Here is a 67016-nt window from a genome sequence, read left to right on the forward strand (position 1 = left end):
AGCTTAAGAGGTTCTAACCTACACGGAAGACAAAGTAAGTTTTTCAAGCACACATCAAACTACATGGACTGATTCACTGGACATCCAGCATAGACAATGTTTTTGCATTAAGGTGGGTGTTTAGAAATCTCCACCTTATATAATATATATATATATATATATATATATATATATATATATATATATATATATATATATATATATATATATATATATAACGTGGGGCGCCGTGTATTTCTTACAGTTTCTAATACTGTTGACTCTCTACAAGCTCCCTAATAAAACTCAATAGTATTATCTAATCAATAGTAATATAACTTTTACATCTTATATTAACAATGACCGATAAAAAACTTTTACTTCGGCGCCCCACGTTTTTCATTTTTTGTCATAATGCGTACGCAGTTTGCGATCGCTTATAGTAGAGTGATCGCTTGCATTATTGTGATGTATAGCATTTATTTTCTACTTTTTAGTTCAATCAGAAAACGTGTTTTTTATTTTATAATTTTTAAATGATAATTATTGTTAGAGAACTTTTATGGACAAAGGGAAACAATCTAGTTATTATTTTTGCAAAATAATCTAAGCCTGGTTAATTCCTCTGAATTTTCAAAATTTAAAAAAATCCTTATTGTTATAAATTTATTCTTGGGCTCTCGGGGACATTTATGAGGATTTGGGGAAAGAAATTGAGTTTTTTAACCTCAGAAACCCTCCCGGGAGTATTCTCATCAACTCCCCAAATTTCAAGTGCGATCACACGAAAGACGTAGTAATGCATAAAGGATAACAAACCCACAATCTCACAAACTCTCACGTTTTAATTTTTATACAATAACACTATAAAGCATAAAAATATATATGTTGCCTATGTATGCATACATTTATGTGCGTCTGTCATAAATGTTATAATGATTTTAAGAACGCATTATTGTGGTTTTTATGACAAGAAAAAAAAAGAATTTGTAAGAAATGTTGTCACACTCCTAGATGTCAACATAAAAAGACCGCGCTCACTGTGATTCTAGTCCCCGAGTTTGAGTTCCTGTTTATGAGAGTTACTTTTGTTCCCTGTGATTCTCCCAGCCACCCCCACATATTCCCGCCCCCACCCTACCCCCATCCTATGAACAAAACTCAAGTGGCGAAACTTGAGCAACGTTCAACGGATATGGCACTTCATCGATGGCTGAATCACCGGCATGAGCGGGAATATTAGCTCGAAGAAAATTCAGATATAAATATTTGAAACTTGAATCTTCTTTATTGGTGAGCTCTTCTTTCAAAGGATTTGGTTCATCCAATGTAGGCCTTTATCTTAGTGCTGACAGTTTGGTTCATCTAATGTATATCTTAGTGCTGACAGTTTGGTTCATCTAATGTATATCTTAGTGCTGACAGTTTGGTTCATTTAATGTATATCTTAGTGTAGATAGTTTGGTTCATCTAATGTATATCTTAGTGCAGATATTTTGGTTCATCTAATGTATATCTTAGTGCTGACAGTTTGGTTCATTTAATGTATATCTTAGTGTAGATAGTTTGGTTCATCTAATGTAGGCTTATATCTTAGTGCTGACAGTTTGGTTCATCTAATGTATATCTTAGTGCTGACAGTTTGGTTCATCTAATGTATATCTTAGTGCTGACAGTTTGGTTCATCTAATGTATATCTTAGTGCTGACAGTTTGGTTCATTTAATGTATATCTTAGTGTAGATAGTTTGGTTCATCCAATGTAGGCTTATATCTTAGTGCTGACAGTTTGGTTCATCTAATGTATATCTTAGTGCTGACAGTTTGGTTCATCTAATGTGTATCTTAGTTCAGATAGTTTGGTTCATCTAATGTATATCTTAGTGCTGACAGTTTGGTTCATCTAATGTATATCTTAGTGCAGATATTTTGGTTCATCTTATGTATATCTTAGTGTAGATAGTTTGGTTCATCTAATGTATATCTTAGTGTAGATAGTTTGGTTCATCCAATGTAGGCTTATATCTTAGTGCTGACAGTTTGGTTCATCTAATGTATATCTTAATTCAGATAGTTTGGTTCATCTAATGTATATCTTAGTGTAGATAGTTTGGTTCATCTAATGTATATCTTAGTGTAGATAGTTTGGTTCATCCAATGTAGGCTTATATCTTAGTGCTGACAGTTTGGTTCATCTAATGTATATCTTAGTGTAGATAGTTTGGTTCATCTAATGTATATCTTAGTTCAGATATTTTGGTTCATCTAATGTATATCTTAGTGTAGATAGTTTGGTTCATCTAATGTATATCTTAGTTCAGATAGTTTGGTTCATCTAATGTATATCTTAGTGTAGATAGTTTGGTTCATCTAATGTATATCTTAGTGCAGATATTTTGGTTCATCTAATGTATATCTTAGTGCAGATAGTTTGGTTCATCTAATGTATATCTTAGTTCAGATAGTTTGGTTTATCTATTTATCTTAGTGCAGATAGTTTGGTTCATCTAATGTATATCTTAGTTCAGATAGTTTGGTTTATCTATTTATCTTAGTGCAGATAGTTTGGTTCATCTAATGTATATCTTAGTTCAGATAGTTTGGTTTATCTATTTATCTTAGTGCAGATAGTTTGGTCGATTCGTTGATCCAGTGAACTTGTGAAGTCTAAAATTACAAGCTGGAACACACTAGATGACGTCAGAGGTTTGTATATTGAATGTTTACACAGCTGGTGGATAATGGAACGATATGATAGGATGTTGGTGGATGTTGGTGGATGTTGGTGGATGTTGGTGGATGTTGGTGGATGTTGGTGGATGTTGGTGGATGTTGGTGGATGTTGATGGATGTTGGTGGATGTTGGTGGATGGGGGTGGATGTTGGTGGATGTTGGTGGATGTTGGTGGATGTTGGTGGATGTTGGTGGATGTTGGTGGATGTTGGTGGATGTTGGTGGATTTTGGTGGATGTTGGTGGATGTTGGTGGATGTTGGTGGATGTTGATGGATGTTGGTGGATGTTGGTGGATGTTGATGGATGTTGGTGGATGTTGATGGATGTTGGTGGATGTTGGTGGATGTTGATGGATGTTGGTGGATGTTGATGGATGTTGGTGGATGTTGGTGGATGTTGATGGATGTTGGTGGATGTTGGTGGATGTTGATGGATGTTGGTGGATGTTGGTGGATGGGGGTGGATGTTGGTGGATGTTGGTGGATGTTGGTGGATGTTGGTGGATGTTGGTGGATGTTGGTGGATGTTGGTGGATGTTGATGGATGTTGGTGGATGTTGGTGGATGTTGGTGGAAGATTGGATGTTGGTGGATGTTGGTGGATGTTGGTGGATGTTGGTGGATGGGGGGGTTGGGGGGGTTGGGTAGACGCTGTGCATGGGGTCTACTACAGGCCTTTATGTCAAGCTAAAACAAAACTTAACCCTTAAACGCATGTTGTGTTATTCAAGAATGAAATAGCAACCAGCCTTTATGTTGTGTGCGGTTGTGTTGTGTTCTGCTGTGTTGTGTGCTGTTGTGTTGTGTGTTGCTGTGTTGGTGTGTTGTGTGCTGCTGTGTTGTGTGCTTCTGTGTTGTGTGCTGCTGTGTTGTGTGCTGTTGTGTTGGTGTGTTGTGTGCTGCTGTGTTGTGTTCTGCTGTGTTGTGTGCTGCTGTGTTGTGTGCTGCTGTGTTGGTGTGCTATTGTGTTGCGTTGTGTTCTGCTGTGTTGTGTGCTGCTGTGTTGTGTGCTGCTGTGTTGTGTGCTGCTGTGTTGGTGTGTTGTGTGCTGCTGTGTTGTGTACTGCTGTGTTGGTGTGCTGTGTGCTGCTGTGTTGTGTGCTGTTGTGTTGTGTGCTGCTGTGTTGGTGTGCTGTTGTGTTGTGTTGTGTGCTGTTGTGTTGTGTGCTGCTGTGTTGTGTGCTGCTGTGTTGTGTGCTGTTGTGTTGTGTGCTGCTGTGCTGTGTGCTGCTGTGCTGTGTGCTGCTGTGTTTAACGGCGTTCCACTTGAGTGGATGAAGTGTCTGACCTTGGAACGAGCCCCGTCTGCTGGCAACCAAACGTTAACCTTCCTGTTCAAACATGGCCGTGGCCAGAACAGCTTGAATACGTTCTGCTGTCTGTTGCTGTGTTACACAATGTTCATTCAATTTTTTCAAAACCGAAAACAGCCGGAGGAATTAATTTATACCGCGGAAAACACACACGTACACACTAATATGCACACTCGCACACTAACAATCGGACACTCAGACATGCATATGAAAAGGTTCAGGTAAAGACTAAATGCACCTATTGGCCGGCCAGTTCGCGCATTGGCCGTCTCGCTTGGCCAATGTTCACAAAACGTTTGCCCTAGCCAACGCCCCGTGTAGGTACGCTACGATGGCGTGTGACTAATGTATTCCTACTCATGTATGTGAAAGTCCCATCTGTGATGAAGAAGTGAGACAATCTTTAAAAACAAAAAGGCCTGTTGGTAAAGTGACCAATAGGACCCCAGCGACTGGAGATGATGCTACCCTAGGGAGGTGACCAATAGGACCCCAGCGACTGGAGATGATGCTACCCTAGGGAGGTGACCAATAGGACCCCAGCGACTGGAGATGCCTTGGGTTTCCGGAAACATATTTCGTCTTCAAACGGGGCAGTAGAGTAGAGCAATAGATCAGCAATAAGTAGAGCAATAGGTCAGCAATAAGTAGAGCAATAGGTCAGCAATAAGTAGAGCAATAGGTCAGCAATAAGTAGAGCAATAGGTCAGCAATAAGTAGAGCAATAGGTCAGCAATAAGTAGAGCAATAGGTCAGCAATAAGTAGAGCAATAGGTCAGCAATAAGTAGAGCAATATGTCAGCAATTTGTGCACGAACGGAACATTGTGTTCTAAAACAACTGTATGCAAGAACTCAGTTTTCTATTCTACAAGAAAAACATTGGCATTCGTGGTGACTGAGGAAAAATCACTACGAAACAATCGCATCTCCACAATCGCATCTCCACAATCGCATCTCCACAATCGCATCTCCACAATCGCATCTTCACAATCGCGCTCCACAATCGCATCTCCACAATCGCATCTCCACAATCGCATCTTCACAATCGCATCTCCACAATCGCATCTCCACAATCGCATCTTCACAATCGCATCTCCACAATCGCATCTTCACAATCGCATCTCCACAATCGCATCTCCACAATCGCATCTTCACAATCGCATCTCCACAATACGCGTCTTGGTTGATTTTGGGCTTTGGCAGAAACACACACACACTTCACACATAAAATAATATAGGCCTATATGGTGGGGTGAGAGATAGAGTGTGCGTGTGAGATTTATAGTATGTTTTGTCATGTTATTATGTTACGTTATGCTATGACTCGTCATTGATTGACTTACAATACTTGACTCAAGTCATGGAATGACTTAAACAGCCTACTCACTGGGGGTTTTGATTGCCTGCTATGGTCCATTGATTGCATACTGGCCTTCAAAATCCCAAACGAGGCGGGCTTGACCTCTACACAAGATACAGGAGAGATAACTCAGCCGATACATCACGGGACTCACCTTGTCTGCTGTTACATTCAATGTCTGTGGCCCGAAATGTGAGGAACTTCTATACCGCCAGACGATGCAATGCAGGGGGGGGGGGGGGGGGTTGGCTGTTTAGGGGACTCACAATCCAACCAAAAATATTTATTTTGCACCTCGATAGAATCGTGATAAAAGATCTACCACAGCAGTGACTCTTGTACCCACACATTGTTGTATTGAAAAAAAAAACAACTACATGAACGTTTTGCGCCGAGATTTATAGCTAATATATAAAGCTCAATTCTGTATGTAAATTTAATTTGTTTGTCGTGGATACTTTGATGGATTTAAGTGTTAGATTATTATAGTGCTCCATGTCTAAATTTAATCTGAGTTAAAAATTATTATTGAAAGTGTTGGGAAATAATTTTCATTTTTCAAACTGATAGTAATAATTGCCGGCATGTTCATTAAACACAATTTTAAAATAATATCATCTTTTACAAAAAATCTAATTATGTCTGAAAATTATTTATATTTAGTCCTTTAGAACTTACTCCCCTTTGATAAATTAGGAAAACACAATTACTTCCCTTTATAAAACATTGCATTAGTGGAAAAGAATTTACTTTTATTACTTGGTTTTGGTGTTGGGAAAAAAAAATAATTACATAATTAGCATATAGCAAATAATTAGCAAATAATTACATAATTACATAATTTTGTAGGTATTTTACGGATAAGCTTGGAGTATTATAATTGTTCATTTGGTTTGGTTTGGCACCTACGTTCGTTTAAAAGAGTGCAAAAGACTATGAATAAGTTGAGGTACTATAGTCGTTTATTAAGCTGAAACAGGCGATTCTGCCCCGGGCTAGACTGTGAGCACTTTGCGTTTATGTTCGCGTTTGTGTTTTCTTTGTGTTTAGGTTGGGTTTGCGTTAGTGGTTGCGTTTTGATTTGGTTCGTTTTTGTTCTTTCTTTTTTCGTTTTCGTTTGTGTTTTTTTTCTTTGGGTTTGTATTTGTGTTTATGGTTGGTTTTGCGTTTGGATTTGGTTTGTTTTCGTTTGCTTTTTCGTTTGTGTTTTTTTCTTTGGGTTTGTGTTTGTGTTTTTGGTTGGTTTTGCGTTTGGATTTGGTTTGTTTTCGTTTGCTTTTTCGTTTTTTTTTCTTTGTGTTCGTATTAGTGTTTGTGGTTGGGTTTGTTGTTAGGTTTTTGTTTTCGTTTGTATTTGTAATTGTGTTAGCGTTATGTTTGCGTTTTGTTATTTTGGTTGGTTGTGGTTTGGGTGGGCAATGCCGGGTTTATGATGATTACTAAACACACAGGTAATGGTCTTTAACAGAAAGGTTTTTCACAGAAGCCAGAGCAGGGCCTGGCCGGGACGGCTAGTATATATATAAATTATGGGGGCCCGACATTTTTTCGTTGGCACCTTTTTTTCTTGTTCCGCCACTGGCGGAAAGATTATTTCAGCCCTAATGTTAATTCTTAATTATTATTTAATCTCTTATGTTAATTTTGTACATATTTAGGTGGGGGGGGGGGTCTTAATTTTGTCTGTTAACTGGTGATGGTTTATTTCTAGCGCTGATCGGATCTATTCAAGCTGGTGGCAGCATGGGTCACATGCGCCACGCCTATGTAGATTTGAACTCTTTTCTAATTGAAAACATTTTCACTTGCATGCAGACGACTGTCAAAGCAACACGGAAATGTGACCTACATAAGGTACACCTGGCTCTGTGTTGACGGGATTTCCCCAGTAGATGTGTGGGCAGAGTGTGCTGGTGCTAAACACAGCTGACTATTTGAAAAAAGAATTTTCAAAATCTCTAACCGGAATATTTGCGCTTGCTATGTTGACAGCCATGTTGACATTAGATGCGTCCACTGTGGCCACTTATTTCTTCATGGGCGGACCCAATGGCGTAGGCAAGGGAGGGGGGGGGGGGTTGAGGGGGGGGGGGGGTTATAACCCCCCCCATGGACTCACACCCCTATATATATATATATATATATATATATATATATATATATATATATATATATATATATATATATATATATATCTATAATATAACGCTGCTGGTAGTGTGTCAGTCCTTCCTTCCGTCATCGCTATAGCTTTTGGAACCATAAAAGTAAACCTTCGCACCACGCAGTGCTTTTCAGTGCACCGCAGTGTCTTATTATAAGTATTAGAGTAGGGTTTGTTTATATAGCGGCATAGAGCTATTTTATAATTGCCACGGTTTTTACTCTTTCGCATAACGTCAAGAAAATATTAAATACACGCAAACTGCTAAAACGTATTAAAAAGATTAATGTCAAATATCATTGTCGTTTAGGCTCCCAGAAAAAGTGGATACATTTTAATAACATAATAACAGCAGGGTAGAAAAATCAAATTAATTTAACTCTTTTCTAATTTTGACAAAGGAGGTAATTTAAAAATACATTAAACTCACGCTAATAAAAAATGTGAATGCAAATATACGTTCGTCATAGAAGGAATTAGTGTTGCAATAATATAATTAGCAAAACGTGAATGCAAATTATTCGGATGTGTAAGAGGAAATTATTGTTAGAAAATTATAATTAGCATGGATTGATAAAAGGCAATCTTTTATTTATTTTATTCACTGAATGTAGGCCATACTATTTATTACTTATAATTTTTAATCAACTATTCAGCACTATTATAGGCGCGTCATCACGTTCATTAGGTGCGCAATGGTTTTAGTTATGAAACTCTTTTGTAAATTTTTAAAATTTAAAGTACTGGAAAAAAAATGCGTGAATGGATAAAGTGAAATATTGTATATATTATAGATACTGCCTATTATTTATACTGTTTTCTAATTATTATTCTATCTTTCGGGTTTTATAGGAGAGGCGTAGCGAAGGGGGGGGGGCATATGTCCCCGGGTGCCGACCTTAGGGGGCGCCAAAGTGGGTTGGAAAAAATTTGCGAGGGGGGTGGTGGTGGAAATCGAAAGTTTTACGGCGGGGGGGGGGGGGGGGGAAGGGGTGCAAATCGAAAGTTTGAGGGGGGTGCAAATCACCGGAAAGGGCGCGATTTGGCGCTACGGGCTAGACTGTGAGCAATATGCCTTTATGATTGCATTTAAATTGTGTTTATGTTATGAGTGTTGTGTTTGTTTGTTCGTTTTTTTTTTGGTTTTTTTTGCGTTCGTTTGTGTTGTGTTTAGTTTTGTTCTGTTGGTACATTTAAAAAAGATTTACCGTGGCGGAGCACGGGATGCAGCTAGTATATATATATATATATATATATATATATATATATATATATACCATTATATATATATGTGTATATATAATATATATATATATATACATTGACTAGACAACATAGTATACATTGACTAGACAACATTGCATACATTGACTAGACAACATTGTATACATTGACTAGACAACATTGCATACATTGACTGTTAGATTGCCGATTGGTTACAGACTAGTGTAGGATCGGATGGTTACAGGGTGATAAAGGGTCGTCCATAAATGACGTCACACTCGTTGGGGGGTGGGAGAGGGGACTCCGTAATTTTGTGACGGTGTTTGATAAGGGGGAGGGGGGGTTCAGATGGTGCGACGTCACACTTTTGCATCATAAAAAAGCAATGTTAGAAAACGAATTTTAGACGTTATTTCGCGTTTTAGAAAACTGTTTTAATAAATAGTAATAGGAATTGATTAACATGCTCTATGTTGACAGAGTTCAGAAAAAACATTGTCTTTTAAGAAAAAATTCATCTGCAATTTTGAGGGGGGGGGGGGTGCAGGCTGAGGTGTGACATCATTTTAAGGATGACCCCTAAGACCCAACAAGCGAGACAGGTTAGACAGTTTCTGGTACAAGATTAGCGGTAAGTCGACGTTTACTGACATTATTTAAATTAGGATTAATCAAATGTAATGGTATTTATTTTTTCCCCTGGAGAGCAAAAAAAAAAAATGGTATAATTCCATTAGCTCACACTTGAGAATATCTTCATGTAACAAATAAAAACTTATGAACTGTGATCTTCGACCCCCAAGGAGGAAATGTATTTTTCAAGTGGCTTTTAAAAATACGAGGTTAAGTTTTTTCCCCAGGAAAGTGAATGTAGAAAATTTGTATTTGTAGCTCAATCGACCGGAAGCGGCCAATCACTTTTTTCATTTCGTCTTCCTGGTATGTTTTTTGAGAATGTCGTTTTCTGTCTTAAAGTTAAAGGTCATCTCTCCCATTTCTCTGTCTTCAAGATCATCTTTCTCATTTCTCTGTCTTCAAGATCATCCTTTCTCATTTCTCTGTCTTAAATGATATCTTTGTCACTGTATTAAAATTTATCTTTCTCATTGGCATATGCCCTATTTCAAAAGTGTTTGATAACTTATTAAATAACTATTATTAACTATCACTATCACTATGTAGCTGTGGCACAATTCCTAAAATGTGAAGCACTGTGAGGTGATTCAAGCCTTTAGCATCAGTGTGTTACACCATCCTTAGAGCAGAGCTTAATTGAAACAGTTGAGTTTCACTCAGATTTGAACTGCAAGTACGATGAGGTGATCTAAACATGACAGTACAGTGGACAAATCATTCTAACCTTCAATCATTCACCATTCTAACCTTCAATCATTCACCATTCTAACCTTCAATCATAAATCATTCTAACCTTCAATCATAAATCATTCTAACTTTCAATCATAAATAATTCTAACCTTCAATCATAAATCATTCTAACCTTCAATCATTCACCATTCTAACCTTCAATCATAAATCATTCTAACCTTAAATCATTCACCATTCCAACTTTCAATCATAAATAATTCTAACCTTCAATCATAAATAATTCAAATGATACTTTTTTTTTAGCTGGACACTTGTTTTATTCAAGTCCATATTAAAAACCATTTTGTTTCACCTCAGCCATGTTTTATTGACTGTCACATTATTTTTGGGACTAGCTAAGTCACATGGCTTGGTCATTGAGTTCTCTAAACAACTTTAGATTTTAGTCTTCATTGATAGAATGACACAACATTTTCTATCCAATTTTTTAAAATTGGACAATATAGGAGCACAACATATATTTAGAACCAAAATATTACAAATATCCAATCTGAGCTCGTCTCAACCTTTTGGTAAAAAACAAGTAATTACAGATATCCAATCTTAGCACACATCTCAACATTTTAAATAATTACAAACATCCGATCTTAGCACACATCTCAACATTTTAAATAATTACAAACATCCGATCTTAGCACACATCTCAACATTTTAAATAATTACAAACATCCGATCTTAGCACACATCTCAACATTTTAAATAATTACAAACATCCGATCTTAGCACATATCTCAACATTTGTTTCAAGCATAGGCTACTTGTTCTTTTTCAGTACGTTGTTTAAAGCCAGCATCCAATGTGAGGGCACACAACTGTTCTTAGCTGCAGCCAAATGATGAGGAGGGCAGCTAGAATTTTTAAAAATTGGATTTTGTTACTTTTTTGTATTAATGTGACAGCAACATTAATTCTGTTTTTTTTTATTAATATGACAGAGAAATTAATTATTTCCATTTTAAAAATAAAATCAAAGAAAAGTTTATTATTACTTTTTTTTTAGTATTATAACAGAACAATTTATTTCTATTTCTTTTAATTAATATGACAAATTAATTATTTCCATTTTTAAAATTAATATGACAGAAAAGTTTAATATTTCTTTTTTTTGTCATACAAAAAAACAATTTATTTCTATTTTTTAGCGCAATTTCCATACTGGACAATTGAGATTATTAACTCGTCATTTCTGGTGATGGATGGATGTGTGTCCGCAGCTTTAAGTCGTATCTCCTCCTCAATATCGAGGACTAGTTCCAAAGCAAATATGTTAAGCCAGTTCCGAGGATGATTGTGGGCCAAAAAAATTCCCGGAATTCCTTCCTGGATTTCCCGGAAAAGCCAAAAAACCTCAAAAAAATGCAGTTTTTGGCCCATATCTCGGCAACCAGACCATATAGCGACTTGAAACATTTACCAATCGATTCCTGCATAAGTTAGAACAATATTGCAGAAGAAAGTTTTCAAAAATATCCTTTCGTTCGGTCACAAAAAATTAATTAAGGAAATTGCGCTTAAATTGTCACTAGACTTTTTATTAACTTGTTTTAATTAATATGACAGAAAAGTTTTAGTTTTTTTAAAGTTATTTAAGAGAAAAATTAATTTTTTTTTTACTTTCTTGTATACAGGGTATAGAGGATGTATTGTAATTGTGCAAAAAAAATAATTAAAAAATCCAAATCTAAATTTTTAATAAATCTCGGCGTTATACACTTCACTGAGTTGGAAAAACTTAATTTTGCCTGTTTGTGTGTCTGTTTCAGCGATTTCCGGTAACCGGAAGTGGAACTTATTCTTTTTCAATTTTTCAAAAGCCTATAACTTGAGTACTATTTCAGATAGGTGAAATTTCACACATATAAGTAAAAAATATATTTCTTTGTTTTTCATCAAATTTTGATACCAGGGACTGGAAGTAGTACTTTACGCTATTTCTAATTTCTCAATAAACACGTATGAATTTATCAAGTAATAATGTTCCGCACTATTATACTCATATTGTTTGCAGTTCAGTTGGTGCCCAATTCATTTTTTCTACGAGATTCTATTCTATATTAAAAAGTTTAAGTAAGTAGATTAAAAAGCATGTCTATATCTCAAGTTGCCATCCCTTGTTATTTAGAATATTCGAGAAAGTTGAGGGGAGACCACTTCCACTTTATTTAAATTATTATAACGGAAATTAATTCTATTTCTTTTATTAACATGATAGAAAAATGTATTTCTATTTTTTAAAATATTAAAGAAAAAGATGCTCTATTTTAAAAATTAATATTCTATGTGACCAGAATCATACCTTAGCACTTATTATATGTGAGCAGAATCATACCTTAGCACTGGATGTACATGACACCTGGAGGTTAGACTGTAAATTGTGGACGCTTAAGGGGTGGGTGGGGGACTATAGGAGGCAGAGGGGAGATGTCACCCAGGGGGCGGAGAATGGGCGTGGTTCTGTCCAGCAAATCATTGACAGTTATCCCAGGATTCCCTGCTCGCAGACTGATGGGTTGCATCCCCTTGAAATTCTCTTCCAGCATATCAAGCTTTCTATAGTACTGAAAGAATTGATCACAATCACAGAATAAACAAGATCAAACAATACACAAATACAACAATCACAGAATAAACAAGATGAAACAATACACAAATACAACAATCACAGAATAAACAAGATCAAACAATACACAAATACAACAATCACAGAATAAACAAGATTAAACAATACACAAATACAACAATCACAGAATAAACAAGATTAAACAATACACAAATACAACAATCACAGAATAAACAAGATCAAACAATACACAAATAAAACAATCACAGAATAAACAAGATTAAACAATACACAAATACAACAATCACAGAATAAACAAGATTAAACAATACACAAATACAACAATCACAGAATAAACAAGATTAAACAATACACAAATACAACAATCACAGAATAAACAAGATCAAACAATACACAAATAAAACAATCACAGAATAAACAAGATCAAACAATACACAAATACAACGACAGAATAAACAAGATCAAACAATACACAAATACAACAATCACAATAAACAAAATCAAACAATACACAAATACAACAATCACAGAATAAACAAGATCAAATAATACACAAATACAACAATCACAGAATAAACAAGATTAAACAATACACAAATACAACAATCACAGAATAAACAAGATTAAACAATACACAAATACAACAATCACAGAATAAACAAGATTAAACAATACACAAATACAACAATCACAGAATAAACAAGATTAAACAATACACAAATACAACAATCACAGAATAAACAAGATTAAACAATACACAAATACAACAATCACAGAATAAACAAGATCAAACAATACACAAATACAACAATCACAGAATAAACAAGATCAAACAATACACAAATACAACAATCACAGAATAAACAAGATCAAACAATACACAAATACAACAATCACAGAATAAACAAGATCAAACAATACACAAATACAACGACAGAATAAAGCCTAAGCTGCTGTATTTACCAAAGCTTTATTGAGACAATAAAGTAAAAGCAAAGACCTACCAGCCCAGGTCCTTTCTTGACACGACTGCCCTCTCTGATGATGACGCCTCGAGCCACTTCCATCTCTTCAATCTGAGATCAGATCAAAACTAGTTTTACAAACTTCCATCTCTTCAATCTGATATCAAAACTAGTTTTACAAACTTCCATCTCTGAGATCAAAACTATTTTTACAAACTTCCATATCTGAGATCAGATCAAAACTAGTTTTACAAACTTCCATCTCTTCAATCTGAGATCAGATCAAAACTAGTTTTACAAACTTCCATCTCTTCAATCTGAGATCAGATCAAAACTAGTTTTACAAACTTCCATCTCTTCAATCTGAGATCAGATCAAAACTAGTTTTACAAACTAATCTTTACAAACCATTTTTAACAGAAATTATTTTTTTCTGATTAAACTTGCAACTAGTCTTTACAGTTATGCATGTAGGTATTGTGGCACTAAAACACACAAAAAGAAGCCAAAAAACACAATGAAAGTGATGAATTAAAACAAAATGAAAAAACAAACTTCAAGTTGAGTAAATTAGGAACAAGTTTACCACTGGCTGTGTAATTTCTTCTATTGAAGATTTGGAAGTCAACTCGGAATTTCCCTGTCGCTTTAACCAAACAGAGAGTAATAAAAATACAAATGTAAACTTCCAGTAATCAGGAAATATACTGCCAGCTTATGTCAGGTGATCTTCCATGCTCTGGCGGCAGATAATGGAATGCACACCAGATATGGTAGGCACCAGGTAATCAAATACCTGGGGTGGTACAAAACTAGGTCAAATACCTGGGGTGGTACAAAACTAGGTCAATCAAATACCTGGGGTAGCACAAAACTAGGTCAATCAAATACCTGGGGTGGTACAAAACTAGGTCAAATACCTGGGGGGTACAAAACTAGGTCAATCAAATACCTGGGGTGGCACAAAACTAGGTCAATCAAATACCTGGGGTGGTACAAAACTAGGTCAATCAAATACCTGGGGTGGCACAAAACTAGGTCAATCAAATACCTGGGGTGGCAGAAAACCAGGACCTGCTGCCCCCTTGTACATAGTGGAGGGAGTGTAAGTTTTCCTTTCAAACCTGATGGTCTATGGGGCAAGTGAATTAGAGTTCACTTGTTTCTCTGACCTCGGCATATGAAGAGATAGTGTGGTCAGCACTATGTGGAGGGATCCACAAAGGCTAAAGGTCCTTGCCAAAAATGTAAGGCAGATCTCCAAAGAGCTAAAAGGGGAGCCATGATGCCCTCAACCCTGGACCTGTCAGGCTAATTCTAAGCAAAGAAGATTTAGTCAGCCCTGGAAGTAGAATCTTATGCAAACACAGCATTGGTCGGATGGGAGGCACATGGCACCCTCTGCCCCATCTGGGAGGCACATGGCACCCTCTGCCCCATCTGGGAGGCACATGGCACCCTCTGCCCCATCTGGGAGGCACATGGCACCCTCTGCCCCATCTGGGAGGCACATGGCACCCTCTGCCCCATCTGGGAGGCACATGGCACCCTCTGCCCCATCTGGGAGGCACATGGCACCCTCTGCCCCATGGCCCTAGAAATCTCTGCCCCAACTAATAATAAACATGAAACGGGCACAAATCAGTTATAGGGCAGAGGGCGAAAATCCTAACAATTAATAAATGACTAAATCTGTCCAAAGTACGGTTACATTCACTCTCTCATAACATGGCAGGTACCTAGATGGTGAGAATTGCCCTTTGATCAAGCTCCCCAAGAAAATTGACCTCAGTAGCTTTTTTTTTTTTTTTACACTGACCTTACTACCCATGGTGACACTAGATACACAACAAACATGTCATTTTAAGACAGAACTTATTACAGGAGAAGGTAGTGATAAGATACTGAAATTACCAGAGAAGGGGGTAGTGATGAGATACTGAACTTACCAGAGAAGGGGGTAGTGATGAGATACTGAACTTACCAGAGAAGGTAGTGATGAGATACTGAACTTACCAGAGAAGGTAGTGATGAGATATTGAACTTACCAGAGAAGGTAGTGATGAGATATTGAACTTACCAGAGAAGGGGGTAGGGATGAGATATTTGCTGACTGCGACAGCGTGACAAGTTTAGATTTGGCTTCTGAAACAACAAAAATAACTTTTGAGTTGAAGTCAATGTTGCGAAGTGGTTTCGGTACGGGTCGATGCTGAACGTTACGAACAATAGATGACGACGATCCAAAAAGAGAACACTGAACGACGCTACGATGTTTCCATATTTTATTACATATAATACCCACAGCTACATAGACGATAGACGGGACGACGACTTCTAGACATCCTCACAAGACGACGACAAGACCAAGACTAACTCTCAACTATCTTCCTAACAACGAAAACATTCTCTCTTACGTCACATCCTTATTTATTCATGCATTCATAATCTTTTATTAATACCGCTACACACATACTCTCAAACCATCCACAACTATATTAACTCTATTCAACTACACACATACTCTCAAGCCATCCACAACTATATTAACTCCATTCAACTACACACATACTCTCAAACTCATTCCATACACTTAGGTCCATTCACAACATACCCCTCTCCTTTCTTCAGCTGAAAATACATACCAGAACTATCAAACTATTTTCAGCTTCAACTTCATAAGACATGCATCTATACAATATGCTAAACATGCAACAAATACAATGTTCTGAGGTCTATGATAAATCATCAACGTCGTCAGTCACTTGAACACATACATCTCTTGGTCCCAACCAACACCTTGTCCACACATCATCACATCATCTTTTGCATCTGGTTTCTTGTCTCTGGACATCAACACAAGCTATAAAAAAAATAATCCAGGACCAACATGTACCTAAACTATACAATAACTTCTAATTTAAAATAATATTGTTGAGCACCTCTTCCTGTCCTTAAAATATAATATTACTACCAAATAGCAAAGTCGCATAGCTTCTAAAAATGTGAAAATTAAATCACAACTAATATTTACAATCAATACGATTTGGCCATATATTATATAACTCAATAGTTCCCTAATCATCATAAAAACTACTATCCAACAATCAGGAAATCAACGGTTCAAGCAAATACCAGCACTCCATATTTAAACCAATTACCACCTAAAGATATTATAGTCAATCCATACAATGGAGTACACCAATGAACTAAATTAGAACCATCAACACTTCCAATAAGCCAATACAATATCACATAGAGGAGTATTTCCCGTGAACCCCCAAACACAACAACCAGGTACTCGGCACAACCTCGAGATACCAAAAAATAACGCGGACTGCATCCTCAGTCTCGCAAAACAAAATCATTATCTAGCGAAGATCAATTATCTCCAAAAAAAAAAAAAAAAACACTAATCTAATGGGTTCATTATCCAACCAAGAAAATCAAACCTCTTAGGATATAATAATTTAGCACATTGTACCTAAAATACCACGATATTGCTATATCTCTAGTATAGAAATATAATATCTAACGGAGGACAATTTTCCATGACCCCGGGACAAACAAAATATCTCGGCAAACCATCGAGATCCAAATAACCATAATCACTATCCATCATATAACTAAGTTACGTATCAACCAGACAGCATCCAGCATGAATGGGTGACTACGACAATAAAATCAACTACTCTACACGGGAAACAGGGAAAATACTGGGTCCAACAACCAAATCAGAAAATATATCCTCAATTGATATCGTATGTAATACACCAAAGAGTCCCTAAACCTAACACTAACAAAGTAACAAATTCCATATAGTTAATACATATTAAGACTATCCACAAAAAGGGAACCTAACGCTATATATTTCAATAACGCCCTCTCTAAGGCGCTTCCCTAAATGAGAATGGTTAATTGTAATTAACATAAGGCAAGTTAATTATACATTTAAATTTAAAGTATAGTAAACAGTATAACTACCACCAAAATTATATACATAATGACAAAATACAGTACTCTATCTCCATGATGGTATTTGGAGAGAGTAAAACCATATAGATCTCCCAATATTAATTAACAGGTATTGTTGAAACTAATCATTAGTGAACCAGTAACTGGTTGTCATTATCTTACACTAGAATTCACCAGATCTAGACCGATTTTTATATAGATGGTAGATAGTGTCTAGTTGTCCTAATTATTACATGATTTGCTTCTAAATATTAAATAAAACTAGATTCTAAATTACAGGGCAAATGAAATGTTACACAATTAGTGTGAACTATGACACTGGTAACTGGATTCTAGATCTAGATCAATGATGTTGGGGAAAAAATTTATATCCAGTAGGGCCTAAACAAATATTACTAAAAATGAACAACAAAAAAATTGTATTAGATCTTAGTATCTAAAAAAAATGGAAGAGGTGTACTCAACTTAAACAATCCCAGACGTCAGGTCTTCATAACAACTCCAGATCCCACACTCCATAGGCCACATCAGGTGCAGGCGATGACTTGTAGTACACATGCCGGTATAGTCCAAGTCAGTCACACACACTGGATTGGTGACGCAGATTGACGTCGACTTGTACTTCGAGAATCCAGGCAGATAATATAGTTCTTGTAGTTCGGGAATTCATCTCGACCAATACTGGGTTGAACAAACGAAGAAAATTCTCGTCTGCACTGTCGATAAGGTCAACCACTAAGAAATTTGACATGATGAAGGTCAGGGACGTCATCAAAACATGTATGCCAAACAATTCAGCCGATCACGACGATGTGGGTTAGACGAGGGTGATGACGTAAACTCTTCCAACGAACAGTTGACGATGTAGGAAGAAACCCGAAAATTAATCATCAGTCATGAAGAAAATCTGCATAAACGATGGATTCATCATGACTAAAACAGCACGGTCATTGTAGAGGGTCGGGGACGAGTGGCGATGACGTCAAAATAAACAACTGTGGACATCAAATAAATGCCGGCCTTTGGACTACTGCTCAGCACGAACCAAAGATGAAAACGGTCACATCTGTAGTTCTAACCTTGACGGGAATCAATGGGCGATGAGAGACCCGATATAGTCGCTGGATATCGCGCCGGTCAACCAGAAGTCCGTCTCCAGCAAACGACGACGAATCGAGCAGGCCACATCACGCGTCGAAAAGTCCATTCATCACGGTCCAAGGTCAGGGTCTGGTACACAACTGAGTCCCGATCAAATTAAACAACCGTTGATACTGATGATTACGACGTACTGCTGTAGATAACGGGCGAATCTAGATGTAGGCATACTGCTGGCCACAGATGAGATGACATTACGGCAGGTGTAGACGGGAACGTACTGTGCGACAGATAAGTTCAGCAAACCGCTGCTTCCACCATATGTTGCGAAGTGGTTTCGGTACGGGTCGATGCTGAACGTTACGAACAATAGATGACGACGATCCAAAAAGAGAACACTGAACGACGCTACGATGTTTCCATATTTTATTACATATAATACCCACAGCTACATAGACGATAGACGGGACGACGACTTCTAGACATCCTCACAAGACGACGACAAGACCAAGACTAACTCTCAACTATCTTCCTAACAACGAAAACATTCTCTCTTACGTCACATCCTTATTTATTCATGCATTCATAATCTTTTATTAATACCGCTACACACATACTCTCAAACCATCCACAACTATATTAACTCTATTCAACTACACACATACTCTCAAGCCATCCACAACTATATTAACTCCATTCAACTACACACATACTCTCAAACTCATTCCATACACTTAGGTCCATTCACAACAGTCAAGTTTTCTACCTTTATGTGGGCTTGTGTTCCCCAGCTGATTAAGAAAGTTACTACCTTTTAACATAACATCCTTTGAAAAAGTTTTTGAGCGTATCCTTCGAATTTTGCTCATTGATTTTCCCTTCCTGTTGAGATCAAGTTTAGCAGAAGATTCAGTCAACGGATCAACCACTGTGTATTTGATATTCACTCTGACAAAATAAACCAGGAAAAAACATTGATAATTTTAAATAGATATTAGTAAGCATTAGACAACCCCTGAATAATAACTACATCACATATTAAATAGGCTGCTAGTGCTAATGGTAATTTAGTGAAAACAATATAAAAACACGGTGGATAGTAAAACTGTCGCCAATTGGAATTACCAGTAAAGAGTTGTCTAAGCAATACACTCAGTGATCTAACCCACACCTTCTATATATATAATTCTCTTCATGGGGACCATAGAAGACACCACGCAGCTTAGCCACCACCCTCATCCCTACCTGTCAGGTGAGCTGTGGTTCACCCCGAATGTTTATAATCGAGGAGCCGGGTTGGCTATTACGGGTAGGGGCAGATAATTTAGATTTTAAAAAGGGGAGGTAATAACAATTTCTGCCAGATAATTTCTGCCCCTCGCGGGAGGGGTGGGAGTGGGGAGGGAGGGTGAGGATAATCGTCTTTACCAGTTACTGATAGTGTTTTAAAGCAAAATATTTTATATATTTATATATTTTACATATATATATTAATATGTTTCAGCAATGTGCGTGTATTTAATATTTTCTTGACGTATACACCTCTGATCAGAAGGACGGACGGACAGCAACCCTTCTAGGAGAGAAAACTCCAGAATCAAACAACTCGTCTTTTACCTTGTAGTTTGTTCTTGGTTGGACAGATGCTATGAAAGCAAATGAAATAGGAAAGCAGGCTATGACAAGCCCATAAGGTGTTGACATGTAATACCAATCTAGAAGAATCAGTCAGAGCCTTACTTGTGGGTGGGTAGTTTGTCTGGGTCCAACTTGATCACACCAATCACATTGCCCATGTCATCATACATAACCTCTTTGTTGCCAGGTGGGCGGCCATTTTGAAACTGCAACAATTCCAAATAAAATATGTCATTCATATTGGTCATTCATATGGCTCCATTCTGCCTCAGGAGCCAAACTAATTAATATGGCTCCATATGGCTACATTCTGCCTCCAGAAACAATGGATGCACCCTGTAGAATACAAGGGGAAGCTACCAGGGCATTAGATAAAGAATGGGGTCATCTGTCTCTCAACCTTTGCCCCACACACTGTACAAGAAATTCCTTACCAGTGTTTCTTTCAGGTGATGGGGCTCTAGAAACTTGTATTGGGGGGGGGGGGGGGGCACACTTTCCTGGGCAGGGGTCAGACTCTGGTTTAATTATATTTTCTATTAAAATTATAAATATTTTCTATTTTGTCGGGGGAGGGGGGGGGGGGGGGGGAAATGTACCGAGGTGATGGACCTGCTGCCCCCCCTCCCCCTACTGAACAAAGCTCTGATCTTAACAAGTTTATCACCCCAGCATGAAGGTCCTTACTTTGATAAGACTCGTGCATGAGGCTGGCATTGTCAGCACTGTGCTCTGCTTGTCTCGGCCATCACTTGTCTGTGAGAGCTCATTGTAGAACAGTTTCATCTCTGTTTCATCCAAAGACTCCGTTAAATTGCCAATTTTTGGTGTTTTTAACTTGCCACGATAAGGACGAAATTTGGCCTTGGCCTTGGCCTCAAGAGTTTCCGTCGTCTCTTGGTCAGTCTTGTGGTCATCTGGCAGCCCTAGTTCCACTGGCTCCTGGGTCTCAGACACAAAGTCTGGCATTTCTTCTATGGCTGCTTCCACAAGATTCTCTTCAGTTGTTGAGGGCCTAGCATTAAGCAACAAGCTTTAAGTTGTGGGGACCTGACATTAAGTTGTGGGGATGTGTGGGTACCTGACATTAAGTTGTGGGTACCTGACATTAAGTTGTGGGGACCTGACATTAAGTTGTGGGGACCTGACATTAAGTTGTGGGTACCTGACATTAAGTTGTGGGGACCTGACATTAAGTTGTGGGTACCTGACATTAAGTTGTGGGGACCTGACATTAAGTTGTGGGGATGTGTGGGTACCTGACATTAAGTTGTGGGTACCTGACATTAAGTTGTGGGTACCTGACATTAAGTTGTGGGTACCTGACATTAAGTTGTGGGTACCTGACATTAAGTTGTGGGTACCTGACATTAAGTTGTGGGGACCTGACATTAAGTTGTGGGTACCTGACATAAGTTTAATATAATATTTGATTGCTACGCCACTGATTGCCTACAATGATAGATGGATAAAATAAATTTAAATATATTATTTTTTTTCAGCTTAAGTTTGTTTTGGATTAAATCTTTATCTCAGAAAGCATTTTTAGATTACACTCACTCTACTTCCTCTGGGATAATTTCTTGTACCTCTATGATGGGTGTTTTGGGCCTGATGATAGTTTTAGGTACGGAGCCTTGGGCCCAACAGTCAGTGCTGGCTGGCTCTGGCTCTGGGGAGAGAAATATTTTTGGCACTTTTGTCACGGTGTGTGCGCACGTGTGTGTGTGTGGTCAAACCACAATAGATATATATATATATATATATATATATATATATATATATATATATATATATATATATATATATATATATATATATATATATATATATATATATATACAAACACAAAATACTAATATAGGATACTGATTCCTGGCCTGAACAGGTTTTAGAAAAAAAGGAGCTTATCCACACCCCTATTTGACTGTTTAAAATAGGGAAATAAGTCATGGAAGTGGCTTGAATGTTTTCTTATTTTTCACACTAGAGCTCATGTATATATTTTTGTACGCAACAGCATGTCTTAGCTACTGTAGCAGATCTGTCTGTTTTTTACAAAATCACTATCATGGTGTCAGAGGTGGAACTATACAAATTAGGGTGTGGGGAAATTGCGAGACGCGAAAAGCGAAATGGCGAGGCGGGAAAATGCGAGAACGTAATGCGAGACATACCTGCGGAATTAAGGGGAAATAGCGAGACACTTTTTGCGAAAAAAAAATTTCATGCTTTTTTTTATCTTTATTTATTTAAATTATTTTTTGTTTTGTTTTAAAATAAACAAGCATTTAGCCATACCCTTTAACACGAGTGTTGTATGTTGTTATTTTTTATCTAGATTTTATTATTATCGTTATTTATTTAAATTATTTTTATTATTATAGATAGATACTAAGAAGATAGATATATCTATATCTAGATCTATCTATTTAAAAATCCTAACATCGTTGCTGTGCTACTGTCATCGCCCGCTCTCGTTAGCGAGAGGAAAATCCCGTCTCAGTCGGCATTAATTTTAAAAATCTAGTCCGCTCATGTTTATACAAACGTGAGCTGTGTCATTGTGAATTGGTATAATCTTGTCAGCAGGAGAGATATTCTGCAACATGTATTTATGGATTTTTGTGTAAAAGTATAATCAATTCTAAAAAGTGCAATTTATTTTTTTATTAAGTAATTTTAATTACAAACAAAATTTACAAACAAAATCTTCTGAAACAGTCCTCAAACACACCTCGTGACACCATCTTTCACACATAGTACACCCAACCCAGTTCATTAGACTCCCATTTATACATTTTTCTTTTGCTACTTCTTCCAATCCACATTCACAACATTTCACATTCTCCTCCTTCATCCCACAAACAACACTGGCACCCCAAACAGTAAGTAAGAGAAAAAAAAACTGGGACATTGAGAGTTCATAAAAGCTTAGGAATAAGCAACACATAAGGGAGGGTTAATCTAGTCCTCACCTTCACATAGGGCAGTAATCGCATACTTAATTTGAGGTTATTTTTTCTGACTTATTTATGGAAATAATAAATAATAAATTATATATATATATATATATATATATATATATATATATATATATATATATATATATATATATATACAATTAATTAATAAATAATAATATAACATTTATGGGAAAATTCGGAAAAGTCACAACCGTGATATAAAATCTAATATAAATTAGTGTAAAGGAACATTGGAAGAGAAAACACACAGTAAGTAGTTCTTACCTCCAGAATAGTTGAATCCAAATGATGTAGGCATTTCCTTGAGCTTAGATTTATATGGTAAAAAAAGCTAGAAAAAAATCGTAGGCGGCGCGGCGGCTATAATACAAAATTTCTATGCAACAATAGAAAATATGTTTGCGGCGGCAGCGGATCAGGGCACGGCGATCTTCAAAGACGGTGAATCAGGCGGCCTCGGCGTTCTACACAAAAGACAGAAGTTGATCTATCGTCGGCGGTATTTCCGTCAGTTTCGAACAAGGTGATAATCTAAGTCGACACAAAAGATGGGGGAGTTGACAAATCATCAGTATATCTAGCGACGGAAAAATCGGAAGTTTTAACAATGTAAACGAAACGTCTTTGAAGTCTGGACCAAATACCACTAAAAATCGGGTGCGGTAAATTTTTCGCAGAAATCTTCGCATTTCATCACCACCCAGCGTAAGTATCGGGTTGTGGTAAAATGCGAGACAAAAAAGTCACGTGACCGACCGTTTTCGCGCCCTTCTCGCATTTTCCCGCCTCGCCATTTCGCTTTTCGCGTCTCGCAATTTCCCCACACCCTACAAATTAAGCCATCTAGAGCCAGTCTATCTAGAGCCAGTCTATCTAGAGCCAGTCTATCAGTCTATCTAGAGCCAATCTATCAGATTTTATCTAGAGCCAGTCTATCTAGAGCCAGTCTATCACAGTTTATCTAGAGCCAGTCTATCTAGAGCCAGTCTATCTAGAGCCAGTCTATCAGTCTATCTAGAGCCAATCTATCAGATTTTATCTAGAGCCAGTCTATCTAGAGCCAATCTATCTAGAGCCAGTCTATCTAAAGCCAGTCTATCACAGTTTATCTAGAGCCAGTCTATCTAGAGCCAATCTATCAGATTTTATCTAGAGCCAGTCTATCTAGAGCCAGTCTATCTAGAGCCAATCTATCAGATTTTATCTAGAGCCAGTCTATCTAGAGCCAGTCTATCACAGTTTATCTAGAGCCAGTCTATCTAGAGCAGTGTTTCTTCCAGACTTTTTTCTCCGGGGGGGGGCACTTGAAATCTTCGGGGGGGGGGGGGGGGGGGGGGCGGTAAACTTTCTTCGGGGGGGGGGGGGGGGGGCGGACACTGTTAAAAGTATATATTTTCTATATAAATTATATGAATTTCATTTCGTTCGGGGGGGGGGGGGGGCGGTAAAAATTTTTCGGGGGGGCCTATGTCCCCCCCGAAGAGATGCCTGGAAGAAACTCTGATCTAGAGCCAGTCTATCACAGTCTATCTAGAGCCAGTCTATCACAGTCTATCTAGAGCCAGTCTATCTAGAGCCAATCTATCAGATTTTATCTAGAGCCAGTCTATCTAGAGCCAGTCTATCTAGAGCCAGTCTATCACAGTTTATCTAGAGCCAGTCTATCTAAAGCCAGTCTATCACAGTCTATCTAGAGCCAGTCTATCTAGAGTCAGTCTATCACAGTTTATCTAGAACCAGTCTATCTAGAGCCAGTCTATCTATAGCCAGTCTATCTAGAGCCAGTCTATCTAGAGCCAGTCTATCACAGTTTATTTATAGATGCAGTCTATCTAGAGCCAGTCTATCTAGAGCCAGTCTATCTAGAGCCAGTCTATCTAGAGCCAGTCTATCACAGTCTATCTAGAGCCAGTCTATCTAGAGCCAGTCTATCTAGAGCCAGTCTATCTAGAGCCAGTCTATCTAGAGCCAGTCTATCAATGACAAGACAAACCTTCATCCTGATGCCAACTAGAATCTGATTGGAAATTTTCCTCCCCCTCATCTCTTGTAAGGAACTGCCACTGTGATCACATGAAAAACATTGTATACGTATCAAACTGTATATGTATATGTTTTAAAGAATATTTCTCTTTTCATTCGATTTATATAAAGATTAGCTAGTAAAAAAACTTTGGTTTTTCATGTTCTATATAAAAGTTTACTCAAAATTAAATTTACCTTTATTATTTCCACAATGGCTTCTTTGGCTTGAGATATAGTAAAGGGAAGTAACTGACTCTCTATGTGTCTGTCATAGATTACAGACAATGTTTTTGAAATGATTTCCTCCACCAAATCAAAAGCAAAGTCTTCTGCTGTATCTCTTTCAAGCACGTAGTTCCTGCAAGCAGTGCAAATAGAATCAAAACCTGCAGCTATAAGGCAAAAACCTGCTAGTCATATATATATATATATATATATATATATATATATATATATATATATATATATATATATATATATATATATATATATATATATATATATATAAATAACAGAAGGAAGGTAAATAAGCATACCAGTCATTTTCATTGAATTTCCCTGGCACAATGTCATGTGAGGCAGTTGGTGTTTGTGATGTTGGAGGCTTACTTTTGTCTGTACCTCTAGGTTTAGTTAATCCCCCCATACGAGACATCCTGGCTCAATTCAGATTAACTGATCTGAAAGGGTAATATGATTAAAGTAAGACAGTAGTCAATAAACTCAACATGAAAAACAAAAATTTCTCCGGTATTTCTAGATAAAACTTTTAATTGGATTAATTTTCACATGTTGATAAATTACAAGTAATTTTAGAATGACAGGCATAATCTACACTGTTGTATTGTGGTGTGCTATAAGACCATGTTCGGTGAGGGCCCCAAATTTATTTAGTTGTATTTAACAATGAAATGAATTTAAAATGTGTTTGCTATCTTAGCCAATTATTTAAGTTCTAACTAGACATTGTTTTTTGACTTCTTTAGCAATACTTTGGTCTGTAATTTTTGCATTACTTTGTGCTTTGACAAAGAATGCTAAAGGATATTTAGTTGTGTGGTTTTTGTGTGCCTTTTCTACAGTCAAATAAAATGAATTTGTTATTTTTAATATTTTATTATCCAGAAAGAAAAGTAATATCCCACCCACATCTCCAAAATTACAATTAAAGAAGAAGAATAGGCCCCTAACATATTGTCTTCAGACAAAGTTTTTTCCCGACACTAAGGCTTTGACTGAAGGTCTCTTGACAAAAATAACATTCAACAAAGGCCAAGGCTATAAGGCTATTTCCATTTGGCTACCATACAAATGAGAATAATATTTTACAGTTACAAACAAAAGCATGTATCCTGACTGGGGAATGAGGTGTAGATCAAGAGATCAGTGCTATTTTTTTTTGTTTAGATTTTTATAATAAAAAATATTATGGTTTATTATGTATGATAAAGTAATTTTTAAATTTATAATCATCCATCAGTTTTGTTAGTGGTTCACAATGCTCTTCAACTGTCAATTACCTTTTTAAAATTCACATAGAATAAATATCAGGTGAAATAGCATGTCTGTTTTAATCAGCTATTATTCATCTTTCCACCACAATAAAGTTTTTTTTTCTCTAAGCAAAAATCTAGGGAATGTGATTTGGTTTTTTGCTGCAAATGTGCTCACCATCATGCCACAAACAAGAAAACAAAATTTGAATTATTTTTTTTTTCATGATTAAATGCCAAACATCAATGTTATGAATTTACAATGACTGCCAAACATTTGAAGGCTTTTGATGGGTTTGGCCCCACAATATTGGGCACTACAGCCATGCATTGTTCCACTTTCAAATCAAATAACTCTAAAATACTGCTTCGATACCAAACCAGCCTATGCGAATACCAAACATGAAAGCATTAATTTTACACACATTACAATTAACTGGTAATAATTTATTGTGTTTATGAGATGTGTTACGCGTAAATCAGGGGTTCCCAACCCTGTGCCCGCGGGCGCCATGGCGCCCGCTGAACGATTCGTACGTGCACGCCTCTCACAATTCGACAGAGACAGAATTTTTTCCATTTTATTTTAAAATATGATTTATTTTTATTCATTTGTTACAGTTTTAATTTTTTTTTTTTGACTGCCTAGGTTTATTAAATATGTTCGATACTTGTCCCAACTTGTCTAGCGGCGAGCCAGACTGCACTATTTACGCAAGCCTGGAACGGCTAGTGCCATTTGCACATCACACCTTGTACACGCAGAAAACCCGAAGTGAACAAATGGAATGAACGCCACGAACTGATCCGATAAACGCCGAAGGCGCCAAATCACAAGGCACATAACGCTGATTGCTTCGGCGATCATCGGCTCACTTCGGGTTTTCCGCGTGTACATGGAGCAAAAAGCATTTCCCCCTTTGCGAATCATTGTTTTCAAACATGAACTTAATAAAATCAAGATATAGAGCTCGACTCACCGATGAGCATCTTTATGATTGTCTGCTAACAGGATTATCGTCATACGCTCCTAATTATGAAGCTCTGACCCAGTCGCGTAGCGAGGTCGGGTTTGACCCGGCGAGGCGTAGCGACCCTTCCCGGGGACAAACTTTCAAATTTTCGATTTGCACCCCCCCTCAAACTTTCGATTTGCGCCCCCTCTCAAGTTTTTGATTTACACCCCCCCCCTCAAACTTTCGATTTGCACCCCCCGCTCAAGTTTTTCTCTATATATTTTGCTATTTTTTGCCTTGGTGTCACCCCCCTAAATGGTGTCACCCGGTGCGGTCCGCACCCCCGCCCACCCCCCTTGCTACGCTCCTGCTATGACCAATGAAATGCAATGCCAAAGATCACATTGACTTTATTATATTTTTTAATTAAATGTTTTCATTGTATTTATGTGTTTTGTTTACTTTCTTTACGTTTTGTAAATACATTTCTCTGTGAGTATGCAATTTGAAAAAAATGCCAAATAATTTTATTATTTTGAAACATTTTTGTTTATTATTTATTAATACATTATGACTATAAGAAAATAAGAAAATAAATTATGGGAAAATGACAAGTTATGGACGGAGTTTGTCGATTTAAAATAGGTGGTGCCCGCCACCCTACCGATATTTTAGAATGTGCTCTAGAGTAAAAAAAGGTTGGGAACCCCTGGCGTAAATGATCACCCCTCAATAATGCCATTTTATTATAATCTTTTTTGGTGAAAACAAGGCGCGGGAAAAAGTATGCAGTGCAAGAATCCAATTATTTGGCTAGATTTATAACTATTTTTGTTATGTCATACATAAAAATAGAATGTTTACACTTCCTTCATTGATGATAATTTTTATTACTTTTTAAACTGAAAGTGAAGGTTTTTGTATACTTACTCTTTATCAATTTAAAAAGCATAACATGCTGAATGTGTACAAATACAGTAATAAAACACAGAAATATAAAGTTCCAATTATGGTAAATTATGTTTTAATGAAGGTCACAGGTCAAGTACTAGCCAAGTATTTTCTCCTTCAGTGGAGGGTGCCACAGGCTGACCTGACTGGAATTTTTTCAGTAATAATGACTTTTGCACAAAAAGTTAATAGATCTAGATTCTAGATCAATATGCTAAACTAAAACTGGCATAGTTTACCGTCAGTGTGTTAGCTAATTACTAATTAGCTATTATTGATACATTTTTTCTAAAAAAATTTTTTTGAAATTTTCATCAAAATGCCTAGTATGTATGTTCAACGTACTGGCATAATATTAATGTGTGATAATTAAATATATAGAACTATCTTGAATCTTCAGGATCGTGGGCTAATTATTTGAATTTAAAGATGTTTTATTAACTAATGATCTACTTTGTTTTCCAAATCAAGTTCAGTAGGCCCTAATTATTTGTAATTAATTAATTATTTAAATTTAAAGATGTTTTATTAACTAATGATTTACTTTGTTTTCCAAAACAAGTTAGATCGATGTGGAGATAATTTATAAAAATGACCGATACCTTAAAATTTATTGTTACTAAATAAAATACATAAATGTTGAATTTTATTCAAAGACAACCATGGCATTGTTTATGCCACCATTGTAGCGGATGTTTATGTTGTCATGACAGTCAAAATAAAGCAGAAAACTTCATATGTCATAAGATATTCTATTTAGAATATTTTATAATGCATTTAAATAATAGGTTTTAATTTAATATTTTTAAAAATATATAATTATGTAGACAAGATCTTCATATAAAAGCATTATTTATTTACTTTAAGCTTTTAACTTAAAAAAACTAAATTTTATTTTCTGCAGAATAGGCCTAAAACATGGCTGCTTAAATTGTTTATGGTTGGCAAGGAAAATTTTTTATTTTACTATTTTGATGTCTAAATATTAATGCAAAATTATAAAACGTGTAGTTTTATTTACTAACTTAAATTTAACCATGTAAATTTTTGATTGTGAACAAAGATAGGATATTACACTAACTAAGACTAAGGATCTTATCACTTTCACTTATCAGTTAGTTATCACTTTCACTTCAGGCTGCCGCTTCAGGTAGGTAAGCTGGTTGGGTAATCTAGAATACTAGCATCTAATCTGTTATCGTTTTGGGTACGTAAAATCGCCAGCGACTAGTAATGTGAAAAGACAGGTGACTCCTTAAATTTTATTAAGTATTTCACATTTTGAGGAGGATTTATGTTTTGAAAAAAAGAATTGCACACCGAGTGAACGCCAAATAAAAATGTGCATAATAGTGCGCAATATTATTAGTACTTCATAAATTTACATGCGTTTTTTGAGAACTCGGAAATAGCGTAAATTAGTACTCAAAATTTGATAGAAGGTAGAGATATAGATCTTTTACTTACATGTGAAATTTCATTTATCTACCTGAAATAGTACTCAAGTTATAGGCTTTTGAAAAATTCAAAGTAGAAAAAGTACCACTTCCAGTTATCTAAAGTTGATACGGATCTACGATTTTGATAAAATACTTATATATGAAATTTCATCAACCTAGCTGTAACGGTACTCAAGTTATCGTGTTTACACACACACAGACAGACACACACACAGACACACACACATAGTCACGGACAAGATTGCAAAATTATGTTTTTCCGCACGACTACAAGACGTTCTCTATACTTCGTATATACGAGAAAGTAAAAAGGTAAAAACGATTTGGTTTCCACTTGGTAATGGCGACATAAACAATGACATTCGATAGGCTAGCATAAATTTTATTATACAAAATGTAAACAAAATGGAATAACTAGGTCATGTGGTTTAAAATAGCAACATGTTAGGCCTATTTAAAAAATATATCTGCAAAGTTTTGTAAACGAATAACTATTGATCACGGGGTTCCTGTACAGCCAATCAATTTTTGTCTTTCAAAAGTGAAACATCCGGTTATATACTTTGACTTGATGAAAATAAATAGAAATGTAGCCTTAAACTAAAAAAAAATTATTTTCAAGATCTCCGGATTTGGAGCTTTTGATTATTAAAATATTAAATTTTTGAATGAATTTTAGGCTTAAGTTTTTATTTTTTAATAATTTTATGGCCTCTATGAAGTCAAAATATAAAAAAAGAACTTATTTTATCCTTGTCAACAATATGATAGAAGGATTCTCGTAAACTCTGTGGCCTCCATTTATAAAGTTATCTTTTTATTATTGGTTAGAGGCCGGCACTAGATCTAGCAATGTGTGATTGTGTAGGACCAATGTGTTATTTATAACTGTTTCTTTTGTACAATGCAGTCTGACAACGTCATAGTTTGATACCATCACCTCAAGATGAGGAGTAACTCGGGTAAGATTGTTACTTCTTATCCTCAAATGCATATATATATATATATATATATATATATATATATATATATATATATATATATATATATATATATATGGATAGATATCGATTTATATAGATATATTTAGATAGATATAGATATATATAGTCTATAGGACCTATATATATATATATATATATATAGGCTTATATATATGTAATAAAAATTTTATTTTAGTGAATACTTTGAATTCAAAATAATAAATCACTTAATGAATGTAAAGACTTCAGAGTTAAAAATCAACTGAATGAGAATGTTCGCCGTCTGAGAGAAATTCAGCGCCGATGTAGGCAAAAACAAGTAGAGAAACAAGAGCCTGTCAGAGCTTTGTGGAAGTCAGAAAAATACAGCAATGTGGAATCCAAGATTAAACAAGACGTAGAGGTAGATTTATTACACACTTTGTTTTTTTAGACAATGGGGATAAATGTTTTCATTCTTGTTTTTTATAAAATTATCTTAGCATCCACTATGCTGTCTACGCATTAGTTTCACTAATCTATTAGTTAGACCACTATTCTATCTGCGTAATAGTTTCACTAATCTATTAGTTTGACCACTATTCTATCTACGTAATAGTTTCACTAATCTATTAGTTTGACCACTATTCTATCTGCGTAATAGTTTCACTAATCTATTAGTTTGACCACTATTCTATCTATGTAATAGTTTCACTAATCTATTAGTTTGACCACTATTCTATCTGCGTAATAGTTTCACTAATCTATTAGTTTGACCACTATTCTATCTATGTAATAGTTTCACTAATCTATTAGTTTGACCACTATTCTATCTGCATAATAGTTTCACTAATCTATTAGTTTGACCACTATTCTATCTATGTAATAGTTTCACAATAGCATGACAAGAAATTTCTGACATCATGTAAAAACAAGAGAAAAAATCATGTAAGTCAATATACATTGCTGGAGATGACGCACATTGCATGGCCAATTTGTTTGTCAAGCATGATATGTGTATGATAAATACAACAAAGGTCAAAAACAATTAACATTAGAGCGCAGAAGCAAAATAAGTAAATATCAATGGGATTGTAGTTAGCAATATGGTTAAGGTGACAATAAGGATTACAATTCTTGTTTCAGTTACAGTAAAGGTTCTGGTTTAGGTTGAAGTTCCAGTTTGGATTAAGGATGTTAGTTGTTGGTGTAACTTCTTGTATGGTTTTAGTTCAGGTTAAGGTTTCAATAAAAGTTGCCATTACTGCTTAAAAATCCCATTCTTGTCTTGGTTAAACATCTACATCAGGTTAGTGGTCTGGTTCTGGCTAAAGTCAAGGTCTCGTTATGCACTTGTTGCGGTAAATAATCTAGTGCCAAAAAAATTCCAGTCTCATTTGGGGTTAAAGATTTTGTTTTGGTTACATTTCCAGATTCTTGCTAATGTTCCAGTTAATGTTCTGGTTCTGTTAAAGGTTATGATGAAGGTGTATCAGTTTAGGTTTAGACCATGGGTCTCCAAACTACGGCCCGAGGACTGGATGCGGCCCTCAAGGTCCTCTCATCAGGCCCGCGGAGATTTTTTTGTCCACGGAAAAAAAGTCTGCTAGAGGTGGCTGAGGAACTTTGCCCAGAAAATTCAAAACAATTTGAAAATTTAGCTTTGGGTGCAAATGCCTTTGCCCACCGTGTTGCAGACATTGGTGAAAACATCGTGACTCAAATAGCGAAAAATGCAAGCACGTTTTACTATTTTTTAATTGCAAGGGATGAGTCACTGGACAGCTGTTCCACCTCTCAGCTGTTTGTGTTGATTTGAGGTGTGGATGAAGACATGAACATAATGCAAGAGCTGGCTTCCCTACATAATATGTATGGCACTGTTACCGGAGAGGATATATTGAATGAGTTAAAGAAAACATTTGCTGATTATAACTTGGACAGGGCTAACTTCAGTTAGCATAAAGAAAGGCTTGGTTGGACAAGCGAATGAGAAAAATATTCTACAACCAATGTTTCTGCACTCTATTATTCATCAGCAAGCTTTGAGTGCAAAATATATGGACATATGGCCAATGATCACCTCACCTGGCCAATGATAGCCTCACCTGGCCAATGATAGCCTCACCTGGCCAATGATAGCCTCACCTGGCCAATGATCACCTCACCTGGCCAATGATCGCCTCACCTGGCCAATGATAGCCTCACCTGGCCAATGATAACCTCACCTGGCCAATGATAGCCTCACCTGGCCAATGATAGCCTCACCTCACCTGGCCAATGATCACCTCACCTGGCCAATGATAGCCTCACCTGGCCAATGATAGCCTCACCTCACCTGGCCAATGATAGCCTCACCTGGCCAATGATAGCCTCACCTGGCCAATGATTACCTCACCTGGCCAATGATAGCCTCAACTGGCCAATGATAGCCTCACCTGGCCAATGATAGCCTCACCTGGCCAATGATAGCCTCACCTGGCCAATGATAGCCTCACCTGGCCAATGATAGCCTCGCCTGGCCAATGATAGCCTCACCTGGCCAATGATAGCCTCACCTGGCCAATGATAGCCTCACCTGGCCAATGATTACCTCACCTGGCCAATGATAGCCTCACCTGGCCAATGATCACCTCACCTGGCCAATGATAGCCTCACCTGGCCAATGATAGCCTCACCTCATCTGGCCAATGATAGCCTCACCTGGCCAATGATAGCCTCACCTGGCCAATGATAGCCTCACCTCACCTGGCCAATGATAGCCTCACCTGGCCAATGATAGCCTCACCTGGCCAATGATAGCCTCACCTGGCCAATGATAGCCTCACCTCACCTGGCCAATGATAGCCTCACCTCACCTGGCCAATGATAGCCTCACCTGGCCAATGATAGCCTCACCTGGCCAATGATAGCCTCACCTGGCCAATGATAGCCTCACCTCACCTGGCCAATGATAGCCTCACCTGGCCAATGATAGCCTCACCTGGCCAATGATAGCCTCACCTGGCCAATGATAGCCTCACCTGGCCAATGATAGCCTCACCTCACCTGGCCAATGATAGCCTCACCTGGCCAATGATAGCCTCACCTGGCCAATGATCGCCTCACCTGGCCAATGATCACCTCCCCTGGCCAATGATAGCCTCACCTGGCCAATGATAGCCTCACCTCACCTGGCCAATGATCACCTCACCTGGCCAATGATAGCCACACCTGGCCAATGATAGTCTCACCTGGCCAATGATAGCCTCACCACCTGTAGAATAAAACTCTCCCCACCTGTAGAATAAAACTCTCCCTACCTGTAGAATAAAACTCTCCCCACCTGTAGAATAAAACTCTCCCCACCTGTAGAATAAAACTCTCCCCACCTGTAGAATAAAACTCTCCCTACCCGTAGAATAAAACTCTCCATACCTGTAGAATAAAACTCTCCCTACCTGTAGAATAAAACTCTCCCCACCTGTAGAATAAAACTCTCCCCACCTGTAGAATAAAACTCTCCCCACCTGTAGAATAAAACTCTCCCCACCTGTAGAATAAAACTCTCCCCACCTGTAGAATAAAACTCTCCCCACCTGTAGAATAAAACTCTCCCCACCTGTAGAATAAAACTCTTCCCACCTGTAGAATAAAACTCTCCCCACCTGTAGAATAAAACTCTCCCCACCTGTAGAATAAAACTCTCCCCACCTGTAGAATAAAACTCTTCCAACCCTTAGAATAAAACTCTCCCCACCTGTAGAATAAAACTTTCCCGACCCTTTTTGTTCCTCAGAAACCATGCACACCAAGGCCACATTCAGCTAACTTTCTGCGAGCACATTCCCGCGCTGGGCCACCTGTTAAATTAGAATCTCGACCTGTCACACCTGATGTGTCTAACAAGTTAACTGTACCAGCTGCATCAACTGCTGCAGAGGTAAGTACTTTACCTGTAGCACCAACTGCTGCAGAGGTAAGTACTGTACCAGCTGCATCAACTGCCGCAGAGGTAAGTACTGTACCAGCTGCATCAACTGCCGCAGAGGTAAGTACTGTACCTGTAGCATTAACTGCTGCAGAGGTAAGTACTGTACCAGCTGAATCAACTGCCGCAGAGGTAAGTACTGTACCTGTAGCATTAACTGCTGCAGAGGTAAGTACTGTACCAGCTGAATCAACTGCCGCAGAGGTAAGTACTGTACCTGTAGCATTAACTGCTGCAGAGGTAAGTACTGTACCAGCTGAATCAACTGCCGCAGAGGTAAGTACTGTACCTGTAGCATCAACTACTGCAACTGTACATGTAGCATCAACTGCTGCAGAGGTAAGTACTGTACCTGTAGCATCAACTGCTGCAGAAGTAAGTACTGTACCTGTAGCATCAACTGCTGCAGAAGTAAGTACTGTACCTGTAGCATCAACTGCCGCAGAGGTAAGTACTGTACCTGTAGCATCAACTGCCGCAGAGGTAAGTACTGTACCTGTAGCATCAACTGCTGCAGAGGTCAATAGATACTGCCTCTAGGTTAAGGTAGGTTTGGTTGTAATAGTTTTCAAAAAATTAGAAAGATTAAAATTTCATTTATTTCTTTCTGGTACACAGAGTAAAGAAGAAATATTGTAATCGTGCAAAAAATCAAAATCGAGATTTGAGTTGTAAAAATTTACTTTTGCTATTTTGTCTGTGAACACTATAACTTGAGTACAGTTAGGTTGATGAATTTCATACATTAGTATTATATCAAATTTGTAGTTCTGTAACAAATATTCAGTGATTTCCTGTAACCAGAAGTGGACCTTATTCAACTTTTGGATTTTCAGTATAGCAGCCACTGTATCCTAGAGTTGTGTGCTCTCTTGTGTTCTTGTTTAGAGTAGGCTGTGTTTATCTATGTGTAGGTAGTGTAGATAGCTATTTTAGTAATACTATTATAATGGGCCTTGATGTTTTGTGATGCTGCACGAAGCCATGCGGCAGTGTGTTCACAACGTAGGGCATTTGTATTTTGATGTACTACTGTATCTTGGTGTATCATTTTTGCAGATAAATCTTGTTTGTTAAAGATTTCAAATAATTTTTATCATATTTCCTGTTAAAAGGTTTCAAATAATTTGTATCATATTTCCTGTTAAAAGGTTTCAAATAATTTTTATCATATTTCCTGTTAAAAGGTTTCAAATAATTTTTATCATATTTCCTGTCAAATAATTTTGATCATATTTCCTGTTAAAAGGTAAAAATGATACGGCATAATTTCGACTTCATCAAAGTCAATGGCATCAACGCCAAGCACTCTGGAGTTCACAGGGCTCCTTCTCTGACTGCACTTGATGACCTGAAGAAAAGACAGCAAGATTTGTTAAGCCATCATCAGTTTGGAGCAGTTCCTGGCTAGTAAGTTTTATTAATGGGTCAGTTGACATTTTTTTTTATGTCACCAACTTTGATGTCACCAACTTTGATGTCGCCAAGTTTGATGTTGTCAACTTTGATGATGCCAACTTTGATGTCGCCAACTTTGATGTCGCCAACTTTGATGTCGCCAACTTTGATGTCGCCACTTGTCTTTACCCTTGGCTTATACCACTAGTGTACATTCTGCTTACACCACTAGTGTACGGTCTGCTTACACCAGTAGTGTACATTCTGCTTACACCACTAGTGTACAGTCTGCTTACACCACTAGTGTACAGTCTGCTTACACCACTAGTGTACAGTCTGCTTACACCACTAGTGTACATTCTGCTTACATCGCTAGTGTACAGTCTGCTTACACCACTAGTGTACATTCTGCTTACATCGCTAGTGTACATTCTGCTTACACCACTAGTGTACATTCTGCTTACACCACTAGTGTACATTCTGCTTACACCACTAGTGTACAGTCTGCTTACATTACTAGCGTACAGTCTGCTTACACCACTAGTGTACATTCTGCTTACACCACTAGTGTACAGTCTGCTTACATTACTAGCGTACAGTCTGCTTACACCACTAGTGTACATTCTGCTTACATCACTAGTGTACAATCTGCTTACACCACTAGTCTCCTACTTTGTCAAATGTTAACGTAAAAAATATATGCAATCATTTTTTTGGTCTTAGCCTGCAAAAAAGAAAAAATGTCTGGAGGGAACAAGAAGAGAGCAGGATAGCCAACAGCCCTGACCCCAACATGCCGGCAGGACACCGCCAGCTGCCTGAGGGGGAGAGGACAGAAACATTGGATCTCTTGCAACAAAGTAGGCCACATGTGCTTCATGTGCTGCTAGTCAGCTGATGTTTCAATCTGTCTTGTTTGTTTCATGTGCTAGTCAGCTGTTTCAATCTGTCTTGTTTGTTTCATTTTCAAGTCAGCTGTTTCAATCTGTCTTGTTTGTTTCATGTGCTAGTCAGCTGTTTCAATCTGTCTTGTTTGTTTCATTTTCAAGTCAGCTGTTTCAATCTGTCTTGTTTGTTTCATGTGCTAGTCAGCTGATGTTTCAATCTGTCTTGTTTGCCCCCCCCCCACCCTCTCTCATGGCTTAACCCCATGTATAAACCCCCGCCCCACCTATAGCTTAACTCAACAACTTGTGCCATACAGTCTACACTAGACCTATGTTGCTACAAAAATCTTTGTCAGATGTGAATCATCTCAGCTAACATTCACGATTAGTTTTCTTGCCTTTCAGAACAAAAGAATGTGATTGGCCAAATCCAGCGCCTGCCTATTGGTGCTGATACTGTTCGAGTGAAACAAGAGCGCCAGTCTTTAGAGAAACAGCTGACAGAAATTGAAGAGGCCATCAAAATATTCTCCAGGCCCAAGGTGTTTGTTCGCGTTGAATCATAAGACATCTCAAAGTTGGGAGAAGACAGGAGCCTCCAAAAGAATTTGACTTGTAAAAATGTAACAACCATCCCCACTAGCCGCTTAGTGTAATGGTTTCTTTCAAACTGAATTCCTGTTTTTTAAAAGTAACTTCCTGTTCAGCTCAGTTATGTTTTGAAAAGTAATAAGCATATTGACGTTAAATCATGTCATTCAAGCCCTCGTGGGGAAACATCCCATCCAGTAATTAGATTATTTCTAATCAAGCTGTAAAAATATAGAAGACATTCAATTAAGCTTCATTCCATAATCAGCATATACAATCCAGCCACATTACTTCTGTAAAAGAAAATTAGATTCACTATTTTTTTCTGGAAATTTCAGCATTTAGCCAAATTGAACCAAAACTTACAGAACTATTTTGTTTTCGTAATTGTATCATTTAAAATTGTCATATAATATTAATGTTGTTACAAATGGTCCTAATGTTTTAGAATCTTTTGTTTCAAATTGAAAAAATAAAAAATTGAGTTTTTCCATTTATTTGTTCATTTTTTACTTTCTTGTATACTAAGTATAGAGGAAGTATTGTAATCATCAGAAAAACTTAGTTTTGAAATTGTGTGTGTGTCTGTGAACATGATGACTTGACTACCATTACAGCTAGGTTGAAGAAATTTCATATTTAAGTATTATATCAAATTTGTAGCTCTGTATCAACTTTTCAGCGATTTCCAGTAACCAGAAGTGGACCTTATTCTACTTTTGTTTTTTCAGAAGCTTATAACTTGAGTACTGTTTCTGAAAGACAAAATTTCACATATTAGTAAAAGATGTAATTCTCTGTTTTCTGTCAAATTTGGAGTGCAGGTCAAAAGTGTGCTTTGTTTGGTTGGGCTGTAGTGGCCAGCTCTGTAGCCTAGTGGCCACTGCTGTAGCCTATATATTAATAGTTTATATAGTCTATATATATATATATCATATATTATATATATATATATATATATAGGGCCTATATATATATATATATATATATATATATATATATATATATATATATATATATATATATAAATGTCCAGATATTCCTTCTAGATTGACCTTAAAATTGTGTTTGATTATAATTTATATTTTTTAAAGCATAGCTTTACAAAAATTTGGTCAGATAGAATAATTTCATAACGTCTCCCCATATCATATTAAGTAGTGCTGTAAACAAAGTGAGTTCTAGCACTGCTTTTCTTTATCCAATGGGAACTGCAGGATTGTAGTAGCTGTGGCTTTTATATTTTAGTGTATTTTATGTTTCTGTGTGATCACTCCACTTTACACACTCAGATCAGACAAAGTAAACTTAAAGAATCGTGGGCCCCTGACTGCTGCCCTCCTTCCCTCCCTTAATCTACTACCCCCCCCCCCCCCACTTCATCACCGTCTCCATTCAGCAATACTAAATAAAGTAAATATGCACTACACATTACACTGCGTTTACACGTGCGACATGTCTAGAAAAAAAAACTTCACCGTAAGCTAATTTTATCAGAACATGTAGCGATCAGACTACTGTGTATAGGGGTCAGGCTACTGTATTGGGGGTCATACTCACTTATTGCGAAGTTTTTTTTTTTTTATACGTGATTGAGATAACATATTTTGTTTCGTTCAAGGTAGGCCTACGTTCACGTATTTTGTCTTTCAAGATGGCGACTTGCATTAACACAACACTCAGGTCCAAGATCACTTGACTTAAATCATTTGGTGTTATATTTATAAAGTTGTTTAGCTCTAAAGTAGATCTAGAAATGTATATAGATCTAGAATATAGATCTAGGCCTACTACATTTTATAACTAATAAATCTATCAGCCTTATACGGCAGTATCTAGATCTAGACGTCTAGATCTACTGATCTAGGATACCAGCCTCTGACGTAGGCTGTTTGATGAGAATTACAGAATGATTTTTTTATTAAAAATGTATCAATAATAGCTAGAACACTAGTAAACTAAGCTAATTTAGCATATTTTAACTTTCTGTGCAAAGTCATTATTACTGAAAAAAATTCCAAAGTCAGGTCAGCCTGTGGCACCCTCCACTGAACGTGACAGAAGGAAAAAAAAAACTTCACCCGTGACCTTCATTAAAACAGAATTTGCTTTTGTTTTATTTTTATTTTTGGTAAACATGTGCTTAATCTTACCCAATAAGTGATAAAAATTTGAAAATTAATTTTAATTACTGTTGTAAAGTGAGATAAACAGCTTAATAAACACATGCTTTCTTGAGGGGGTGTGGCCCGGGTGTGGCACATCGCAATTATAACTTTATATTTCTGTGTTTTATGACTATATTTGTTCACAATTAGCATGCTATGTTTTTTAAATTGATAAAAGGTAAGTATACCAAGTTACAAAATCCGCAATCTAACTAATAATTCATACTTTCAATTTAAAAAATAATAAAAACGATCATCAACGAAGAAAGCGTAAACATTCTATTTTTAGGTATGACATAAAAAACAGTCATAAATCTAGCCAAATGATTGGATTCTTGCGCGGCACACATTTTCCCGCGCCTCGTTTTCACCAAACAAGAATATAATAAAATGGCATTATTACTTACACCCTCAAAAGCATTGTTTCCACCCTAATTATATTAAACAATTCTATTTTTATTTGATAGTAAAGATGATATACAAATTGTATATTACAATAAAGTTATTGTAGAACGCACCTGCTTTTAGTTTATTCGACTTGAAACGCAAGCTAGGTCAGCGTGACTTTCTCTCGACTGCCTCGTTAAATACAAATAAAGAAATTAGGTCAAGCTGCCATTATTAAAATGTTAATTATTCGCCCCGTAAATACATGGGCAGTTTCGAGTGAAAATCTATCCGATTACGATACAATCCTTAGTTTTAACTATCATGTACTTCATGAGAAAGAAATGATTCGATATTTTATATGGCCGCCCAAAACACGGGTGCTTCAAAACCGCGAGAACGAGATTTCACGAATCGAAAAACCTACTCTGACGCCTCTGTCTCAGACTCACAGCTGTCTGTAATCTCAGTTTAATGATATTAATCCATCGTTTCAGCCCTTTCTTTCAGGCTTCAGGTAGGCCGGTTGAGTGAGATTTGATTGACCTTAGGTAGGGTAAAATCGGCCGATACTAGAATCCATTACAATATAGTAATATAGACTTTTATTAAAGCCGTAGAACTCCATTTTAGTGTATTTTATTCTCCGCTTAACATTTGCCTCCAGTTGAGCATATTTTTATTTTATTAGGCCTAGGCCTATAGGTAGGCATTTCAACTTCCGCTGTTTCGATACTGTATGACCACATCCGGACTTTTTCATCGTACTTGTTGAAATTCGCCATTTTTTAACATGTTAATTCTCGCCATCGGAATCGAAGAATAAAATGTATTCGATATGAATAATTGAGTTGAATTTCATCTTTTATACATCATACTAATAAATGAATTAGCTCACGTTTTACATTGTCCGATACCGAAAGCGATCAACGATAATAGCAAATATTTGTCGAAATGCCGACGCTACCGAACTGGCGCATTGACAACTATATTTCAGATATAAAAAATCATCTAAATTGCATGAAAATAGGCATAAATAGCATGCCAACCATTTGGATAAATAGAAATGTCGATTTGAAGGGTTTTTAAGCACGGGGCAATGAGGAGTAGCGTGATAAAACTCATAGGGTAGGAACGAGAGAGCGTAATTTCATAATGGCGGCCGAGTTACGAGATATTAATAGATATATGCATACGATGTTTTTAATAGCTGTTTGTTTTTAAATGGACTGTTAAAATAAAATGGGCTTTAAAATAAATATACTGTAGGGCCTAGATCTAAATAAATTATTAAATTAAAAATGGAAAGAATGTAACTAATTGCTGCCTAAATTATAAAATTTTAAATTAGCCAGATTTTTATTAACCTTCTTAATACCACAAGGTTAACTAGATCTAGCAAACTAGCATTAACGAATTGCAGATAAATAGATTATGAAGGCATTTTCAAGTAGAAAGAAATCTATATTTATTGCAAACAGTTTTAAAAAAAATAGAATCTAGATCTAGATGGAAATGAAAACACTAAAGTAATATTGGGTCTAGAGATGTGTAATATTAATATATAAAAAAAACTATTAGGCCTAAATGTAAATACTGACAGGCCTATCTAGATCTATAAAGGGCCTAAATTAAAAATAACAATGCCCAATTTTATAAGCTGCACTGCATTACAGTTTTAGTTATAGGCTACTATAATAGAAAGAAAACATGAACACTTTAATTAATGTCATTTTAAGAATTTATTACAGGATACGTCAACTTCAGTAAACATTTTGTAAATAAGAATACTGTGAAATGTCAATCTTTGAGTTTTAGCACATCTCAACACTTTTCATCAGAAACATTACAAGAACCAAAATTTTCTAAATTAATAATAACATTTTTACCATGTTATACACGGACACAAATCCAATGTTTATGGCAAATCGTTAAGTATCTTGATCATATTGTGCTGTTTTTGTAAGTTCTAACTCTATACATTACCTGTACAATATGTATACTAGCATTCTTATTACTAACACCAGAATCAATATATGTAAAGTTTAATCTTTATATTTATAGTAGCAACAAAGAAGTACCATATATTAGCCTGTAGTTAATCATCATAGTCTAATTGCGCTGTACCATATTCAAGTTCACTATTTATAGTTTTCCTCTAGCTATGTATATTTTACTAGTATGTTTGTATTTTTTACATTCTCTAGTCCTAATATTTAAAGTTTCATGATGGTATATGGAATAGCAACCTAGCTGTGCAGTATGTAAATCCTCTTATGGCAGTCACTATAGAACAGTGCCACACCCCTTAATTTGACTTCATTATTTCTAGTTATCTCTTTTCTAATTTTTATTTTATTTGTAGACTTCTATTGCCTATATCATTGAGTACAAATGTGCTATCTTTAATAGCAACATTGGTATGCAAGTTTAAAGCCAATCACAGGTCTCGAATGCAGTTTACAATGAAACATAACAAGTTAAACACATAACTTTGAAAATTCATATAAAAAAAATTATTAGGCCTAGAATGATAAATTTAGTATTTTTATCAATGGGGTATATTATAGGATTAATATGTGTCCATTTTTAACACGTTTTTCTTAACTCAGCTTCGCGTTTGTTTGTTTGTTGTTAAAATTGACAACGAAAATTAGCCCACTTCTGATTGCTCTAGAGATCTGAAATTCGGCATGCAGGCTATTTTCGCCTAACAATTTCAGATGCAATCATAAAAACTAGCAATTAGAGACCTAAATTAGCTTAATTAAATTACGCCCCAAGGACCCTAAAATTGAGGACATGATTTCTAAAGATACCGACAAGACTGGAGGCCTATTGACACAGTTACTTCAGCCCCAATCGATGTGAGCGCGCTGGCCGTGATCGTATAGTGGTTAGTACTTCGCGTTGTGGCAGCGACAACCCAGGTTTGAATCCTGGTCACGGCATGTAGGCTGCTGTGGGTCTCGCACTGCCAAGCTCACATAACAATTTCAGATGCAATCATAAAAACTAGCAATTAGAGACCTAAATAAATTAGCTTAATTAAATTACGCCCCTTCTCTGTTTAAAGCGTATCGGTCGCTCAAGATTTTTAGTCCGTGTATTTAAAAACACTTAGTCAAGTCATACTTAATCAAGTCATTAGATAAAGTAGAAAATAAACTATATAAAAAACTTTTTAAAAACCACGTTTTTCATGTGTAGCAACGGACTAAAAAGGAGAAAATAAAATACTTAAAAAAAACTTTAAAAAAAAAACACGTTTTTCTTGTGGACTAAAAAGTAGAAAATAAATTTTTCTTCCGACCCTAGGGGATCTACCAATGGCTGCTCGTAGATTTTGTTTTTCCTCGAGCTGTGCAGGTTCTTGTGATGACTGTTCATACATTTGATGACCAAAAACATGGGTCGGGCAGATGGGTCGGGAAATTTGATGGTGAACGTACCCACGTTTTTTGTCATCAAATGTATGAACAGTCATCACAAGAACCTGCACAGCTCGAGGAAGCACAAAATCTACGAGCATTCATTGGTAGATCCCCTAGTGTCGCCCCCCCCCCCCCCGCATTGCGGGGTCTGGCGGCACTGTAGTTCCGCCCCTGGCACCTTGTGTAATTCCTGTATCATTGACTGTAATAAATACAATCATTGAATAGTATTCTCTATACCTCTTTTAGGTTGTGCTGAACTTGCCTAAGTGTTACCATAGTTGTATCAACAGGTTGTGCTGAACTTGCCTAAGTGTTACCATAGTTGTATCAACAGAATTCCTGCACATGTTTTTTTTTGGCCAATGCCTTTTTTCCCTGTACAATAAGTGAGTTATTGAATATCTCTTTAAAATTGTATATAATTAGTTGAAGTTGGCATCAGTCTTTTATTATGTCAAACAACGAACCCAAAGACTGGACTGCTCACAGTCTTGCTTCTTGACTTTACTGACAGTCAGAGGATAGCACAAACAAGGTAGATATGGTCATCTTATTCATTAAAATACTGTTGTAAATATCTCACAGCTACATAATGTGTTTACAAATATTAGCTTAGGAATAAACTCAGACCCGTTGGTGAAGAAAATGCAATGACTAGATCTAGTGCTGACATTTTTTAATACAGCTTTTATTCTATCAACGGTTCATACAAGTTTTCACATTTCAGAAAGATAATGTTGCTGCGTGTTCTGCGAAGTGCTTTAGTGCTACTGTCCTCAGCTGTTGTTATCCCTTACACTATTGCTATAGTTAGTAATATATTGCACGGTTGGCCGCAGTCTAAATATAAGTATAGACGGGCTTTAAGCCCAAGAAAAGTATATGGTCTAAATTACGTCTTATTTCAAATGTTGAGAGACAAAACAAAGTTTTTGACACTCTATTTCAAATGGAGGAAATTCTACAAAAAGGCAGATCCTAGCAAGCTGTATAAGGTAAATGTTTTAATGCGTTTATAGTCAGATAATATAGTTGTTCCTTGTATAAAGTAAACATTTTTTAAAAATCAAACTTTTTTATCATCTGAAATGATAGTTTTTCTTTAGATACAGTGTGAATATTAAAATTAGAAAAAGAAAATCATCATGTATTGATTTTCCACAGAACATTGCTTTTGGTAGAAATGATTGTACTCTGGATGTGTATTTGCCTGGGCCGAGGGAGGCATGTGCCAATCTACCAGTGGTTATATTTGTGTATGGAGGGGCATGGAGCAGTGGAGATAAAAGCTCTTATGGTCTTCTGTGTTCTAACATTGTGTCACACACTCAATCCATTGCAGTCTGTCCTAACTATTCAACATACCCTAAGGTAAATATCTCACTCAATCCATTGCAGTTTGTCCTAACTATTCAACATACCCTAAGGTAAATATCTCAATCCATTGCAGTCTGTCCTAACTATTCAACATACCCTAAGGTAAATATCTCAATCCATTGCAGTCTGTCCTAACTATTCAACATACCCTAAGGTAAATATCTCAATCCATTGCAGTTTGTCCAAACTATTCAACATACCCTAAGGTAAATATCTCAATCCATTGCAGTCTGTCCTAACTATTCAACATACCCTAAGGTAAATATCTCACTCAATCCATTGCAGTCTGTCCTAACTATTCAACATACCCTAAGGTAAATATCTCAATCCATTGCAGTCTGTCCTAACTATTCAACATACCCTAAGGTAAATATCTCAATCCATTGCAGTCTGTCCTAACTATTCAACATACCCTAAGGTAAATATCACACTCAATCCATTGCAGTCTGTCCTAACTATTCAACATACCCTAAGGTAAATATCTCAATCCATTGCAGTCTGTCCTAACTATTCAACATACCCTAAGGTAAATATCTCACTCAATCCATTGCAGTCTGTCCTAACTATTCAACATACCCTAAGGTAAATATCTCACTCAATCCATTGCAGTCTGTCCTAACTATTCAACATACCCTAAGGTAAATATCTCACTCAATCCATTGCAGTTTGTCCTAACTATTCAACATACCCTAAGGTAAATATCTCAATCCATTGCAGTCTGTCCTAACTATTCAACATACCCTAAGGTAAATATCTCAATCCATTGCAGTCTGTCCTAACTATTCAACATACCCTAAGGTAAATATCTCAATCCATTGCAGTCTGTCCTAACTATTCAACATACCCTAAGGTAAATATCTCACTCAATCCATTGCAGTCTGTCCTAACTATTCAACATACCCTAAGGTAAATATCTCACTCAATCCATTGCAGTTTGTCCTAACTATTCAACATACCCTAAGGTAAATATCTCAATCCATTGCAGTCTGTCCTAACTATTCAACATACCCTAAGGTAAATATCTCAATCCATTGCAGTTTGTCCTAACTATTCAACATACCCTACGGTAAATATCTCACTCAATCCATTGCAGTCTGTCCTAACTATTCAACATACCCTAAGGTAAATATCTCAATCCATTGCAGTCTGTCCTAACTATTCAACATACCCTAAGGTAAATATCTCACTCAATCCATTGCAGTCTGTCCTAACTATTCAACATACCCTAAGGTAAATATCTCAATCCATTGCAGTCTGTCCTAACTATTCAACATACCCTAAGGTAAATATCTCACTCAATCCATTGCAGTCTGTCCTAACTATTCAACATACCCTAAGGTAAATATCTCAATCCATTGCAGTCTGTCCTAACTATTCAACATACCCTAAGGTAAATATCTCACTCAATCCATTGCAGTCTGTCCTAACTATTCAACATACCCTAAGGTAAATATCTCAATCCATTGCAGTTTGTCCTAACTATTCAACATACCCTAAGGTAAATATCTCAATCCATTGCAGTTTGTCCTAACTATTCAACATACCCTAAGGTAAATATCTCACTCAATCCATTGCAGTCTGTCCTAACTATTCAACATACCCTAAGGTAAATATCTCACTCAATCCATTGCAGTCTGTCCTAACTATTCAACATACCCTAAGGTAAATATCTCACTCAATCCATTGCAGTTTGTCCTAACTATTCAACATACCCTAAGGTAAATATCTCAATCAATTGCAGTTTGTCCTAACTATTCAACATACCCTAAGGTAAATATCACACTCAATCCATTGCAGTTTGTCCTAACTATTCAACATACCCTAAGGTAAATATCACACTCAATCCATTGCAGTTTGTCCAAACTATTCAACATACCCTAAGGTAAATATCTCAATCCATTGCAGTCTGTCCTAACTATTCAACATACCCTAAGGTAAATATCTCACTCAATCCATTGCAGTCTGTCCTAACTATTCAACATACCCTAAGGTAAATATCTCAATCCATTGCAGTTTGTCCTAACTATTCAACATACCCTAAGGTAAATATCTCAATCCATTGCAGTTTGTCCTAACTATTCAACATACCCTAAGGTAAATATCTCACTCAATCCATTGCAGTTTGTCCTAACTATTCAACATACCCTAAGGTAAATATCTCAATCCATTGCAGTCTGTCCTAACTATTCAACATACCCTAAGGTAAATATCTCACTCAATCCATTGCAGTTTGTCCTAACTATTCAACATACCCTAAGGTAAATATCTCAATCCATTGCAGTCTGTCCTAACTATTCAACATACCCTAAGGTAAATATCTCAATCCATTGCAGTCTGTCCTAACTATTCAACATACCCTAAGGTAAATATCTCAATCCATTGCAGTTTGTCCTAACTATTCAACATACCCTAAGGTAAATATCTCAATCCATTGCAGTTTGTCCTAACTATTCAACATACCCTAAGGTAAATATCTCACTCAATCCATTGCAGTCTGTCCTAACTATTCAACATACCCTAAGGTAAATATCTCAATCCATTGCAGTTTGTCCTAACTATTCAATCAAATCTGCTCTGTCTGTCCACTACTGGCAACTCTTCCATTCTAGCCTTTAAAAGAAAATGAACTATTAATTTTGGCAAAAAAAAAGCTGTGTTTTAGAGGTATTAGGATGCCATGATAAAAAGCTGAATTTTTCAGGGCTATGTCGATGATATGATTCAAGATATTGTTGACTGTATCAGCTGGGTGATTGATAACATTCAGGACTACGGTGGAGATAAAGTAAGTCCTCCCTACTAATCCTCCTGCAAGTTTATACTACTCACCTATCTATTTTTCTATCTTTTTGTTATTTTTAGAATAAAATCATCCTGTATTTTAAGAATTTGTTATTTTTAGAATAAAATCATCCTGTATTTTACGAATTTGTTATTTTTAGAATAAAATCATCCTGTATTTTACGAATTTGTTATTTTTAGAATAAAATCATCCTGTATTTTAAGAATTTGTTATTTTTAGAATAAAATCATCCTGTATTTTAAGAATTTGTTATTTTTAGAATAAAATCATCCTGTATTTTAAGAATTTGTTATTTTTAGAATAAAATCATCCTGTATTTTAAGAATTTGTTATTTTTAGAATAAAATCATCCTGTATTTTAAGAATTTGTTATTTTTAGAATAAAATCATCCTGTATTTTAAGAATTTGTTATTTTTAGAATAAAATCATCCTGTATTTTACGAATTTGTTATTTTTAGAATAAAATCATCCTGTATTTTACGAATTTGTTATTTTTAAAATAAAATCATCCTGTATTTTACGAATTTGTTATTTTTAGAATAAAATCATCCTGTATTTTAAGAATTTGTTATTTTTAGAATAAAATCATCATGTATTTTAAGAATTTGTTATTTTTAGAATAAAATCATCCTGTATTTTAAGAATTTGTTATTTTTAGAATAAAATCATCCTGTATTTTAAGAATTTGTTATTTTTAGAATAAAATCATCCTGTATTTTAAGAATTTGTTATTTTTAGAATAAAATCATCCTGTATTTTAAGAATTTGTTATTTTTAGAATAAAATCATCTTGTATTTTAAGAATTTGTTATTTTTAGAATAAAATCATCCTGTATTTTAAGAATTTGTTATTTTTAGAATAAAATCATCCTGTATTTTAAGAATTTGTTATTTTAGAATAAAATCATCCTGTATTTTAAGAATTTGTTATTTTTAGAATAAAATCATCCTGTATTTTAAGAATTTGTTATTTTTAGAATAAAATCATCCCGTATTTTAAGAATTTGTTATTTTTAGAATAAAATCATCCCGTATTTTAAGAATTTGTTATTTTTAGAATAAAATCATCCTGCTGGGCCACTCGGCAGGGGCCCACCTGTCAATGATGGCCATCCTAGAGCTGCTGCATGATGAGAGGCTGAGTGTCCAGCCGTCCTTCAAGTTTACACCAGCTGGGGGACCGCTAGAGTTGCTGGACTTTGCTGACTCACACTACAATGTTTTAGACAGGAGGAGGGAGGGGCTGGAGGACAGCTCGGGCTCCTCCGAATCATTTGCTGTTGTTAGTGAAAACGGCTCTTCTTTAGAACAGTCAACTGTGGCAGATAGTGGCTCCAATCACTTCAGTAATAGCAGCTCTTCTCATTCAGACAGTAAGGTTCATGTCTATGACATCTCTTCATACAGTAAGGTTCTTGTCTATGACAGCTCTTCTCATTCAGACAGTAAGGTTCATGTCTATGACAGCTCTTCAGACAGTAAGGTTCATGTCTATGACAGCTCTTCATACAGTAAGGTTCTTGTCTATGACATCTCTTCCTACAGTAAGGTTCATGTCTATGACAGCTCTTCATACAGTAAGGTTCATGTCTATGACAGCTCTTCAGACAGTAAGGTTCATGTCTATGACAGCTCTTCAGACAGTAAGGTTCATGTCTATGACAGCTCTTCATACAGTAAGGTTCATGTCTATGACAGCTCTTCATACAGTAAGGTTCATGTCTATGACAGCTCTTCATACAGTAAGGTTCATGTCTATGACAGCTCTTCAGACAGTAAGGTTCATGTCTATGACAGCTCTTCAGACAGTAAGGTTCATGTCTATGACCGCTCTTCAGACAGTAAGGTTCATGTCTATGACAGCTCTTCATACAGTAAGGTTCATGTCTATGACATCTCTTCATACAGTAAGGTTCATGTCTATGACAGCTCTTCATACAGTAAGGTTCATGTCTATGACAGCTCTTCATACAGTAAGGTTCATGTCTATGACAGCTCTTCAGACAGTAAGGTTCATGTCTATGACAGCTCTTCAGACAGTAAGGTTCATGTCTATGACAGCTCTTCAGACAGTAAGGTTCATGTCTATGACAGCTCTTCATACAGTAAGGTTCATGTCTATGACAGCTCTTCATACAGTAAGGTTCATGTCTATGACAGCTCTTCAGACAGTAAGGTTCATGTCTATGACAGCTCTTCATACAGTAAGGTTCATGTCTATGACAGCTCTTCATACAGTAAGGTTCTTGTCTATGACAGCTCTTCAGACAGTAAGGTTCATGTCTATGACAGCTCTTCATACAGTAAGGTTCATGTCTATGACAGCTCTTCATACAGTAAGGTTCATGTCTATGACAGCTCTTCATACAGTAAGGTTCTTGTCTATGACAGCTCTTCATACAGTAAGGTTCATGTCTATGACAGCTCTTCATACAGTAAGGTTCATGTCTATGACAGCTCTTTCCATTCATACAGTAAGGTTCATGTCTATGACAGCTCTTCATACAGTAAGGTTCTTGTCTATGACAGCTCTTCAGACAGTAACGTTCATGTCTATGACAGCTCTTCATACAGTAAGGTTCATGTCTATGACAGCTCTTCATACAGTAAGGTTCATGTCTATGACAGCTCTTCATACAGTAAGGTTCATGTCTATGACAGCTCTTCAGACAGTAAGGTTCTTGTCTATGACAGCTCTTCAGACAGTAAGGTTCTTGTCTATGACAGCTCTTCATACAGTAAGGTTCATGTCTATGACAGCTCTTCAGACAGCAAGGTTCATGTCTATGACAGCTCTTCATACAGTAAGGTTCATGTCTATGACAGCTCTTCAGACAGTAAGGTTCATGTCTATGACCGCTCTTCAGACAGTAAGGTTCTTGTCTATGACAGCTCTTTCCATTCATACAGTAAGGTTCAAGTCTATGACAGCTCTTCTCATTCATACAGTAAGGTTCTTGTCTATGACATCTCTTCATACAGTAAGGTTCTTGTCTATGACAGCTCTTCATACAGTAAGGTTCTTGTCTATGACAGCTCTTCATACAGTAAGGTTCTTGTCTATGACAGCTCTTCATACAGTAAGGTTCATGTCTATGACAGCTCTTCAGACAGTAAAGTTCATGTTTGTTGGGATTTTCTTTCTTTAAGGTAATTCATCCCAAGAGAAAACTAGATTTGAGACAGAGAAAAGCTGTGTTAGACTTGAGACAGACAGCAGTGCTGGTGGAGACGCAGAATGTCTGCTAGAGAAATCACAAGCTGCGGAGGCTGTAGCAGAGGATGAAGGTAGTCAGGTTTCTTTTGTACAATTACTTAATGTCAGTACACATACCTACTGACCCATGTGCCTGCAGACCCACGTGCCTGCAGACCCACATACCTACTGACCCACATGTCCACTGACCCAAATGTCCACTGACCCACACGTCCACTGACCCACATGTCCACTGACCCACATGTCCACTGACCCACATGTCCACTGACCCATACGTCCACTGACCCATACGTCCACTGACCCACATGTCCACTGACCCACATGTCCACTGACCCACATGTCCACTGACCCATACATCCACTGACCCATACGTCCACTGACCCACATGTCCACTGACCCAAACGTCCACTGACCCACACGTCCACTGACCCACATGTCCACTGACCCACATGTCCACTGACCCACACGTCCACTGACCCACATACCTACTGACCCAAACGTCCACTGACCCACACGTCCACTGACCCACACGTCCACTGACCCACATGTCCACTGACCCACACGTCCACTGACCCACACGTCCTATTGACCCACACGTCCACTGACCCACATGTCCACTGACCCACATGTCCACTGACCCACATGTCCACTGACCCACATGTCCACTGACCCACATACCTACTGACCCAACCGTCCACTGACCCACACGTCCACTGACCCACACGTCCACTGACCCACATGTCCACTGACCCACACGTCCACTGACCCACATACCTACTGACCCAAACGTCCACTGACCCACACGTCCACTGACCCACATACCTACTGACCCAAACGTCCACTGACCCATACATCCACTGACCCAAACGTCCACTGACCCAAACGTCCACTGACCCACACGTCCACTGACCCAAACGTCCACTGACCCAAACGTCCACTGACCCACATGTCCACTGACCCACATGTCCACTGACCCATACGTCCACTGACCCAAACGTCCACTGACCCATACATCCACTGACCCACATACCTACAGACCCACACGTCCACTGACCCATACGTCCACTGACCCATATGTCCACTGACCCACATGTCCACTGACCCACATGTCCACTGACCCACATGTCCACTGACCCACATACCTACTGACCCATACGTCCACTGACCCACACGTCCACTGACCCAAACGTCCACTGACCCACATGTCCACTGACCCATACGTCCACTGACCCAAACGTCCACTGACCCACATGTCCACTGACCCACATGTCCACTGACCCACATGTCCACTGACCCAAACGTCCACTGACCCAAACGTCCACTGACCCACATACCTACTGACCCAAACGTCCACTGACCCATACGTCCACTGACCCATACGTCCACTGACCCAAACGTCCACTGACCCATACGTCCACTGACCCACATACCTACTGACCCATACGTCCACTGACCCAAACGTCCACTGACCCAAACGTCCACTGACCCACATACCTACTGACCCAAACGTCCACTGACCCATACGTCCACTGACCCAAACGTCCACTGACTCACACGTCCACTGACCCACATGTCCACTGACCCAAACGTCCACTGACCCACACGTCCACTGACCCACATGTCCACTGACCCACACGTCCACTGACCCACACGTCCACTGACCCACATGTCCACTGACCCACATACCTACTGACCCACACGTCCACTGACCCACACGTCCACTGACCCACACGTCCACTGACCCACACGTCCACTGACCCACATGTCCACTGACCCACATGTCCACTGACCCACATGTCCACTGACCCACACGTCCACTGACCCACACGTCCACTGACCCACATGTCCACTGACCCACACGTCCACTGACCCACATGTCCACTGACCCACATGTCCACTGACCCACACGTCCACTGACCCACACGTCCACTGACCCATATGTCCACTGACCCACACGTCCACTGACCCACACGTCCACTGACCCACATGTCCACTGACCCAAACGTCCACTGACCCAAACGTCCACTGACCCCTACATCCACTGACCCACATACCTACAGACCCACACGTCCACTGACCCATACGTCCACTGACCCATATGTCCACTGACCCACATGTCCACTGACCCACATGTCCACTGACCCACATACCTACTGACCCATACGTCCACTGACCCACACGTCCACTGACCCAAACGTCCACTGACCCACATGTCCACTGACCCATACGTCCACTGACCCAAACGTCCACTGACCCACATGTCCACTGACCCACATGTCCACTGACCCACATGTCCACTGACCCAAACGTCCACTGACCCAAACGTCCACTGACCCACATACCTACTGACCCAAACGTCCACTGACCCATACGTCCACTGACCCATACGTCCACTGACCCAAACGTCCACTGACCCATACGTCCACTGACCCACATACCTACTGACCCAAACGTTCACTGACCCATACGTCCACTGACCCAAACGTCCACTGACCCAAACGTCCATTGACCCACATACCTACTGACCCAAACGTCCACTGACCCATACGTCCACTGACCCAAACGTCCACTGACTCACACGTCCACTGACCCACATGTCCACTGACCCAAACGTCCACTGACCCACACGTCCACTGACCCACATGTCCACTGACCCACACGTCCACTGACCCACACGTCCACTGACCCACATGTCCACTGACCCACATACCTACTGACCCACACGTCCACTGACCCACACGTCCACTGACCCACACGTCCACTGACCCACATGTCCACTGACCCACATGTCCACTGACCCACATGTCCACTGACCCACATGTCCACTGACCCACACGTCCACTGACCCACACGTCCACTGACCCACATGTCCACTGACCCACACGTCCACTGACCCACATGTCCACTGACCCACATGTCCACTGACCCACACGTCCACTGACCCACACGTCCACTGACCCATATGTCCACTGACCCACACGTCCACTGACCCACACGTCCACTGACCCACATGTCCACTGACCCAAACGTCCACTAACCCAAACGTCCACTGACCCAAACGTCCACTGACCCAAACGTCCACTGACCCACACGTCCACTGACCCAAACGTCCACTGACCCATACGTCCACTGACCCACACGTCCACTGACCCAAACGTCCACTGACCCACATGTCCACTGACCCATACGTCCACTGACCCAAACGTCCACTGACCCACATGTCCACTGACCCACATGTCCACTGACCCACATACCTACTGACCCATACGTCCACTGACCCACACGTCCACTGACCCAAACGTCCACTGACCCACATGTCCACTGACCCAAACGTCCACTGACCCACATGTCCACTGACCCACATGTCCACTGACCCACATACCTACTGACCCAAACGTCCACTGACCCACACGTCCACTGACCCACATACCTACTGACCCACATGTCCACTGACCCACACGTCCACTGACCCACATACCTACTGACCCAAACGTCCACTGACCCACATGTCCACTGACCCACATACCTACTGAGAAGATCATTAAAGTGACCAGTAAATAAATACAATTTAAAAAAAAAAGGTTATTGCCCTTTTTGCACTGTATGTGGAGTCTATATATAGCCCAACACATAGACATGTCTATAGTTAGCCCAACACATAGACATGTCTATAGTTAGCCCAGCACATAGACGTGTCTATAGCTAGCCCAGCACATAGACATGTCTATAGTTAGCCCAACACATAGACATGTCTATAGCTAGCCCAGCACATAGACATGTCTATAGTTAGCCCAACACATAGACATGTCTATTGTTAGCCCAGCACATAGACATGTATGTGACAGAAATGAGGCCAGCACTACTAAGACTTGATGATGGATGAGTTTAATGTTTTGAACAGCTGTCAATGTTGAGGCAAGGTCCAGAAGCCACTCTGGGAGTCAGGGTGATGATGAAGATGATGAAAGTGGAGATAATGATTCTGTCATAACTGTACGACCTAAAGACATTGATAGACACGCCACCCTTGTTGATATGTGTAAAGCAGTCAAAGCCTTTATTGGTATGTCTTTGTGCTGTCATAGTTTCAACATTTACATGGGCTGCGTCAAGTTACTCATGGTATGCTTCATATGACATTTGTTTCTGATGTGACATTTGGTATACTAAATATGACATTTGATATGCTTGATATGACATTTAGCATGGTTTATGTGTTATTTGGTATACTTTATGTGACATTTGGTATGCTTGAAATGACATTAGGTATACTTGATATGACATTTGATATGCTTGATATGACATTTAGCATGGATTATATGACATTTAGTATGCTTGAAGTGAGATTTGGTATTTGTCACCAGGTTTGGCTGGGGTCTATAGCATTGGAGATCATTTCAAACATGAGTGGGGGCGTGGCATAGAAGATATTTCCTGTATGTGTCGAGCCCACTATGGAGAAGATCATTTTGTTCGGTTTTCTCCAAAAGAAATCATTTTAAGTTTGGGTAGATGCTTAAGGTAAGATCTAGACTGATGTTTGAAAGCAGTAAGATTGATGCTTAAGGTAAGATCTAGACTGTTGTTTGAAAGCAGTAAGATTGATGCTTCAGGTAAGATCTAGACTGATGTTTGAAAGCAGTAAGATTGATGCTTAAGGTAAGATCTAGACTGATGTTTGAAAGCAGTAAGATTGATGCTTAAGGTAAGATCTAGACTGAAATGATGTTTGAAAGCAGTAAGATTGATGCTTAAGGTAAGATCTAGACTGATGTTTGAAAGCAGTAAGATTGATGCTTAAGGTAAGATCTAGACTGATGTTTGAAAGCAGTAAGATTGATGCTTAAGGTAAAATCTAGACTGATGTTTGAAAGCAGTAAGATTGATGCTTCAGGTAAGATCTAGACTGATGTTTGAAAGCAGTAAGATTGATGCTTAAGGTAAGATCTAGACTGATGTTTGAAAGCAGTAAGATTGATGCTTCAGGTAAGATCTAGACTGATGTTTGAAAGCAGTAAGATTGATGCTTCAGGTAAGATCTAGACTGATGTTTGAAAGCAGTAAGATTGATGCTTCAGGTAAGATCTAGACTGATGTTTGAAAGCAGTAAGATTGATGCTTCAGGTAAGATCTAGACTGATGTTTGAAAGCAGTAAGATTGATGCTTCAGGTAAGATCTAGACTGATGTTTGAAAGCAGTAAGATTGATGCTTCAGGTAAGATCTAGACTGATGTTTGAAAGCAGTAAGATTGATGCTTAAGGTAAGATCTAGACTGATGTTTGAAAGCAGTAAGATTGATGCTTCAGGTAAGATCTAGACTGATGTTTGAAAGCAGTAAGATTGATGCTTAAGGTAAGATCTAGACTGATGTTTGAAAGCAGTAAGATTGATGCTTAAGGTAAGATCTAGACTGATGTTTGAAAGCAGTAAGATTGATGCTTAAGGTAAGATCTAGACTGATGTTTGAAAGCAGTAAGATTGATGCTTCAGGTAAGATCTAGACTGATGTTTGAAAGCAGTAAGATTGATGCTTAAGGTAAGATCTAGACTGATGTTTGAAAGCAGTAAGATTGATGCTTCAGGTAAGATCTAGACTGATGTTTGAAAGCAGTAAGATTGATGCTTCAGGTAAGATCTAGACTGATGTTTGAAAGCAGTAAGATTGATGCTTAAGGTAAGATCTAGACCACGGGTTCCCAACCTGGGGGTCGCGAAGGTCTTTCTGGGGGGTCGCCAACTGGTATACTAAACCTTAGTAATTTGAAACAAAACATAAATATTTAGAAGAATTTTTGAAATTCGGCTTCATTAACATCACTGGAAATGTAATAGAGAAGAAACAAAGCGCACTGTACAAAGTTGTTCTCAGTCACGAATCTATTAAATCTTCAAAACTAAAACTCATTTGAGACGAGTCATTCGGAACACACCAAAAAATATATGGAGTTTTTTCGTCGGTAAGAAGCTAGTTGCAAACGCCAGAGACTTGATCGAACAGGAAGTTTTCACCAGCATTAGTGCAAGCATCACATGAAGTCGCGATAGAAAATGCCAAGCAAAAAAAAAAAATAAAAAAAAATCTATAGGAGAAAATCTCATCAAACGCTGCATGTCCGTAAATGTTAAATAACACATTTTAATTGAAATTGAGCTTTCATCATTGTTTGCTTTTCAAGTTGATAAATCAACAGACGTGAGTTCGTGTTCGCAGTTGCTGGTCTGTGTCTATATTCATGCGGATGATAGCAAAGAAGAGTTGCTCTTTTGTGAAGATAGCATGGAGAAAATAAATACCTTTTTTGAAACTGGATGATTAAAATGGGTTAGAACGGCTGTGGGGGTTTGTACGGATGGTGCGCCATCTATTTTTAGCTCAAAATCGGGCTTTCAGAAAACAGAAAAGATTTAGCTCCCTAACCACTGCCCTAACCAATCGACATCTAGAGTCCATTGCTAGTATAAGTCGTAAATTATATAAAATCTGGAACCTTCAAAGAACTGAGCAAAAACATTAATATAGATCACGAGGTTCTGCTCTTCTACACTACAGTACGCTGGAAAAATGTTGTTAATTGTGTTTTTGAATAGAAATCTGAAATCAAATTGTTCTTGGAAGTGCAAAGGAAACAAGACTTTTTGGTATACTTAAAACGACAGAGTGGTTGGAGAGAGTATCATACCTAGCAGATGTGTTCGAACATCAAGATAAGCTTAACCTGAAGCTTCAGGGAAAATGAACGAATATTATAACTTTCCATGCTAATCTCGGGGCTATTTTATCAAAACTGCAGAAATCGGTAAAGAAAATAAATCTTGGAAATATTGTAAATTTGAGAAACTCTGCGGTGTGGTAGATGAATCTGATTGTGAGATAATTAAAATTTTGAAAGAAGCGATTTCTGGGCATCTTGAATCTCTTGAAAAGCGAACTGCATCGCTATTTCTCTGAGCTGAAAAAAAAAGAAGAATCTGCATTTACGCATTACCCATTCTCTTCTTCCCTTGATGTTGCCAGCATTCCCGATGAATTACAAGATGAATTCTTTGATTTGCATAATGATTCCGAGTAAGATGAAAAACTGCAGACACAATTTTGGTGTAGTATTCACCATTCAAACCCAAACGTAAAATTTATTGACTTTTCGAGAATATATTTTCAACACTATTCTTCGATTAAAAACAAAATTAAGATAATTATAATGACATATGTTGGCGTTAACAAAAAAAAATTAATTAAAAAGTTAACCACGAAGATTTAGTTAATAGTATGCAATTTTACTCATGCTATTAAAACAGTTATCAAGAGTAGTTCATATTGAAAGTCTACTAGAAAATCTTATTTTAGTGCTTATTAATTTCCATACTAATTTCGGCTTTTTAATTCTATGGGGGTCGCGGGTCACTTACTTTTTATAAAAGGGGGTCGCCACTCGAAAAAGGTTGGGAACCACTGATCTAGACTGATGTTTGAAAGCAGTAAGATTGATGCTTAAGGTAAGATCTAGACTGTTTGAAAGCAGTAAGATTGATGCTTCATGTAAGACCTAGACTGATGTTTGAAAGCAGTAAGATTGATGCTTCAGGTAAGATCTAGACTGATGTTTGAAAGCAGTAAGATTGATGCTTCAGGTAAGATCTAGACTGATGTTTGAAAGCAGTAAGATTGATGCTTCAGGTAAGATCTAGACTGATGTTTGAAAGCAGTAAGATTGATGCTTCAGGTAAGATCTAGACTGATGTTTGAAAGCAGTAAGATTGATGCTTAAGGTAAGATCTAGACTGATGTTTGAAAGCAGTAAGATTGATGCTTAAGGTAAGATCTAGACTGATGTTTGAAAGCAGTAAGATTGATGCTTCAGGTAAGATCTAGACTGATGTTTGAAAGCAGTAAGATTGATGCTTCAGGTAAGATCTAGACTGATGTTTGAAAGCAGTAAGATTGATGCTTCAGGTAAGATCTAGACTGATGTTTGAAAGCAGTAAGATTGATGCTTCAGGTAAGATCTAGACTGATGTTTGAAAGCAGTAAGATTGATGCTTCAGGTAAGATCTAGACTGATGTTTGAAAGCAGTAAGATAGATGCTTCAGGTAAGATCTAGACTGATGTTTGAAAGCAGTAAGATTGATGCTTAAGGTAAGATCTAGACTGATGTTTGAAAGCAGTAAGGTTGATGCTTCAGGTAAGATCTAGACTGATGTTTGAAAGCAGTAAGATTGATGCTTCAGGTAAGATCTAGACTGATGTTTGAAAGCAGTAAGATTGATGCTTCAGGTAAGATCTAGACTGATGTTTGAAAGCAGTAAGATTGATGCTTCAGGTAAGATCTAGACTGATGTTTGAAAGCAGTAAGATTGATGCTTCAGGTAAGATCTAGACTGATGTTTGAAAGCAGTAAGATTGATGCTTCAGGTAAGATCTAGACTGATGTTTGAAAGCAGTAAGATTGATGCTTCAGGTAAGATCTAGACTGATGTTTGAAAGCAGTAAGATTGATGCTTCAGGTAAGATCTAGACTGATGTTTGAAAGCAGTAAGATAGATGCTTCAGGTAAGATCTAGACTGATGTTTGAAAGCAGTAAGATTGATGCTTCAGGTAAGATCTAGACTGATGTTTGAAAGCAGTAAGATTGATGCTTCAGGTAAGATCTAGACTGATGTTTGAAAGCAGTAAGATTGATGCTTAAGGTAAGATCTAGACTGATGTTTGAAAGCAGTAAGATTGATGCTTAAGGTAAGATCTAGACTGATGTTTGAAAGCAGTAAGATTGAAGTGAGGCAAACTTTGCAGGAGTAAACCTTATGTTGTTTCAGTCTGCCGGTCATGGTGTTGGTCCACGGCGTTAACGACTACGTGTCTCCCATGTCAGCCAGTACCAGCTTTGGACAGGCCTTAAGTGAGATCTCAGCCAACGTTCAGGTCAAGCTGATCCCAGAGTGTAACCACTACCAAGTCTGTCTGGACCTCATGGATGCCAACTCCACCTTCTACAGCCATGTCATGGGTACCATCATGGAAACCATCCGGGCAGTTTCTTGACATGGACACAACCTTGTTACCATCATGGAAACCATCCGGGCAGTTTCTTGATATTGTCTCCTTACTTTACAGTTTGTGTCATTTCATTTGGCACTTGGCTTTTGTGAAGGATGTATAAAACTTTTTTAGACATTTTTATCAGTGTGTTTATTGATGATTTGTGTGTACTGACTTGACTGTTGTAATGTAGAATCTGGTATGTATCCTGTCCCCCGTTGTAATGTAGAATCTGGTATGTATCCTGTCCCCCGTTGTAATGTAGAATCTGGTATGTATCCTGTCCCCCGTTGTAATGTAGAATCTGGTATGTATCCTGTCCCCCGTTGTAATGTAGAATCTGGTATGTATCCTGTCCCCCGTTGTAATGTAGAATCTGGTATGTATCCTGTCCCCTGTTGTTACACAAAATCTGGAATCTATTCAGCTTGCCCTGATCAACCCTAATTGTCTTGCCCTGATCAACCCTAATTGTCTTGCCCTGATCAACCCTAATTGTCTTGCCCTGATCAACCCTAATTGTCTTGCCCTGATCAACCCTAATTGTCTTGCCCTGATCAACCCTAATTGTCTTGCCCTGATCCAGCCTAATTGTCTTGCCCTGATCAACCCTAATTGTCAACAGCTTGCCCTGATCAACCCTAATTGTCTTGCCCTGATCAACCCTAATTGTCTTGCCCTGATCAACCGTAATTGTCTTGCCCTGATCAACCCTAATTGTCTTGCCCTGATCAACCCTAATTGTCTTGCCCTGATCAACCGTAATTGTCTTGCCCTGATCAACCCTAATTGTCTTGCCCTGATCAACCCTAATTGTCTTGCCCTGATCAACCGTAATTGTCTTTCCCTGATCAACCCTAATTGTCTTGCCCTGATCAACCCTAATTGTCTTGCCCTGATCAACCGTAATTGTCTTGCCCTGATCAACCCTAATTGTCTTGCCCTGATCAACCCTAATTGTCTTGCCCTGATCAACCCTAATTGTCTTGCCCTGATCAACCCTAATTGTCTTGCCCTGATCAACTCTAATTGTCTTGCCCTGATCAACCCTAATTGTCTTGCCCTGATCAACCCTAATTGTCTTGCCCTGATCAACCCTAATTGTCTTGCCCTGATCAACCCTAATTGTCTTGCCCTGATCAACCCTAATTGTCTTGCCCTGATCAACCCTAATTGTCTTGCCCTGATCAACCCTAATTGTCTTGCCCTGATCAACCCTAATTGTCTTGCCCTGATCCAGCCTAATTGTCTTGCCCTGATCAACCCTAATTGTCAACAGCTTGCCCTGATCAACCCTAATTGTCTTGCCCTGATCAACCCTAATTGTCTTGCCCTGATCAACCCTAATTGTCTTGCCCTGATCAACCCTAATTGTCTTGCCCTGATCAACCCTAATTGTCTTGCCCTGATCAACCCTAATTGTCTTGCCCTGATCAACCCTAATTGTCTTGCCCTGATCAACCCTAATTGTCTTGCCCTGATCAACCGTAATTGTCTTGCCCTGATCAACCCTAATTGTCTTGCCCTGATCAACCCTAATTGTCTTGCCCTGATCAACCCTAATTGTCTTGCCCTGATCAACCCTAATTGTCTTGCCCTGATCAACCCTAATTGTCTTGCCCTGATCAACCCTAATTGTCTTGCCCTGATCAACCCTAATTGTCTTGCCCTGATCAACCCTAATTGTCTTGCCCTGATCAACCCTAATTGTCTTGCCCTGATCAACCCTAATTGTCTTGCCCTGATCAACTCTAATTGTCTTGCCCTGATCAACCCTAATTGTCTTGCCCTGATCAACCCTAATTGTCTTGCCCTGATCAACCCTAATTGTCTTGCCCTGATCAACCCTAATTGTCTTGCCCTGATCAACTCTAATTGTCTTGCCCTGATCAACCCTAATTGTCTTGCCCTGATCAACCCTAATTGTCTTGCCCTGATCAACCCTAATTGTCTTGCCCTGATCAACCCTAATTGTCTTGCCCTGATCAACCCTAATTGTCTTGCCCTGATCAACCCTAATTGTCTTGCCCTGATCAACCCTAATTGTCTTGCCCTGATCAACCCTAATTGTCTTGCCCTGATCAACCCTAATTGTCTTGCCCTGATCCAGCCTAATTGTCTTGCCCTGATCAACCCTAATTGTCAACAGCTTGCCCTGATCAACCCTAATTGTCTTGCCCTGATCAACCCTAATTGTCTTGCCCTGATCCAGCCTAATTGTCTTGCCCTGATCAACCCTAATTGTCAACAGCTTGCCCTGATCAACCCTAATTGTCTTGCCCTGATCAACCCTAATTGTCTTGCCCTGATCAACCCTAATTGTCTTGCCCTGATCAACCCTAATTGTCTTGCCCTGATCAACCGTAATTGTCTTGCCCTGATCAACCCTAATTGTCTTGCCCTGATCAACCCTAATTGTCTTGCCCTGATCAACCCTAATTGTCTTGCCCTGATCAACCCTAATTGTCTTGCCCTGATCAACCCTAATTGTCTTGCCCTGATCAACCCTAATTGTCTTGCCCTGATCAACCCTAATTGTCTTGCCCTGATCAACCCTAATTGTCTTGCCCTGATCAACCCTAATTGTCTTGCCCTGATCAACCCTAATTGTCTTGCCCTGATCAACCCTAATTGTCTTGCCCTGATCAACCCTAATTGTCTTGCCCTGATCAACCCTAATTGTCTTGCCCTGATCAACCCTAATTGTCTTGCCCTGATCAACCCTAATTGTCTTGCCCTGATCAACCCTAATTGTCTTGCCCTGATCAACCCTAATTGTCTTGCCCTGATCAACCCTAATTGTCTTGCCCTGATCCAGCCTAATTGTCTTGCCCTGATCAACCCTAATTGTCAACAGCTTGCCCTGATCAACCCTAATTGTCTTGCCCTGATCAACCCTAATTGTCTTGCCCTGATCAACCCTAATTGTCAACAGCTTGCCCTGATCAACCCTAATTGTCTTGCCCTGATCAACCCTAATTGTCTTGCCCTGATCAACCGTAATTGTCTTGCCCTGATCAACCCTAATTGTCTTGCCCTGATCAACCCTAATTGTCTTGCCCTGATCAACCCTAATTGTCTTGCCCTGATCAACCCTAATTGTCTTGCCCTGATCAACCCTAATTGTCTTGCCCTGATCAACCCTAATTGTCTTGCCCTGATCAACCGTAATTGTCTTGCCCTGATCAACCCTAATTGTCTTGCCCTGATCAACCCTAATTGTCTTGCCCTGATCAACCCTAATTGTCTTGCCCTGATCAACCCTAATTGTCTTGCCCTGATCAACCCTAATTGTCTTGCCCTGATCAACCCTAATTGTCTTGCCCTGATCAACCCTAATTGTCTTGCCCTGATCAACCCTAATTGTCTTGCCCTGATCAACCACAGCTTGAGAATACACAAGAACAAACAGCAATTTTTCTTACTTATTTGTTGTTACTTGACTTAATCAATGATTTTACAGTCAGAAAAATAACACCAGCAGAATTGAATAGAATTGGACGTTTATTTACATAAAATACAGGCTTGTACAAATGAAAAAGTGGTAAGAGGTAGAAGTAGCATCACTAGGTCAGTGACCCCCCCCCCCTCCCCCGTGTAAGAGCTCCAGGGTTCACCGGTCACCCCTTCCCCCTCCCCCTTGCTCTATGTTGCGTCACCACCCTTGGGTAGTGTCACCCCAATCTGCATGCTCTAACCCGCCTGATGGCGCTACTTTGAGGTAGTAAACAGATGATGAGTTAGCGAAGCAATTGACAGCATCATATATTGGTTGGCCAAATCACATGGTGACTCGTGGCTATCCTGAGCTTGTTTCTCTTGGCCCACATTGAGACAAGCTAAATATAGAACTAGAACATAAGTGAACTTTAAGTGCAGTAACTGCAGGCTAACAGTTTCACGCCGGCATTCAAGTTTTTTGCCGGCATCCAATTTCTTTGCCGGTTACCGGCATGCGCACGACTCGACCGTCATTCCCGGATAATTTTTGAGCACAACATTTCTGTCTTGGTCGAAGTAAAGCAGGGTGGCGGAGCTCATGACGTCAGGGACACAACATGGCGCCGGCAGCTTGTCGTAGAGGCCGATGGCGTGGACAATGCTCTGTATCGTGGCGTGGTTGCTGGGACGTAGGCGCTAAAGACAGAAACAAATGGGCAGATTTATATGGCATCTTAACGGTTTATTTATGGCGAGCCATTTTACAAGCTCTATGAAGCACCATAGCTGTAACTAAAGGTGATAAAACATACGTGAAGTTTTTCATGGTTTATATTAACAGTTTCAACCGTTTGAAAGCTCTATTAGTATTACCATTTTACATCTTTAAGTCGTGAATTTAAATAATGGTAATTATATATATATACTAGCGTACCCGACCCCCGCGCGTTGCCGCGGGGATAGAAGAAAGTTTGACGAAATATATTAGGATGTCACCAACGCGTTATCAATTATAATTATATGTTCTTAGACGCGTGACCTTCTTTTCTAAAAGTGAGTTATTTAAATGTAAACAATGCCTGCGCTTGGATCATAAATATCAGGACACGGGTGTACCTCTACTACCGCATGAAAACCTTGAGTGTACATTAATCACTCACCGAAATAATATGGTAGAACACACTTCGGTGACCGCCCATGTGTCAGAGCGTAGAGATGCAGATTTCATCATTCGCTAAAGTGACACAAATGAACAGGATTTTTTTCTTTAACAGGTAAAAAAATTATTTGACGTGTTTTAAATATCGTTGTGACTGATGCAATATGCTAGCGTTACTAATGGTCTATTATTAGATGTTCAATCTCAATTTCTGACTGGATTGTCTAATAATAGATGCTTATTGCATCATTCGCAAAGTGACGAAACTCTACAGTAGGCTCCTCATATTCAAAAAGTTATTTTTTCATCTTTCGCAAGGTGACGAAACTGTACAGAAGGATTTCCTCGCGTTACAAAGTTATTTTTAGAAGCCTGGTGTAGTTTTACCGCTGAGTATAGTAGTACCCCTTACTCACTATGCAGGACGCTCGATTAATGGATGCCAAGTGCCAACATAGTCGCTCTAAAACTCTGGGCGCCAAACCGTGTATTGACGAAAGTTGTACCCAAAAGTTGTACCCCCAAAGGCTCATGGCTATCGGATAACGGTGTCACACCAACATCGACTTTTATTTTTATATACCGTTTATAGAGAAGAATCGCACCCTCCCGTGGCGCCGCCCTTGCGAAATTAAAAATGATCTTTTACATAACCCTTCCCTAGAGTTTTATAATGAACTCCCCAAAGTTTCATGCCTATCGGATAAACGGTGTCACTGCAATTCACTTTTATTATTTATATATATACCGTAAATAGAGAAAAATCGGACCCTCCTGTGGCGCCGCCCTTGCGAAATTAAAAATGTTTTTTTACAGAACCCTTCCCTAGAATGGTATAATGAGCTCCCTAAAGTCTCATGGCTATCGGATGAACGATGCCAAACCAAAATCGACTTTTATTTTTATATACCGTATATGAAAAAAAAAAACAAATCGCGCCCTGTCGGGGCGCCACCCCTGCGAATTTGAAATTATTTTTTTTCGCAGAAACCTCCCCAGGAATATTCTCAACAACTTCATAAAGTTTCATGCCTAACGGATGAACGGTGTCACTGCAATTCACTTTTATTATTTTTATATACGGTATATAGAGAAAAATCGGACCCTCCCGTGGCGCCGCCCTTGCGAAATTAAAAATGATTTTTTTACAGATCCCTTCTTAGAGTGGTATAATGAGCTCCCCAAAGTCTCATGGCTATCGGATGAGCGATGCCAAGCCAAAATCGACTTTTATTTTTATATACCGTATATAGAAAAAAACAAATCGCGCCCTGTCGGGGCGCCACCCCTGCGAATTTGATTTTTTTTTCGCAGAAACCTCCCCAGGAATATTCTCAACAACTTCCCAAAGTTTCACGGCGATGTGATGAGAGGTGTAGTAATGCATAAAGGACAAACAAACAAACAAACATACATTGCTTTTTATATATATAGATTATACTAGACTACCCGTCACCCGTTGGATAACTGGGTTTCGGGGGTCATCCATCAAAAAACATCACGTCTGTCACTCAGAGGCGTAGCGACCCTTTTCTGCGCCCGGGGACAAACTTTTAGATATAAACCCCCCCCCGGCAAGATTTTGATATGCACCCCCCTCAAACTTTCGATGTGCACCACCCCCCCCCCATCTCAAGATTTCTATTTGCACCCCCCCACCTCAAAATTTCGATTTGCACCCCCCTCAACCTTTCATTTTATTTTTCCAACCCATTTTGGCGCCCCCTAAGGTCGGCGCCCGGGCGACATATCCCCCCCCCGCCCCACCCTCCTCGCTACGCTACTGCAGTGTCACTTATCGTCACAAAAACAGACCCCACATTCAAACATATGTTTTTTATCTTTTAAAAACACCGAAAACAACGATTTCGGACTATCCCTTCATATAC

General features: G+C 38.3%; 3 protein-coding genes and 1 long non-coding RNA gene across 15 annotated transcripts; 3 read left to right on the forward strand and 1 right to left on the reverse strand.

Annotated features, from left to right (window-relative positions):
* Nucleotides 1-9482: 9482 nt before the first annotated feature.
* Nucleotides 9483-11891, forward strand: LOC131951726 (uncharacterized). 2 transcript variants are annotated; one of them, XR_009388436.1, is made up of 3 exons: nucleotides 9483-9715; nucleotides 9959-10095; nucleotides 10935-11891. It is a non-coding gene; the product is annotated as an uncharacterized LOC131951726 (long non-coding RNA). The 2 variants fall into 2 exon arrangements; XR_009388437.1 differs by lacking the exon at nucleotides 9483-9715 and adding an exon at nucleotides 9720-9757.
* LOC131951721 (uncharacterized) lies at nucleotides 10404-29538 on the reverse strand. 3 transcript variants are annotated; one of them, XM_059314081.1, is made up of 13 exons: nucleotides 29434-29538; nucleotides 25968-26111; nucleotides 25627-25789; nucleotides 25400-25469; nucleotides 21980-22091; nucleotides 21107-21434; nucleotides 20522-20625; nucleotides 19593-19729; nucleotides 15789-15853; nucleotides 14295-14354; nucleotides 13748-13819; nucleotides 12492-12720; nucleotides 10404-11010 (listed from the first exon to the last, which is right to left on the reverse strand). In XM_059314081.1, the coding sequence occupies exons 2-12, from the start codon at nucleotides 26084-26086 to the stop codon at nucleotides 12523-12525; spliced, it is 1428 nt and encodes a 475-aa protein (XP_059170064.1). In that variant the 5' UTR covers nucleotides 26087-26111; nucleotides 29434-29538; the 3' UTR covers nucleotides 10404-11010; nucleotides 12492-12522. The 3 variants fall into 3 exon arrangements, with proteins under 3 accessions (XP_059170064.1, XP_059170063.1, XP_059170066.1); XM_059314080.1 differs by having other exon boundaries at nucleotides 29376-29531; XM_059314083.1 differs by lacking the exon at nucleotides 14295-14354 and having other exon boundaries at nucleotides 29376-29531.
* A 183-nt stretch (nucleotides 29539-29721) lies between these two features.
* LOC131951724 (enkurin domain-containing protein 1) lies at nucleotides 29722-38581 on the forward strand. 3 transcript variants are annotated; one of them, XM_059314088.1, is made up of 7 exons: nucleotides 29722-29771; nucleotides 31202-31253; nucleotides 31517-31677; nucleotides 35032-35175; nucleotides 36473-36633; nucleotides 37345-37481; nucleotides 37914-38581. In XM_059314088.1, exons 2-7 carry the CDS (start codon nucleotides 31238-31240, stop codon nucleotides 38072-38074), a joined length of 780 nt encoding a protein of 259 aa, XP_059170071.1. In that variant the 5' UTR covers nucleotides 29722-29771; nucleotides 31202-31237; the 3' UTR covers nucleotides 38075-38581. The 3 variants fall into 3 exon arrangements, with proteins under 3 accessions (XP_059170071.1, XP_059170073.1, XP_059170072.1); XM_059314090.1 differs by having other exon boundaries at nucleotides 29726-29775; XM_059314089.1 differs by lacking the exon at nucleotides 29722-29771 and adding an exon at nucleotides 29951-29981.
* Nucleotides 38582-39728: 1147 nt separating this feature from the next.
* Nucleotides 39729-60668, forward strand: LOC131951731 (uncharacterized). 7 transcript variants are annotated; one of them, XM_059314100.1, is made up of 10 exons: nucleotides 39729-39782; nucleotides 44338-44626; nucleotides 44819-45086; nucleotides 45256-45462; nucleotides 48170-48253; nucleotides 49330-49645; nucleotides 51423-51560; nucleotides 55391-55552; nucleotides 55854-56010; nucleotides 60305-60668. In XM_059314100.1, the coding sequence occupies exons 3-10, from the start codon at nucleotides 44826-44828 to the stop codon at nucleotides 60528-60530; spliced, it is 1551 nt and encodes a 516-aa protein (XP_059170083.1). In that variant the 5' UTR covers nucleotides 39729-39782; nucleotides 44338-44626; nucleotides 44819-44825; the 3' UTR covers nucleotides 60531-60668. The 7 variants fall into 7 exon arrangements, with proteins under 7 accessions (XP_059170083.1, XP_059170079.1, XP_059170082.1 ...); XM_059314096.1 differs by having other exon boundaries at nucleotides 44338-44477; XM_059314099.1 differs by having other exon boundaries at nucleotides 44338-44477; nucleotides 49330-49618.
* The last annotated feature ends 6348 nt before the right edge of the window (nucleotides 60669-67016 follow it).

This window comes from Physella acuta, unplaced genomic scaffold, assembly GCF_028476545.2.
Source record: "Physella acuta isolate Inbredline_101_S28 unplaced genomic scaffold, ASM2847654v3 ptg000824l, whole genome shotgun sequence".
NCBI classification, from domain to species: Eukaryota; Metazoa; Mollusca; class Gastropoda; family Physidae; genus Physella; species Physella acuta.

Coding starts and splice junctions, on each gene's coding strand:
- LOC131951721 (XM_059314081.1), bottom strand. CDS start 26,086: ATGTCTCGTATGGGGGGATTAACTAAACCTAGAGGTACAGACAAAAGT. Junction 19,730..20,521: donor GACAAACTACCCACCCACAA/GTAAGGCTCTGA, acceptor TTATTTTGTCAG/AGTGAATATCAAATACACAG. Junction 15,854..19,592: donor AAAGGATGTTATGTTAAAAG/GTAGTAACTTTC, acceptor TTGTTGTTTCAG/AAGCCAAATCTAAACTTGTC.
- LOC131951724 (XM_059314088.1), top strand. Junction 31,678..35,031: donor AGATTAAACAAGACGTAGAG/GTAGATTTATTA, acceptor TTTGTTCCTCAG/AAACCATGCACACCAAGGCC. Junction 37,482..37,913: donor ATTGGATCTCTTGCAACAAA/GTAGGCCACATG, acceptor CTTGCCTTTCAG/AACAAAAGAATGTGATTGGC.
- LOC131951731 (XM_059314096.1), top strand. CDS start 44,437: ATGTTTTTTTTTGGCCAATGCCTTTTTTCCCTGTACAATAA. Junction 45,463..48,169: donor ACTATTCAACATACCCTAAG/GTAAATATCTCA, acceptor TGAATTTTTCAG/GGCTATGTCGATGATATGAT. Junction 51,561..55,390: donor GGCTGTAGCAGAGGATGAAG/GTAGTCAGGTTT, acceptor TGTTTTGAACAG/CTGTCAATGTTGAGGCAAGG.